This window comes from Natator depressus, chromosome 6 (assembly GCF_965152275.1).
Source record: "Natator depressus isolate rNatDep1 chromosome 6, rNatDep2.hap1, whole genome shotgun sequence".
NCBI lineage: Eukaryota > Metazoa > Chordata > Testudines > Cheloniidae > Natator > Natator depressus.
This window is the reverse complement of record NC_134239.1, coordinates 4,610,592-4,682,006: the sequence shown is the minus strand read 5'-3', so window position 1 is coordinate 4,682,006 and position 71,415 is coordinate 4,610,592. Positions and strand designations below refer to the sequence as shown.

The 71,415-nt window shown below is 47.3% G+C and overlaps 2 protein-coding genes and 1 pseudogene across 2 annotated transcripts; 2 read left to right on the top strand and 1 right to left on the bottom strand.

The window, feature by feature from the left end:
- The first annotated feature begins 5,485 nt into the window (after nt 1-5,485).
- LOC141989053 (olfactory receptor 5AR1-like) lies at nt 5,486-6,427 on the top strand. The gene has a single exon (XM_074955294.1). It carries the CDS (start codon nt 5,489-5,491, stop codon nt 6,425-6,427), a length of 939 nt encoding a protein of 312 aa, XP_074811395.1. The 5' UTR covers nt 5,486-5,488.
- A 9,991-nt stretch (nt 6,428-16,418) lies between these two features.
- On the bottom strand, nt 16,419-17,465 carry LOC141989858 (olfactory receptor 5AP2-like; annotated as a pseudogene).
- Nucleotides 17,466-42,812: 25,347 nt separating this feature from the next.
- On the top strand, nt 42,813-59,433 carry LOC141989052 (olfactory receptor-like protein COR4). Its single transcript, XM_074955293.1, has 4 exons — nt 42,813-43,735; nt 52,030-52,052; nt 58,533-58,670; nt 59,201-59,433. Exons 1-4 carry the CDS (start codon nt 42,813-42,815, stop codon nt 59,431-59,433), a joined length of 1,317 nt encoding a protein of 438 aa, XP_074811394.1.
- The last annotated feature ends 11,982 nt before the right edge of the window (nt 59,434-71,415 follow it).

Below are 71,415 nucleotides of genomic sequence, written 5' to 3'. Positions count from 1 at the left end.
GTGGGTGATGAAGGCTGTGCTTACTGACCAATCTGAGGTGAATGGTGACCTTTCAATAGTGAATGGTGTTAGGTTCATCTGGGATAGGTTGTGAAGGGTCCTGAAAGTGACGACAAGCAAAGCGAAAGGGGAGCCAATAAAGGGATGTCATGGTCAAACCAATGGGCTAGAAAAATTATCTTTGCAGTAGCAATCTGAATAGATATGAGCAAGGTAAGACTGCATTTGTGATTACATGAATCACATGGATAGACTCAAGCCTGAGCAATTTTAAGGGGTGGAATTGGCAGTATGAGTGAGAAAATTCCTATATGAGTTCTGAAATGGTTCAAAGAGACAGCACTTCTGGGAAAAGCCATTTTTTTTAGGGTGAGATATTCAGAAGTGCCTAAGGGAGTGACCAGTACAAGTTCCAGGGAAAGTATTATCTGCATTTTACATAGTGAGGAAGTGAGGCAAAGACGGTGAGTGCTCAAATTAAAAAAAAAAAGTGCTTTAACTTTGAGTGCCCATATTTAAACACCTGGGCTGACATCAAAAGTGCCTGAGTGACATTTTCAGCAATTTTCAATGGGGCTGTAGCTCTCAAGAGTCTAAAACCAGCGTCCTGTGTGGATACAAAATTTGTAACAGCATCCGATCCGCAAAAATGATCCATGGATATAAAGCGAATATCCACAGATTTTCAGGGCTCCAGATACAAAGTTTGTGTCTGCATCCGGTCCATGATCCACATAAATGGTCCACAGATATAAAACGGATATCTGTGGATTTGCAGGGCTCTAATTAAAGGGACCAGTTTTGAATCTATTTTCCAATATATATCACATTTTGCACCTTCTGAGGTGAGTGACCCCATGAGCATCTGATCAGGATTCGGGGGATGGGAGGGGAGGAATGGGCCAGCTCTCTTTGAAACAAAGAAAAGGGGAAGAAAGAAAACACCCAGAAGTTTGAGCAGTAATTGGAAACAACACGTCTTTGTGTAGTTATCCCTAGGGGACGTGAAGTTTTTAATGATCCCATCTGTGTCTGCCCTGAACTGAAGAACTCTGGGGCTCTCCAAGGAGTCCATCCCCAAATTTCACTGAAACAAGTCTATAAACCAGACCTCCAAACACAATCTGCTTTGCAGTCAAGAGTAACAGACGTCTCCCTCCTGCAGGTAGGTTTAATTGCTCTGGTTTTGAGGGAAGTGGAATAAATATTCTCTTTTGGTTCTGGCAATTTTGAATTAATTCTGATTCAGAGCCAAATCTCATGGAGATCAGATTTATTGACTCCAGAAATCCTGACTTTTCTAAGAAGGCTGCATCCTCAGGTGGTGTCCGTTGCCTAACTTCACTAAAGCCAATTTTCCATGTACACATGCTGACGATCTGGCTCATTAGAGCAGAGCAGTAGCTCTGCTGTAGAAAGGGTTGAGACTCACTTATCATTGGCTCTAAAATCCACAGCTTTACTCAGACTGTCTTGAAAATGGCTGATCCTCGTGGAGGTCTAGGGTAGGGTTAATGGACTAAATCTGGAGTCATGCGTGCAAGGGAGAGCCCCTTGAAAAGTCCCCGGATATCAGAATTGTACAGTTCACATCATGTTGTTTTGTGAATGCCCTGGGCACACTGGGGCTCTGATTCTCCCCAGACTGTTCTCACCTTCTCGGGGTTGATCCCAGCTAGTGTCTGGCACCCACTGACCCTCTGAGGAAAGGAACATTTCAAAAGTTATTCAAGGTAAACTTTCATGTGCAGGGGGAGCGCTGAAAGCCAGAGGGTTTGCAGGCAGCCTGGCCTCAGAACAACAAGGTGGTTCAAGATGGCTGGATCCCAGTGCCCACCTTGCTCTGTGATTTTTGAATCCTGGCTTTGGCAGATTTCCACACATGTGTATTGTGTATGTATGACAAGGAGGAAGGTGGAGAGGAGAGCTGAATTGCATGTGTGTGTGCGTGTGGTGGGAGGGAAAGCTTGGAGCAGCCAGGTCTTTTGTGAGATGGTCACAGCAATGGATGTGGTGGAGGGTTGGGCGTTGGAGAAGTGGTAGAATAATGTGTGTGTGTGGGGGGGGGGGGGAATATCCACTGTCCAAACACTAGGGCTTCGAAAACCCAGTTCGATGCCTCAAGCCCTGAAGAAGAACTGACTTTTGAACAATGTAGGGTTGTTATTTTCCTGTGATCCCTTGATGTATAAGAGATCATCCTTGTCATAAATATAAAGGAAAGAGTAAACCCCTTTAAAACCCCTCCTGGCCAGAGGAAAAATCCTCTCACTTGTAAAGGGTTAAGAAGCTAGGATAACCTCGCTGGCACCTGACCAAAATGACCAATGAGGAGACAAGATACTTTCAAAAGCTGGGGGGAGGAAAAAACAAAGGGGCTGTGTCTGTCTGGGTGATGCTTTTGCTGGGGACAGAACGGGAATGGAGTCTTAGAACTTAGTAAGTCATCTAGCTAGATATGCGTTAGATTATGATTTCTTTAAATGGCTGAGGAAATAAGCTGTGCTGAATAGAATGAATATTCCTGTCTGTGTGTCTTTTTTGTAACTTAAGGTTTTGCCTAGAGGGATTCTCTATGTTTTGAATCTTATTACCCTGTAAGGTATTTACCATTCTGATTTTACAGAGGTGATTCTTTTTACTGTTTCTTCTATTAAAATGTTTCTTTTCAAGAACTGAATGCTTTTTTCATTGTTCTAAGATCCAAGGGTTTGGGTCTGTGGTCACCTATGCAAACTGGTGAGGATTTTAACCAAACCTTCCCCAGGAAGTGGGGTGCAAAGGTTGGGAAGATTTTTGGGGGAAAGACTTTCCAAACAACGTTTTCCCAATAAACCCAGATAAACGTTTGGTGGTGGCAGTGGAAGTCCAAGGGCAAAGGGTAATATAGTTTGTACCTTGGGGAAGTTTTAACCTAAGCTGGTAAAAGTAAGCTTGGGGGGGTTTCATGCAGGTCCCCAATCTGTACCCTAGAGTTCAGAGTGGGGAAGGAACCTTGACAGTCCTCAAAGGGACCTTTTCTCTCTGGGAGCTCAGAGACGCTGACAGAGCAGAACCATAAGTGGCATAACTGGTGGGATGGAAAGTCGAGCCACCTGTGCCCTTCCCCACACATAACCCCCCCCACCACCACCATTGCCCCACAATTATTCCCCAGGACTGTTTCACTAGGTGGAGGGAGGCGGCGCTTCTTCCCTCTACTTTTCCTGGGTCAAGGGAAGGAACCCCAAACTCCCCCCTTCTCCACACTGCAGTGGGGAAGGGGTAGGCTCACCCTTCCCTTGGTGCTTCTGCTTCCAGGGGAAGGGGGAGGTCAGAACAGAACTGGGAAGTGTGGGGAAGAAAGGAGGGCATCGGAGCTCAACAGTGGGAAGTCTAGCAGGAGCTTCTACTCTCCCTCCCCCCAGAAAAGCCTCCTCACAGCCAAGCTCTCTAATTGTGTCCCTCTTCAAACAATTGCCTCCACTGACTCCGTGTTAATCCTTGCGCTGGTCCTGCATCCTCGACCTGCAGGAGGCCACGTGATTGGAGGACTGGTCTGCTCTGTACAGACAGAGAAACAGGAGACAAGGAGATGATGTAAAGATAGTGAAGGGACTGACATTCAGCTCCTGCCTTCTGTGGCCATGGGAATCCTTGCCAAAGGGGCAGTGGCTGAGGAGAGCTGGGCAGTGGAACATGAGGATGCCAAAATTATTGGACCAGAGAGTGCGAGTGGTTCGGGCACACACCTCATGGGCAGAAGACCCTGGGTCCAGTCCCCCTGCGCCAATTATTCTTTCTTTATCCACAGTGGAACAGCTTCAACAGGAGAGACACGATATCCCAGAGGCCAGAGGTTAGAGCGCTCTCCTGAGAGGTGGGAGATACCTGTTTAAATCCTTTCTTCCCTCTCTGCCAGGGAAGGGGAATGGAACCTGGGTCTCCCACATCCCGGGTGAGTTCTCTAACCACTGGGCCAAAAGTTATCATGGGGGCAGGAGCACCACAGCTGCCTCCTTCCGCCATTTTGTGTAGAACGAGGCTGGTGTCCAATTCATTCCCTCAAGAAACTGCTACAAAGCCAGGAGAGGAGTACCTGTGTGGGGGTTGCTAGTAGAGAGAGTCACATAAATTCAGGTGGAAGGGAGGTGCCGATCTGTGAGGAAGGGGCAGTGCTTCGCAAATCGGTGGGTCCCACTGGCAAGCTTAGGAGACTTCCCACCTGGCATGCTGTGGGCTGTTGTGGAATGCATTTTAAGGTGCCTATCTGTCCCCATTCATTGTACAGGGAGATTGTGGAAGCTCCTTCACTGGAGGTCTTCAAAAGGAGGCTAGAGAGCCAACTGCCTTGGATGGTTTGGGCACAACAAATCCTGCCTCTTGGCAGGGGGTGAGACTGGATGACCCTTGCGGTCCCTGCGACCGCTACGGTTCTATGATTCTACAGGGAGGTACCTAACTCGGCTTTCTGGATTGCACTGCTGTGCTTGTTTTTGTTTAGGCACCTAAACGTGAGGTGCCAGGATACTCGGAGCTGCAATGCCTGAGTCCCTTCATGGATTCCAGCCTATGAGACTTAAACACTGAGGGCCAGACGATCATCCCCATGGACATGCCAAATAGCATCAGAACCCACCATTGCTCCCGTCGAAGTGAATAGCACCACCTCCCAGCTGGGGTAAGTTTGCTGCTCACATGAGGAAAGGTATTGGATCTGGTGCTCTGAGTGAAGGAACTTTTTTTTTTTCTTCAGAAAGGCAGGGCTGTAAAACTGGGCTTGCGATAAACATGGCCGTGCAGCTTTAAGAGCTGAGTCACTGCGGTAATGTGAGGAGTGGAACTGGAGAAAGAGGGTCAGTTTTCTGGAGGGACCTAGTTTATTGTGACATCAGGAGCTCAGGAGTGCGAACAGGGGTCAGGCTACTTGTGCACAAATGCTAGAGGCTTTGCATAGAACGCTGGGTAGCCCCAGGCTGCTGAATAAAGTTCTCTTTCCTGCAACTCCCTGCCTGCCCATATCCCTTATTGCTAATGAAACAACTAGCCTGGCTCCATAAAGACAGTGCATAAGCACCCATGCCTCATATACGTTCGCACCCCAAGTAGTACTTTGCCCTGCAAAAAGTCTCATTGCCCAGTGGTCTCACTAATTGATGTGGGTGATTGTATCAGAATCTGACTGTGGAAACGACATTGTGCAGGTGGGTGGGTTGTTAGCCACAAAGATTGATCTCAAGAGCATGAGCCACCACTCCCTGAGCTAGAAAACCTAGCTTGAAGCCAGTGCTGGACTCTGAACACTACATGTAGGTCAGACAGTAGAGGGAAACAGAGATCTTCATGGTGGGTGTGAGGCTTATGGAATCCTGAGATGGATCCACTGCCGAGAGTGTATGCTTTGTTGAAAGTAACAAAGTTTGAGGTGTTTGCATTCAGCCCTCATTTGTCTCCTTTTTTAGTGTAGGCCTCACTTTCTCACCTGCAGTGGAGAGTGCATCTGGGATAAATGACGGAGAGGAATCACACTGCAGTGAGTGAGTTTGTCTTGTTGGGATTCACACAAGACCCAAAGCTGCAGGTCATCCTCCTTGTGATGTTTCTGTTGATCTACCTGCTGATCCTAGTGGGGAACCTCACCTTGGTCACCTTAATCAGGACTGACTACCAGCTTCACAACCCCATGTACTTTTTCATCAGCAACCTGGCCCTCTTAGATGTTGGTTACACCACCATTATCACTTCCAGCATACTGATTACTTTAGTATCAGCGAGAAAAGTCATTTTGTTCCCTTTGTGTGCTCTGCAATTCTTCTTCTTATGCATCGCATTGTCCTGTGAATGTTACCTCTTGGGTGTCATGGCATACGATCGCTTCATGGCCATCTGCAACCCATTGCGCTACACTGTCATCATGTCCAAGCGGTTTTGCATGCTGCTGGTGCTGGGGTCATACCTAGTGGGCTGCATGAATGCAATTGTTCAAACTATGTTTATATTCCGTTTGTCCTTCTGTGACTCGAATGTCATCAACCATTTCTTCTGTGATGTACCCCCCATCCTGAAACTGTCCTGCTCTGACACCCACATCACAAACATTGTTCATTTCACCTGTACCGCTGTGGTGGTAACACCTACTATCTTGATCATCCTTATCTCCTACATATACATTGTGGTCGCCATCCTAAGGATCAACTCTGCCAAGGGCCAACTCAAAGCTTTCTCCACCTGCGCCTCCCACCTGACGGCCATCACCATCTTCTACGGAACAGGCTCTTTCATGTATTTACAGCCCAGTTCAAAGTACCCCATAGATCAGGACAAAATCATTTCTTTGTTTTATACCCTTGTGATCCCCATGTTGAACCCCCTGATCTACAGCCTGAGGAACAAGGAAGTGAAAGAGGCCTTTATGAGGATGTTACACAGTAAGATTTATTCTCCGTGAATTTAAATGTTGGGAATGGGTTTTTTAATGGTAAACAGGAGTGAAAGTGGGGAGTGAGTTCTTTACATCATTATCTTGGTTTTTGTGAATTACCAACCTTGTTTGTCTTGCACCAAAAAAACCTAAGGGGCAGGTTTTCCAAGGAGATCTGCACCAAACAGCTATGATTTGGCAAGTCGTCAAGGAGCCAGCTTCTCAGAGCTGCTCAACTCCCAGTTAGGAACCATTTTGTGCTAAGGCCACGTTGCCATCCTCAAGGGAAGGGCAGGCTGGTCCCGTGGTTCAGGCATTGGCTGAGGACATAGAAAACCTGGGTTCAATTTCTGCGTCCACAATGGACTTCCCTTTTGAGCTTGGGCAAGTCACTTAGCCTCTCTGTGCCTCTGTTCTCCATCCTTACAACGGGGATGGTGGCACTGCCCGGTCTCCCAGAGTGCTGATAGGAGAGAAACGTTAAAGAAAAAGACAGTAAAATGCTCAGAGAGCTACTGATGTAAGCAATAGGCATTATTTTTATTATTATTTATTGATTTATTAAGTGTTTTAAAAGCATGAGCTGGGTCCTCTAATAATGAGAGTGGCTGAAAAATCATTTATATTTCATAATAATAATGAGGTGTGTGTGCTCATTATTTGCCTTCTAGTTTTTGAATATTTGAGTTATTCGAACTAGTGAATATTTGGGTGAACTCTGGTCATGTTTGGAAGATTTCATTACAGGGTCTTTCTTAAAGTTAAGGGCATGTGCCAGTGAGCCACTTAGGGGCATTTCATCACTGCCTTATACAGTACTAGTCCACTTATTTTGTACAACCTTCTACTTACTCACCAACAGCCCTTTCGGTTTCATGGATGTCCACATCTAATTTACATCTGATAGTTGCCTGGTTGTCGATGCTAAAAGTTTTGTGTGGGTTTGTTCTTCTCAGGTTTCTAAGGATCACCTGAAAAAATTACATACAAACAAAGCATTGGAAGTAAGTTATGCCTACTGAGAATTTGGTCCCATACATACATCAGTGACAGAAATGGCAAACACAGGCATGGTGTTGAGACTATCACATTAACTTTAAAAATGTTATCTGTAAGTCGGTGAGCAAAAACTCAGGAAACATGACAACATCATAGACTGTCATATTAAGAGGTGCCCAGAAAATATTCATAGCCCTTTGTATTCAATAAGTGTTATATGTATTTGTGTGTTCTGGTTTCGCTGGGTGGGTGTGATTTGTTGGATCACAGAAACCTCCCTGGCAGCTGCCAACTGATGTGCCAAGACTACTTCTGCCCCTGCTTCCTTGCCCTTTCCAGCTTAGGACTCCAGAGTCCTACCTGGTTTGAGCCAGATCCGCTAGCCTGCTGCAAACCCAGACCCGGTCTGAACCACGTCCCCTAACAGCTGTAGGCTTATCTGGAAGCAGCTTAGGAAGTGTTCCTGTCTTTACCACTCAGATGCTCAACTCCCAATGGGGTCCAAACCCTAAATAAATCTGTTTTACCCTGTATGAAGCTTATACAGGGTAAACTCATAGATTGTTCGCCCTCTCTAGCACTGATAGAGAGATATGCACAGCTGTTTGCACCCCTCCCCCAGATACTAATACGTACTCCAGGTTAATTAATGAGTAAAAAGTGATTTTAAGTACAGAAAGTAGGATTTAAGTGGTTCCAAGTAGTAACAGACAGAACAAAGTGAATTCCCAAGTAAAATAAAATAAAACACGCTGATCTATCTCTAATACAGTAATAAAACTGAATACAGATAAAAGCCTCACCCTCAGCAAAGTTTCCATGAGCTTCCTTTTACAGACTAAACTCCCCCTACTCTGGGTCCAGAAATCACTCTCGCCCCCCTGTAGACACTGTCCTCTGTTCCAGTTTCTTTCAGGTATCCTTGGGGGTGGAGAGGCTATCCCTTGAGCCAGCTGAAGACAAAATGGAGGGGTCTCCCAGGGATTTTTATAGACTTTGTCCTCTGGGTGGACACCCCTCCCTCTCCCTGTGTAAAATCCAGTTACAAGATGGAGTTTTGGAGTCACATGGGCAAGTCACATGTCTCTGCAAGACTGAGTTCCTTACCAGTCAAGCCACATTCCTGGGAAAGCTCAGATGTGGATTGGCGTCTCCAAATTCATTGTTGACTTAAGTGGTTCTTGACTGGGCACTTACTGAGAATAGTCTTCTCTCAGAAATCTGATGAAATACTTTTACCAAGGCTACCCAGAAATCAAGCAAGTACACAGCCAATATTCATAACCTCGAACACAAAAATGATACATGCGTACAAATAGGAGGAATAGATTCAGTAGATCACAACCTCTACAGAGACATGTTACATGGCATATGTCGCACAAAACATATTCCAGTTATGTCATATATACATTTATAAGCATCTCCCCATCTAGCACTATGGGGTGCACCATCACAGTGAGTTTCCCATGGAATCTGGAATCACTCGGGGTGAGTTATACAAAACCTAGCCTATAAAGCTTTGTCCTTTGGGATAAGTAGCAGTGATTGGTTTTACCTGTTTCAGGAGGCCTGAAAAACAAAGAAAGCCTTTTGGGTACAAAGGCTGAATTTAAATTAAAAGGGGCCCTTGTTTTGATCCAGCAAACTGGCACGAGCCATTAATCAAGGGCACAAAACCTACCTGGAGGGATTTTAAGACTGGAACCTGCCAGATCTCCATGTGGATGGTGGTTGGCCCTTGGTAAGCCAAATGTGCATTTTTTAGACCCTTTTATTGTTATGTTTTCTCTGTAATGCACCATTGCCAGTTGTTGTTGTTGCCAGCTAAAGTGAGAAAAGATAACATTGCGTTTCAGGCATGGAAAATACCTTAACTCTTCATTTCTTTCTGCATACCTGAATGGCACAAGACACCAGTGGGCAAACTTAACTCTGCATTAACAAAGGTTTGGGAATTTAATTTAGGCCAAATTTGCAGCTAAATATTGAGTGTGGAATTTTGGAACTGCCTAAATAAAAAGCACCCACTCCCTATTGTTTTTAGTTGGATATTTAACTCCTAAAACCATAATGCTCTTCAATGCGACTTTCTTTTGGAAGCTGTTTGATCTTGGTTTTAGAGGGGTAGCCGTGTTAGTCTGTGTCAGCAAAAACAATGAGGAGTCCTAATATCACCTTAGAGACTAACAAATTTATTTGGGCATAAGCTGACAAAGTAGATTCCAGCCCACGAAAGCGTATGCCCAAATAAATGTGTTAGTCTTTAAGGTGCCACAGGACTCTCTGTTGTTTTGGCTGAAACAGACTACCGGCTACCCCTCTGAAAGAAGGTGAAAGAGGTTTTTAGGAGGGTGATAGGAAAAAAAAGGTTTTTCCTTGGTGTATGTAAATGTTAGACATGGCGCTTAATCAATAAATGGGAGCAAGATGGAGGAGTGAGTTTACTGTGTCATTATCGTTATATGAATAACCAGATGTGTTTGTCTTTCATTAAAAACAAACGAATGGCCAGATTTTTCCAAAAAGCTCTGTATTCAACAGCTAACATTTCAGCACCCAAACAAGTGAGTAGATTTGCCAAAGGTCTCTTTTCCCACTTGGGGACTTAAATTATTCATTTGGGACCTGCACTATTTATCCCAGTGTTGGGTGCTGACCGCTGCTATAACTCGGGCTTCCTAACTGAGGTGTCCAATGGGGAGAGCAGCACCTCTGAAAATCTGCCTCCAGTTGTAGGTGCTGCTGGACATGTTGTACTGTCTGTCCCAAAATGTACACTCAAAGTTTTCTCCTCTTTTGAGGTATATTGCCAGTTTGGAAAGATTTCCCATTTTTTCAGAATAGAGCCCTTACAAATATAGGTCCTGGTTCTGGAAAGCCCTTAAACATGTGCTCCCACCCCTCTCTGTCCAGTGAATCCATTAAGCATATGCTTGACATTGATCACGTGATTAAATCCCATTGAATTCCCATCGATTTAAGCACACTCTTAAATGATTTCCAGAATAGAAATAGTTGACTAAGATGGGAGCAGAATCTTAAAAACAAACAAACAAAAAACCCCACAACCAAACATTTGAAGGATTTAATCCTAAAACTTAAAGAAAGACTCACAACAACAGCAGCCTTGGATCAGGCCTGATCAGTAATTACTCTAGCGGAATCCATGTCAAATGGCAAAAGACCATTTCCAAGAGACGTGTTGACTGGATTAAGGCCAGGCCCCATTGTGTGTCCAGCCAGGTCAGAGGCACAAATGGGAAAACCCCTCTCGCAAAGTTCTTACATTGCTAAATGCGGCAGTGACAGTTATCAGAGAAGAAATGGGGGATTTTGTCAAGGTTTGTGCAGCTGGCTCTTATAACACAAAAATATATTAGGAAAACCTGTCTAACAAAGAGAATCATGAACCAGCAATGCAAATCCAAATTGCCTTTTGCTAACTAATAGAAAATAGAGGCATTCACCTCACACAGGCAAAATATATTAATGAAATCATGGGATGTGTTTGTTGTTGCAGCTATAAGTGCAATTAAAAAGGAGAAGTGGTGTAACCACAATAAGAAAGTAGTGAATAGGTAAAGTACATTGTACTTAGAATGCGTTATATTCATGCTGAAACTGTACTGTTAGATGATGTAACCTTTGCATGACCCTTGCTCTGTATACAGCAGGAGAATTCAACATGGCTAGAAAAACACATTCAACTGACAGCCTTTAGGTATTCTCCTATGCTTGGCTTCTGCAACCTTGTGTCTTGCATATCTACCTACCTACCTATGTAAAAGTTTTATAGTGTTTGCCAATATCATATACAATATTATATATAATAGTAGGTATGTTTATACAAGTATGAATTGTATTCATTTTAAGATCTTCCCAAACCATTTTTACTTACGTTATGCTATTTAGCCAAGGGGAGATGTGAACTGTAGTAATCTCAGGGAACAAGGACAAGACAAATAATTTTGCTAACGCCTCACTAACATGGGCTTTATAACAAGGTTTTACTGGTAGAGGATGCTTCTAAGGTTTTGCCAACTTCTCAAATATAGTGGTCAGAACATAGATATTAAGGTATTATACATGTTGTCCTGTTTACTTTCGAGTCTGTGCCAGCCTAGCAAAAACATTCAAAAACATGTCAAAGATAAGAGATTAAAAAAAGCCCTCAACTCTAGTGTATATATAGAGGCAGAGTGAAGCTCAGATTTTAAGGCAGTGTGACCTCTGCACTGTTCCCATCCAGATGGGTTGGTAATATATGTAGTCCTCCTTTCTCTGTTATGCTGTATTTATCTGTTACTAATAATCTTTTCTTCATAAAAGTTGATTAAGCCTAGCCATTTGGTATTATTGAATTCAGTCGAACCTGTAACACATGGTAATGATTTAGGGCTGGATCCAGTGTGCCTTAAAAGCCAATTGCACAACTTCCACTGATTTCACTGATGCAAATCAAGCCCTTAAAGTGGGTGGGGACAGGGAATTCTCTGAGCTTCTCCATTTTCCAAATGATTTTTATTTACCCATCTTGCACAAATATCTGAAGAGCTAAATTCAGCTTGGGCCAGTAAATGCAGCAAAATGAAATTTCCTCTCTCGGTAACATGACATTACATGTCCCATTTTTGGATGGTATCTGTGCCATTAATAGTTCCTCTGTTTATACCTTGGAAACTATTCAAAGTGATGCTTTAAAATGTCATGTGATGGGAAGATGGATCTACTTAAATGCTGATCTGTCCCTTAGGAAGGTCCATTTTGGCAGTGATAGCTATGGTTTCCATGTATTTGTCTGGCCCCTTTTAATCCACTGAAGGATCTCCGAGGATGTCACAGGAGTCATATGCACAATATTTTCCCCACTGCGTTATCACAGTTGCCACTGTGGTGAGGCTGTTCTGGGCTAATGCAATGTAGCCAACGTGAAACGCGTCAAGAGTTAATCGTCTAGCTGCCCCTTTCAATCCTCTTTGGCCAAATCCATGGAGGACTGGTGCAAAGCCTCCTCCACCTGCATCTTCCGCCTGGTGGCCATCACAGTGTTCTTTGGAACTGGCTCTTCCGTGTATTCACAATATTTTGTGCACTCCCTCACATGTTTGGGCTCTTGCCTTCACCTGTCCTGGGATGGAATCCCCGGACTCTCCCGCTCTTAGGTTATCGCCGCCTGTGTATCTACAGTGACTTCTCATCTGGTCCATCTGGGCATGGAGCCCTCAAGTCTTTCCTTTGGGAGCTGTGATGAATAATTAACACAGTGACCAGCTTTCTTAAAAAAAAAAACAACAAACATCTGTGTTTCATCTTAACAACAAAAATACAACGCAGCATGGGAGCAAAAGGATTTTCAGACAGTAAACCAGTCTGTGTGCACGAGTGTCTCACCTAGGGCTTCAGAACCCCGGGTAGATGAGGAAGGCCCTTCTGCAGGCCCTTGGCTATGTCAGCCTGAGCCTCACAAACAGCACCTGACAACTGCTCCCACCCTCTCTAGAGATTTGATTTTTAACTGTTTCATATCCTTTCACTCTATTTCCACCTGTATAAGGGCTGATCTACACTGAATATTAACATCAGTGTAGCTACGTCTCTCTGGAGTGTGGACAATCCACACACACCCTCCGAGAGATGTATCCACGCCAACATAGCCCCTGGCATACACAGTGCTAGGTCCACGGAAAAATCCTTCTGTCAACCTAGCTACCGCCTCTCAGGAAGGGGGATTAACGACACAGATGGGCGTACCTCCTAGCCCTGTCGTGAGCGTCTCCACTGAAGTGCTACGGGTGCAGCACTGCCCCTGTGCTGCAGTAGTATTTTAAGTAAAGACGCACCATAATTTAGGGCTGGAGGCAAGGATCTGGGCACCATTTCTTAGTCCTGTTGCAATGTGAAGTTTGGGAGGGTTCGTCCGTAATCATTTATAGCTACTGTATATGACATGGATAGTGAGATTAAATCGGACTAGTTACACTGCGTTCTTGGATGATGTAATACATACATTGATTAAGCTGGCCTGTTCGGAAACTATCATGAAGGCAACAAAATATCTCTAGTAGAAGTAACCTGCCCGTAAACACAGCAGGAGTCATTAGCTGCTTCCTATTAATTTCTTTGGCTGATCTCTGATTCTTGTCCTTTGTGAAGGGGGAAATAGCATTTCCTGGGGTAAATAACCTGCCTTATTCACTTTCTCCATATCGTTAATGATTTTATTGACCTCGATCAGATCCCCCCGTAGTTGTCTCTTTTCCGAACTGAACTGTCCCAGTCCTTTTAATCTTTCCTCATATGGAAGCTGTTCCATAACCTTGATCATTTTTGTTACCCTTCCCTGTATCTTTTCCACTGCTAATATCTATTTTTGAGATGGGCCGACCAAAACTGCATGCAGTATTTAAGATGTGAGTGTACCATGGATGTATATAGTGGCCTTATGATATTTACTGTCTTATTATCTCTCCCTTACCTTATGGTTCTTATCATTCTGTTAGCTTTTTGACTGCTACTGCAGCTAGACTGGATGTTTTCAGAGAACTGTCCACAATGACTCCAAGATCTTTCTCTTGAGTGGTAACCGCTAATCTAGACCCCATCATTTTGTGGCTCCTCAGTCTGGGATGCTTCCTCAGATCCATCACCTGAAAAGAATGGCTCAGGTGTGGGGATCTCCCTCATATACTCTACAGTGAAGACCAATGCAAAGAATTCAATTAGCTTCTCTGCAATGGCCTTGTCTTCCTTGAGGGCTCCTTTAGCACCTCAAACATCTAGTGCTCCCCCACCCCCATTCTTTGTCAGGCTTCCTGCTTCTGATGTACCTAAAACAAATGCTGTTAGTTTTTGAGTCTTTTGCTAGTTGCTCTTCAAATTATTTTTTCACCTGCCTAATTAGACTTTCACACTTGACTTGCCAGGTTTTATGCTCTAGGTGTATAATATATTATATTTAATATTTTAATATAATATAAACATTTTTAGAAAAGGAAATGATAAGGTTGAACCAAAACATTTTTCCTTATTGAAATGCTACATTTTTACCTTCTTGAAACAAAAAGTTTCAAGACTATTAAAATGACATGTTTAGACATTATCAGAATGAAACTTCTTCATGGTCCCAAACTGAAATTGCTCTGAATTGTGGTTTTTGTGGGAAATGTCAAAATATTGGCTCTCTGTTACAATTCGGAATGAAATGTGGGAATTTTCTGAGGAAGAGGGATCGCAGTTTCTGACCAGTTCTATTTCTAACACAGCTCTACCAATGTTTATGGAGTGCTCGGCTGACTGGATGTTGAACGGGGGAATGCCATTGCCTGCAATGGCTATATTCCTTCCCTACTGCTCAGCCAACGTGGGGGGGAAGGTGCCGTTATTGACTCTGATTCTCTCCTGCCTCGCTTCTTGTGCTATCGTTTATACCTGATCACAGTGACTACTGAAGAGAGGATCAACTATTATATTTCACTCAAATACCTAATTCTGTGTGAAAATCACACTGACTCAGACTGATTTCAGCTTGTCTGCACCTCATGAAGAAGAGCTTCAAATATATAAAGCCCTTCAGAGAGAAACTGTTAAAAAAAAGCCAACTAATTAAAGTGGGTTAAATATGGAAAAAACAACAATTAGGAAGCGGACAATCTGTGCATCCTGGAAGTCAGGGAAGTCTCAGATTCTGGGGATGCAGGACATTCTCCAGTCCACCAGCACACCAAGCAGGCAGCCTAGGCAACTGGCTGCCCAGGAAGATGGGGATCCAGGGGACCAGGTAGGCTGGGGAGCCTGAGAGCTTGGAGGAGCAGGGCAGTTTGCCCACCCACCCATCAGCCATCAGGCATGCACATGGTCTGGTAGGAGACCAGGCAAGAAGACCAGGCTTCCTGTGGTACATTTTAATTCAGTCTGTAAATGTGTGGCCTCCTCCCAAATGTCTCTTTGTGGCTTTGAGGCAACCCTGCAAGTGGCCCCCCATCTCAGTTTCCCTTTTGGGTAACTCCAAGCTTTTCATTTCATGCTCTTACTCAAATAGTAGTCATCCTGGGGGCCAGTTACCCAGGCTACCTGTCTGGTGTGCTGTGGGGGCAGGGGGAGGGGTGACTGCCTGCATACCCAGGATCTGGGATCTCTCTGACTTCCAGGGAAGTACTCCATACCATCCCAATGCATACAGTCCTTGTTCTCCCCATACCCCAGTGTCCTCCACCACAGCTCAGCTCCTTAGCTGTCCTCTTCCAACCCTGTGCCAGAACAGCCCCCCCCAACCTCCCTCCCCCCACCGTCCAGCCCTTCCTTCTCCGGTGCAATCCCCCACTTCACAGTGGGTACTCCCACATCCTTGCCAGGGAGCATCCCTTGCTTCCCTGGCCCTTCTCACTGTCCATTAGGATCCAGCTGTTCTGCAAGGAGACATCAGCATGTAAGCCTCTCTGCTGATCCCCCTCCCTTCAGCCCTCTCCGGCCATTGGATCCACTTCTCTGGGTTGGAGCCAAAAGGCATCTCCCTCTTATGTTGCTCCTGCCTTCTTTCTCACCATGCAAGGCCCAGTGACAGGGGTAACAACAGTAAGATCTCACTTTTGCCACATCGCTAGAGCCAGTTGGGAATTTTCCATTGGGATGATGTTCTGGTAGAACAAACCTTTCTCACAAAGTTTTAGGGAGGAAAATTTTATTTGCCATTGGAGAAGACAAAAGGACAGCTTCCTGGCTATCCTCTTGGGAAGCTCGTGCCAATCTCGTGTTCTACCGACAGATAGAAAGTGAAATTGGGAAGAGCCTTCTTGGCGGGTGGCCAGCCAGCCAAAAAAATCCATTTTGGTTTTCCCAAAATGAAATGTTTCAGAATTTCTGTCCCACAAAGTATTTTGAGATGTTAACTTTTTGTCCTGAGTTAGGATGGTTCTTTTTTTGAAATCTCAACATTTTCCATAGGAGAGAAATTCCATTTTCAGGCCAGCTCCTCTCACTTCTATTTATTATTAAATCATGAAACTCATCCTCTCAGTTAGATTCAGTGAGGAATAATTTTCTGGCATATTGTCTTCCTCAGGGTGTCCTTCACCTCCTTGTTCCTCAGGCTGTAGATCAGGGGGTTCAACATGGGGATCACAAGGGTATAGAACACGGACACCACTTTGTCGTACTCTGATGAGTTGCTGGATGTGGGTCGTAAGTACATAAAGAACAGAGCCCCATACAGTATGGACACGGCCGTCAGGTGGGAGGCGCAGGTGGAGAAGGCTTTGCGTCTGCCCTCGTTGGAGCGAATCCGCAAGATGGCCACCATGATAGAAACATAGGAAAAGAGGATGACCAGGATCGTGCTTAATGCAGCTACAGAAGCAAAGAGGAAATGCACTGTCTCACCCATGCGAGTGTCAGAGCAGGAGAGTTTCTGGAGTGGGGGGAGGTCACAGAAAAAGTGATCAATGATATTGGGACCACAGAAGGACAGGCTGAAAAAAGAGCCTGTATGCACAGTGGCATTAATGGAGGCATAAAAGTATGATGCAGCTACCAGCTGTACACAGACTTTCCTGGACATAATGAGCGTGTACATCAGCGGCTTGCATATAGCTATGAATCGATCATACGCCATCACAGCCAGAAGTAAACCCTCAGAGTTCACGGAGAAGGAGTGAAAGAAAAATTGTGTGGCACACCCAGCAAAGGAAATGACTTTACTCTCTGCTAAGAAGTTCACCAGTGCCTTAGGGACAATAATGGAGGAGTAAGTGATGTCTACAAGGGACAAGTTGCTGAGGAAAAAATACATGGGGGTGTGTAGCCGCGTCTCGATCCTGATTAAAGAGATCATGCTGAGATTCCCCGCAAGGCTCATGGTGTAGATAAGCAAAAACATCCCAAAGAGGACAGCTTGCAGTGATTGGCTGCCTTTGAATCCTAGAAGGTTGAACACGGACACTCCAGTGTAATTGCCATGCACCATATATTCCAGATGCGATCGACGCTGTTGGGGTAGAAGAAAGAAACACAGCCAAGATAAAGCTTATGATTCAAAATTAACCATATGGGGCTGGGAGGTGGACACCACCATTGTGAAATACAGTAGAAAGCCAAGATACAAAAAACAAGTTATGCTGTTCTGGCTGTGTAACATTTGCAAACTTAAAATAATTTCATGTGCGTCTGTATAATTGCCAAGATTTTAACCCTTTTAAAGAAAAGAGATGATAAAATAAAACAAAATTGAAAATTCTGAAGTGATCTTTCTAAGTTTGCATCCCAAGCAGGCATTGTCATTTGCTAATATCTCTTCATGGTATTATATGGCTAGGCATGATTTGAAAGGATGTAGAGAAACTAGAAAGGGTCCAGAGAGGAGTGACAAAGGTGATCAAAGTGATGGAATGCAAGCCATGTGAGCAAAGGCTGAAGGAACTGGGTATGTTTAGTTTGAAGATGGCTATCATGTCCCTCCTTAATCTCCTCTTTTCCAAATACTTGAAAGGCTGCCATAAAAAAGTTTGAGAAAAGTTGCTCTGTCTTGCCACAGAGGGCAGGACAAGAGGCAATGGGTTCAAACTACAGCACAGATGATTTAGATTAAACCTCAGGAAAAGCTTCCTAACGGTCAGAACAGTAGGGCAATGGAACAGATCTGCCAAGGGAGGTTGTGGAACCTCCTTCACTGGAGGTTTTCGAAAGGAGGCTGGATCGCCATCAGTCTTGGGTTGGTCAGAAACAACAATTCCTGCATCTTGGCTGGGGGCTAGACTAGAACACGGCCCATGTGGTCCCTTCTAACCCTATGGTTCTATGATTCTCTGAACTCTGCAACAACCGAATATAGAGCAGAAAGGTGGATGAGGTGTTTGAAAACCAGCCTTATACTGCAGCTTTAGTATCCTTCCATAATTAAATCATCAGTTAGGAACCAGTATATATTTATGACAAGGCAGCCAAAACCTCACATTTGGAATAAAGTCCCAGAGTAAATTCAACAAAGACAGTTATTTTGGAGAAAACTAAGTTAATATTCACAAAGGGGGGTGTTCACATAACTAAAGGAGGTATGAATGAACAGCAGAGTTCAGCAAAGGGAGGCTGTAGTTAAAGCATGGTTGAAAGAAGCTCTCACACCCATTCTGGCCCCTGGCACTAGCATGGAACTGGTATAACTCAGCGGGGAATCAGAAGCAACACGAGTGGGTTTGGTAAAGATCACCATTCAAGAGAAAAACAATCTACTGAACAGTGATACAAATAAGCACCCCCCCCCCCGGCCTATGCTCACTATGGCAATATCTGATCACCCTCCCTCCTCGCCTGGTGTCAGAGGCCAGGCTCCAGTGTGGGCCTGAATGTCTACACAGCTATTTTTTGCCCTGTAGTGCAAGCCACACAAGGCAGAATCAATTGACCTGGCCTCGAAGACTCTCTACCATGGGTTACTTTTCCGTTCTGCAGTGTAGACATACTTTGAAGCTCTGTTAATCTCTCTCATGTACCCAGCATGCATGGAGACGGCGGGAGGACCGTCCTTTCTTTCTCAGAAGATATTTTGAAAGCAGAGAAATTAAGCAGATTCATAGTGAATACGTACCCGGTAGCCGCCGAGAACTCCACAGTGAGATGCCCCAGTAGCAGGGAGTGTTGGTCAGACAGCGTCCAAAGAGACGTTTCCTTGGAGTCCAAGTGGGTCCAAATGTGTTTGTTCTTCCACTTCAAGCTAATGAGAAAATCTGAAATATACATGAGCTTTTTATTTTCATTCCATTATCTCTGTGTATCCGCCCTGAACCCACGAGACCTTCCATCAGCTCAGAGACTGGTGTGTTGGGGGAAGCCAGTGCTGCCCATTCTGTACAGGACCTTCTTTCTGTAGAGAGAGACCATCTCTCTCTAGGGCTGCCAATCTAGAAAATTTCACCAGCAGAAAACCTGCTCTAAGACGTTTAAAATGAAAACATTTGTTGTTCAAAAGCATGAACTGCATTTACAGGAAAAAAAAGCCCTTGCAACTTGATTCCTGGCAAACAAGGGGTATTTTTATCTTACCTTTTCCTTTTTTTCCTTTGGGGAGCATATACAATAACTTAGCTCATTAAAGCACATTGGGCCAGATCTGTAGTTGGTATAACTCATCACAGCTCTATTGCGACAACAGCTGAGGGTCTCTAGCCCCATATATGACACCCCCCAAAAAATCACTTCCCGCATTCAGGGTATTTTAGGCTTTTTATCCCATGTTATTGCAAATTGTACAATGAGGGATCATCAAGACAACATTTTGGTGGTAAAAGTGTCTCCATTTTGAGAACAGAAAAAACAACAACGCTGTTTCTCAGTAAAAAGAATTGATCTGGGTGTCTTTACCAGGTAGTTGAAGAAAAGAAAACATTTCTTTTACTCACGTTAGTCTTTGTCCTGTAATATTAAAGTGGCCTGTTGCAAGGGAGACCTCTCTCTTTCCTGGATTCAAACGGTGTAATTAGCGGCAGGGCGTATTTATTTGGTCTGCTGGCATTTGGAGACAGAATCCCTCAGAGCCGTTAATCTCAGGTCTGGCACTAAAGGCATCATTAAAATGCCCTTTAGGTCACATGGGAGCAGTAGATAGTGGGATGCCAATCTGTTGGCTTCTAACTTTGTTCAAGTTCTTTGAAGTGTTGATGCTGCTCTCCATCCCTTTCCCCTGTTTTATGCATTCTATAAATCTGAACCTCCCCCAGCAAGAATTACTTCCAGTCGGGAGTAAATGTGGGAGTGTTTATTGAAAATGCATTTTCCATTACATTTATTTAATTATTTTGTAATTGCAGAGAAAATAAGAATGGAGTCATTCATAACACTGTTTTTTTGAGAGCCCAGAGATAGAAAACTTTATAAGCAGTTACCACATAGAATGCAATGGATCAGGATTAAGATGCTTCTTTCCCCCCAAGAGATGTCTAAAAGCCTGGGATTGGAGTGGGAAAAATGGCTGGAGATCAGGACTGAGGGGCACTGGCAGACTCAGGGATTCAGAAAGGGCTCCAGTAGCCTAGAGTGATGCCAAGAGTAATGGGATGAAGGGCATGGCCTGGGACATATCTCACCCTATATCAGCAATAATGTGTGTGTGTCTCTAGTAATGATGATGAAATGGAATTAAAGAATACCAGGATGAGCATGTCATGATAGAGACCAACAACTTGTGATTCTACTATGGAAAATCATTCCTCACTGATCTGCTATAATTCTTTCTTTTATTTTGTCGACAAAAGAGTGAATCTGTGGGGAACCATCTGACATAATATACTTGGACTTTCTTTGACAAAGTCCCTCACATGAGGCTATTAAGGAAGTTAGGTAGTCATGGAATAAGAGGCAAAATGCTGTCATGAATGAGAAACTGGTTACGCAACAGGAAACAAGTGCACAGGTCGTCAGAGATATCGAGACACCTAACGTCCTTTGATTTCAGTGGAAGTTAGGAGCCTACCTACCTTTGAGCATCTGGGCCAAAGAGTAGAATAAAAGGTCAGTTTCAACACAGCAACAGGGAAAAATATGGGTCGACACAATGTTCTGCATTAGGACTGGTGGTGTTTCAAATATTTATTATGATCTGGTACAAGGAGCGAGCAGTAAGGTGGCAAAATTTGCAGACAACATGGAATTGTTTTGGTGAGTCCAGGCTGGGGAATGAGAGTGAAAACTTCAGAGGGACCGAGCTGGAAGTTGTGTGAATGGGCAGCTCAGTGGCAGGTGACATTAACTGTTGACAAAGGATTTGAACAGCTCACGCACGGTTCTGTGTTCTAAGTTCAGTAACTGCCAGTGAAACATTCTCTGGGGTTCCCATGAAGAGCTGAATGACAACTTCTCCCCAGTGAAATGGAAACTTGGCAAATTCAGAACTGAACAATGGAAATACTCATGCTTGTCACAAAACAGGGGAGTTTTTAAACAGGAAATTTGCTGCTGTTGTTTTTGTTGTTGTTTTTTACAGAAAATATTAAACCCCAGAAATGTTCAGCCTGAAACTTTTGGCTGAAAACCAAAAATGTCTCTTTGGAAAAGTTTCCCTGCTGCCCTAGGGGAGTTATTGTTTGGGTGTCTTGTGTGGCAGTTGTCCTCAAACAGCTGGGGTGTCTAGCAGGATTATATCTCCCATTCTTCTGATACCGGGGTGCCCATCCTATGGCCTGCAGTCCATATATGGACCACCAGAGGATTTTGTAAAGTCTGCAGGCCACTTGAACACAATCTACTGATGGCCAATTCAGGGGCGCTGGAACAATTTTTATAGTGGGGCTGCTTAAAGCCATTGAACCAAACTTTAAACCCTGTACATGATGGAAACCACTTCAAGCCAGGGGGTGCAGAAGCCCCCCTAGGTCCAGCACCCATGGGCCAATTCATTAGTGTTTTGGTGTGATGTTTACATCATTTTAGTTTATACATGTGTGCAAATAGATAATCCTGTGCATAGAAACTACCCAAAGACAGAGGAAACAAGCTGATCTTAAAATATAAATCAATATCGGCGACTTTAAAGCTTATTAAAATGTGTAGAAATTGCTTGCCCCCACTGTTTGGTTTACGTGGCCCTCCTGTGTAATAAGGTTGGGCACCACTGTAATCTGATCCATTAAGATAATTTCTTATGGCCCAAATCCTTGGGAGTTAGGTGCCTAAATACCGTTGAGGATCGGGGACTGTGCTCCTATATCCAGCATGAGCCAGGAAAGCAAAACCAAAACGTCAGACTGCATAAGGGACAAGATAGATTTTCAGTTTTTAAGGCCAGAAGGGACCATTTTTATAATGATATATTACAATTAATATTGAGCAGCACTTTTTGGTTAAAGGTCCTCTCTCCTATATGCTTAAACATCTGATTGCTTCTTTGGATTCTATTTTCTGTGCTAGGTCTCTGTTGAACCAAGAGAAATTCCAAGCAGCCCGTTGTTACAGCAACTGTGGGTGTGTCTGTACTGCACCTCAGAGAGTGCACGCAAGCTAGCATGCTACAAATAGTAATGTGGACATTGCAGGACCTGTGGCAGCTGAAACTAGCTGGCCGTCTCCAAGCCTGCGCGACCCCTGAGTCCAAACTCATGCGGCTACCCAGAGTCACTGTCTGTGCCGCAATAGCTAAATGGCAAGTTGTAGCACACTAGATCTGCAGGAGCTAAAGTGAGTCTGCCTACCCGAGCTCCCAGCAGCAGTATAGAAATAGCCTGTGTGGCTCAAGGCTAGGTCCACTTAATGTAAGGGCTGGTTTACCCTTAAAACACTACAGCGTAAACGCGACCTGCACTGATGGGAGGGAGTCTCCTGTTGGCGTAGGCAATCCCCCTCCCCGACAGGGAGGAGCTAGGTTGATGGAAGAATTCTTCCTTTGACTTAGCACTGCCTACATAGGCACTTAGGTTGGCTTAACTACATCGCTCAGGGATGTGGATTTATGACAACCTAATTTTCTGGTGTAGGCCACGCCTAAGGTACACCCACACACCTCTCTTCCTAGGGAGAAGTCATTGCATTAAGCATTAGGGAAGAGGAATGGTAGAAAGTTTTGGCTGTGGTGCGTGTGCTGCTCTGGGTTCTCCAAAAAGAGAAGTATGTCACCTGAATAGATGACACTCTATGGATCCACAATGTCCCCAGATACATCACCGATGAAGTGTTGCAAGGGCAGGGGACTGTTAGTGAGCCCAAATAGCATACCAGAGAGTTAAAATGTCCATAATGTGTTTTGAAATCTGTCTTCCATTTGTCCACTGCCCAAATGAGTGTTAGATTGCAAATCCTCGCAGATGTAGTTTGATAAAAACCTTTGCAAATTTCCTGTGAGCCAACAATTGTGGGATTCACAGCAGGGGGTTATGGTTCCAAACGATCACTTTCTTCAGGGGCAATTGTCTAAACAGAAGCATAGTAGAGTCCTACATTTCTTCTTCCCCAAAAGGCCCTGGACACCCGTGGGAAACACTGAGTAGCTAATAAACCCTTTGGACCGGTTTTCATGACTGTATGCTGGGAGAGCCAAAAATTCTGGTTCCAACAATGTGTAAATACAGCCAAAGGTAACTTTCAACCAAGGCTGTAGGTCAAGAGGGCAGTCATAGTCCTGGTGCAGAGGCAACGAGTCCACATTTCTTTCAAAGGTATCCATGTAATCCGGGTATTTATCAGGAATGCCGGGTGTCTGAGTCAAGAATGGTGGAGTAGGTCCAGGGGTGGAGGCTGGTTCAAGGAACCCCGACATTTTCAGTCATTTCCATTCAACAACTCCAGTAGGGGTGTCCCCGGGCCAGGCTCATGTACTGAAGTCATAGTTCACACCTGGTGTGGTGTGTCCCTCTTGCATATGGGCCACTTACTTGCAGAGACCTTGCTTTTCTGCAAAAAGTTGCACTCCCTGATGTCACATGCTGCATCTGATAATTAGGCCCAGTGGTTGGAGCGCAGGTCGCAGTGAGGTGCAGGATTGTGCCTAGGCTAAGAGTGGTGCTAGAATCAAGGACCAGGGACACACCAGGGTCTAAACCGAGATCAGAGTCCAACAACAAAACAGAAGCAGAACCAGAGCCAGGGTCCAAGTCCAGGCCAGAAGTCGAAGCCGGGTGGTCAGAGACCAAAGATCAGCCAAGTCAAGAGACCAGAGTCCAGATACAGGCCGAAGGTCAAAGCCGGGTAGTCAAAATCTGAGGGCTTGAGGAAGATCAGGAGGAGGAGGCAATGCGGGTGCGGGTGGGTGGAGGGCCTGTAGCGAGGCTAGAGAAGGGCAAGGAGAATACTGAGCCAGGGTTGGTAACCAACATCTGGAGCCAAGGGTCATGCCAAAGTCATAGCCAGAGACCGGAGCCAAGAGTCAAGCAAGATTCAATAACGAGGAACCGGAGGGCAGGGCAGGACAGGGTGGTGCATGCAGGTGGGAACCAGGATGACTTACAGGTTCTCCTAGACACTGCCCACCTGGATCCCAATAGACCCCTCATCAGGGGTCTTCCTTCCTGGGAATAAAAGAAGGAGAGCAAGCTGACAAAGGTGTCTCTGACCCTGTGGTCCAAGCCAAGGGGAGCTCCCATCCAGGCTATGAGCCAGGACCCCATCACCATCCCTGTTCATTTCGTACTCAGAGACCCCCCAAGCAGGAGGGGAGAATAAAGGGTAGAAAGTGAAGGTGCCCCTTGGGGAAAGGGACAGAAAACAAAGGTGCCCCTGAAGGAAAGGGACTAGCCTGGGACCCAGTCCAGTTCCCAGATCTACCCCCAGGAGTGTGTGACCAGGAGCACAGCCCTTCCTCTGTGTCTCAGACCCCACCTACCAGATGGGGAGAATCCTTCCTTGCCCCAGGGTGCTAAAGGTGGGGGGGTTCATTTGTGGATGGGAAGGGTTCAGATACCATGTGTGTGGCTTGGGCCCCAGGTGGGGGATGGTCAGACATTCACTGTGACGGGGTGACATGGGCCACGGGGAGGTCTGAGCTGTGATGACAGGGGAGGGGCTCAACATCTGGCCACCCCTCCCAAACTGCAAAAGTTACTGAGGATAACCCCTGGCTCTGAGGATGCTCTCATTTCTGGGCCAGCCCCATGGCCCTGACAGCTTGATCCTTCCGAAACTGGCCTCTGGGCAAGGGGCAGGGACCATATCTGGCCTGGCCCCAGCTCCAGGGGTTGGGGTGGGACATGGTGGTGAGAGCGAGGTGCTCCGTCTGGGTTTCTCTCAGTGCTGTGGGGTTTATGTCCACTCCCCCCAGCCCTTCTCCTCCAGGCCCAATGAGAAATAGCAGTACCTGCGGCAGGGAGTGGGAGCTTCTGGACATGGGAAGGGGGAGCCCTTCAAGGATGTCCCACTCAGCACAGCTCCTGCAGCTCTTTGGGAACCTGGCAGAAGCACCAGATATAGAAGAGGTGGGCCATTATCGTCGCTATAAGGTCCTCCTGCTGCAAGGGAACAAGAATCAGTCAGAGACTCTGACACGCATGGCAACGAAGGACATTAATGGCAATGGGAACCACCAAAATTTCCATCCCAAACCTCCCCACATCTGAGGGATGGATTCCCCCATCCAACCCCCACGATGAAATCTTGTCTCCTCCCTAGTGACCTCCAACCCCACTCCCACTATTGTTGAATGAACTCCTGCCCCCGTCCTCTCAGTCCCCCTGGGAGAGCTGTTCTACCTCCCAACCCAGCCGGGGATTAAACTCCTCTCCCCAGAATCCCCTCAGCCACCCACTCCCCCTCCAGCTGAGGGGCTGGAAGGTTCTGGGCAGTAGTTCTGTGGGGTGAGAGGATGTGGACACCTTTCCCAAGGGACCCCCCTGTTGTTAAGGTGATGCCATGGACAGTAGCTCTGGAGAATGGGGAACTTCAGCAGCCTCTGCTGACTGACTCCTCCAGTTCTGCCAGAGGAGGTGGTGGCTGGGATAACATGATACTAGGGCCCTAGGAACCAGCCTGAGGCCCGGAGGGGTATGAAACTCTCACAGGGGGAGTTGGCAGCCCCTAGCATGAGCAATAGCAGCATGTCATGTTGATGCGATGCCTGTTAGGAAATAGCCGAGCTGGGTCTGCTCTGCTCTGAGCTGCTCAGGGGACAAGCTGGCACCTATCAATGGCACCTGCCTGGGTTCATCCTCTCCTTGCTCCCAGGTCAGTGAATGGGGATGGGATGGGATGGGATGGGAGTGACTGTCAATGTCCTGGAGGTGAAAGGCCCTGGGGGTCCCTCCCCAAATGAACCTTCTTTGGTTACCTCACTCCGTATCAGCTGGCCGACTTCCCCCAGTATGGAATATGTCAGCACAAGCCCAGCCTGGCTGACACGGAGCTGGGGGTCATGGATGGCCAGAAGCACCACCTGGAGGAAAGATCTTCTCTGGCCTTCCATGAAGATACCTCCAAAGACCTAAAACCAACAGCACCAGAGCCCTTGTCAATTACCCAGAACCAGGCTCCAAATCCCTCTAGCATCTCACAAGGTGGACGAGAGTCCTGGGGCAGCTAACTTTTGGGGCCCATGGACCAAGGAACCCCCTTCAGTAAGAGGTTGCAGGCACTGTGGAATAGCTCTTTCTGGAGCAGGATTCACCACAGGTGCCATGACATGCTGGGAACGTGTCTGCGCGCTCTGGAACCCAGCTCACAAAGACAACAAAGGCCCCGCTACTGCTCCCAGCAGCGCTATCTCCTGCAGCTCAGCTGCTAGAGGTTAGGGGCCTTTTCGATCTGCTTCCGTTCCTGCTCCCCACCCCACCGACAATCCCACGAGCGTCACATATGGTGCAGTGACTCAGCCCAGGAAAGGAGCTCAGTGTCCCTCACCCAACACCCAGGTCAGGGGCAGGTCAGGTTCTGCTCTCTGACTGGCCATGGTGCTGGAAAAATCCTACACTCTGTCTGTGCTTCCACAGGTGCAGGGAAACCAGCGAGGATCTGGTCCAGCAATCGCTGGTGTGAGCTTCCCAACTCACTGAGCCAAGGGCTCCCCTCTCAGAGACCAGGGCGTCAGCCAGGGAGACAGTGAGCAGAGCCAGATCCCTGGAGATACAATCCTTCATTAACTCAACCCCCCAGAGGATCCCTTTTATGCCACGTAACCATGGATCCATGCAACACACACAAGCCTGGACCGTTAGCAAGGCTCCATCCAACCCAGGGTCCTCAGCCTCTTGCAGCTGAACACTCTCTGCTGGAAATAAGTATCCGAGAATATCAGGGTTGGAAGGGACCTCAGGAGTTCATCTAGTCCAACCCCCTGCTCAAAGCAGGACCAATCCCCAACTAAATCATCCAACAGATTTTTGCCCCAGATCCCTAAATGGTCCCCTCAAGGATTGAACTCATAACCCTAGGTTTAGCAGGCCAATGCTCAAACCGCTAGAGCTATCCCTCACCCTACAGAACACACGCACTGTTCCACACCTGAGCTGCTGCAATGCACCAGCGGAGAGTCCTTACCTCCCCCACCCTGGCCATGTTCCTGTAGGCCAGGCGCTCGGTGTCTTGGAGCCCGTCCCGACACCAGAGATCACTCGCCGCTCTGATGTTCAGCCCTGGGGGAGAAAGACACACCCATTGGGGAGGTTTGGCATCTGGCTTTAGTGCCTGTTTCCTTCTGTTCCCTTTGCTGGGTGAACACTGGCTGGGGTCCTCGTGGCATCCACGGCCCAATGGACTCGCAGGGTCCCCACCAGGTAGTTTAGTACCTCAAGCGGGATTTGTCTCATTCATCACAGTAATCATGTGACCCTTAGGGTCACTGTGCTCTGGGAGTGGGTGCCTGTTAATGGTGGTGTATAACTCACTGAGAACCCCCCACACCCACTGACATCAGGATCTGACCCTAGCTACCCAACTGGTGACATCCTACAAGCTTTGTGTCCATCCCCTGTAGTCCTGCCCCTGCCCTCATGATGGGCTCTTTCCCTCCACGTGTCTAAATAGCTCCGTTCCTGTCCCCGCACCAGCTGGCAGCCCCCTGGGTGGGCTGATTTCCCTGGACAGGGGGACAGAGCCAGGCTCTGAGGTAAAGCAGCCAATTTCCCTGGCATGTTCATCCCCTTCCTCTCTCCCTGAATTAGGGAGATGAGTGTGAGTCATCATCTAAGCTGGGGTCAGTCTCAGAGGAGGGGGCTTCTTTCTGTAAGGTCCCTTGGCCAGCAAGTTGAGGGCCCAAAACAGGGGCCTTCTTTCCATTGGGGTCCCTCTGCCCTGCTGCAGTTAGTCTAACAGACAAGACCTCACCTCTATGAGTGAAACCCATTGCCCAGCTGGGTTTCTTACCCCTCCTCTGCAGCAGGAGCCTCTGCAGCCAATTTATCCCATCCCTGGCTTGCCTGATGATGTTGTTGGCTGGGTCAGAGATGTAGAGACCCAGCTGCAACACAAAGTTGCCCGCCTTGGGGAAATCGGAGGAGGTCTGGTGGAGGAGGAGAAGAGGGGAATCCATCAACATTCTGCCTTCAGCTCCCCAGTTCCCCTGGGCCAGAGCTCTGCTCCCATCCATCTGTAGGAGGCGCTGGGAGAGAAGAACTAGAGCCTCCTTTCTCTCTGTCCCCAAGGGAGCTTGGAGCAAAGGGACCAGGGCCTGGGCCCTCTATGAGCACTCGCTGCCAGGCTTCTCCAGAGTAACAAGGGCACTGAGGCCAGGCACGACCCTGCCAGCCAGTGGCCTATGGAACATCGCAGTCCCTTACGGAGCCAGGGGGGACCACTTAACCAGGGGATGAGGAATTTGACTCAAGCCCTGGCTCTGCAGGATGCTGGGGTCAAAGGTCACTTACATCAAATCCGGAGAGGGAGGTGGTGAATCGGAGCAGGGCAGCACTGCTCCGTATGGCCCAAGCTCTCTTTTTTGTGTTCCTGGAGTTGATCCAGAAATGGACATGCTGTGGGAGAAGAAGGTAGGGGAGGGTAAGCGGGCAGGCTTACATGCTCTACAAATGAGCCTCTCCCACGCCACACGGGGCTGAGACCTTGTGTTCAGGGTGGAATATCTGACTCCTCATGTGGGGGTTCATGACACTGCCCACGTCTTGCTGGGCACAAGCTGTCAGTGTCTCTCCAGCCTGGGACAAAGCTCGGCCTTGGGGCTGGTCTATTTGCTCTGAACCCCTGATCCATGAACAGCCCATCAGGATCAAGGCACATGCCCTGGGCCCCCAGACCCCAGCTCCAGAGGCCTTGGTAGGATGGATGGAGGACAATCCCTCCGGGACCTGCCATGTCCCTAGGATAGAAGAGCTGATTCCCTGAGGCTCCTCCTGTATCTCAGGGTCTCCCTAGGAAGGAGCCAGTGACTTTTCTCAGAGGCCTGTGTCCCAGATCGCACACGGATTTCAGTCTCTCAGTCCCCAGCCAGGCCTGGTGCTCACTGTTAGTGCTCAGTGGAACCATACAGAGCTCTGGGTTACAGTCCCAGCTATTTCCCTCTGCCCCCACTTCCTGTCCACCACTACCCCGGATGGCGGAAGGGCCCCAACATTGCACTGCACTGACGGCTCTGGGAAAGTGTGGCCGGCTGGGACCGAGATGGGAGGACAAAACGGAAACATGGTTCTTCCAGTCTCTCCTTTGCAGCCCTCCCACGAGGTTCATGGGAAATTCCCCCCCAGACCCTCCCATTTTGCTCACCTCCAAGAGGTGGTGCAGCTTGTCTGTGGTGGGGGTCTCGGTGATCAGGCCCCCGAGCATGGCGTCCAAAGCTCTCTAAATAGGTGTTGTGCAGAGCCTGCAAGAAGAGGGAGCACCCGTCAGTCATTGGACATGGGGCTACATCGGTCAGGGGACCAGGAGGATTCTCTGGGGAGCCCTGGCCAGACCCAAAAGGCACATCCTGGCCTCTGCCATTCACATCACTCCAGGGACACTTAGCAAGAGTTCATGGCCGGATGCCTGCTGGCTCTTCAATCCTTGCCCTTAGCAGTTCTCTGTTCAGGTCCTGGTACCCAGCAGAGTTTGGAACAACCAAACTGCAATGGGTGGGAGGTAGGATCCCCGGAAGAGTCCAGGCAGCAGAGCAGGGAGTGAGAAGAAGAGGGAAGGCTGGGATCAGCCACAGAGGGGTAAGTCAATTCCCTCTGGAGGGAAGGGGTCCTCCCTGACAGTTTGTGTTGTTCCCCCCAAGCCCCACCCTGCCCGGGCCTGTTCCCAGCTCTGCTCACCTCTCCCCTATTCTCAGCAGCTCCATCAAACCAAGGGAGCAGGGACCAGAGGCCACTCCTGCTCCGGGGACAGAGAAGTAGGATTATGACCTACCCGGAAGTGGGTGGTGTCCTGCCCAGTGCCCATGGTGAAGATGGTGTAGAGTAGAGCCCGCAGGAGGCGTGACTCCAGCTCCAGGGCAAGTGGCGGCTTCAGTTTGCTGGCGGGAGAGAGGAGCCAGTGTTATGCTTGGCAGCACCCGAATGGCACTGGCACTGCCATGCACATGACCCTGCTCCCCGGCAGTGATCCCCTCCCTATGGCCACTGTAACATTATGGGAGTGAAATCACCCCCCAGCCAGGAAAGAGGGGATGTTCCCACCTTCTCTGCTGGGGGATGCAAACAGCCATGGTTGGGGGTAATCTAGGCCAGAGAGGATCAGCACCAGGGTTAGGGCAGCTGGATGGGAGGGTCCTGGTACCTGTGGCTGCAAACCACAGCCATGGAGCTGGAGGGGATGGAGCTCGGCAAAGGCTCCCTGGGCAGATTTTCAATCAGCTTCTGAGAGACCCCAAGGAGATAAAATCCCATGTGAGATTCAGGGCCTGCAGACTCTCAGGCGCTTCCCAGGGAGAATGCCAAAGTGCTCTGCAGAAACAGCCAGTGTCACCCCAACCAGCTAGGCCCCCCATTCCTCCCATCCAACAAACTTATTCCTACCTTCCCCCTCTCCCACCCAATTCCTCCCTCCCCTCAGCCTCAGCTGTCCCTCTGGCCTTACAATTTCCCGAATGCCAGCTCCGCATCAGTGTCAGAATTTCCCCTTCCCTGCTCCCCTGCGCTCATCCCCAGGAACCCCTCCTCCTCACCTTACCCCTCCAGCCCCACTAACTCTTGTTCCCATGTCTGGCTTCCTCACCCCAGGGGCCAGGCACAGGGTCCCACTCACCGCAATGCTCTCCACAAGGGCCGCTTTGGAGAATTGTGGCTCCAGAGTGTCCCGCCCCTGCTTCTGTGCCGAGAAGCACAGATGTGGGACAGCATGGAGGAAGCGGAGCTCTTTGTCCCTGTCCTCCACCCACTAAGAGTGGGATTGGTGGAGAAAGAGAGAGATGATCAGGTAGGGACCTCCCCACCCCACCTACACCAGCTCCAGGGCTCAGGAACCCCATGGAGATGGAAAGGGAAAGCCGCCCTGCTTCCCCAAACCAGTGTCACCCTGCACAGACGGGGTTGTAACTGGGACAGTGTCTGCGGGGAGCGGACACTTTGGCCTACGTGAGACAAATGCCCCTACTTTGGGGTGCCAGGTAACAGGGGAGAAGTACCCCCTATTGGGGGTGGATTCTCTGGGACAAGACCCCCCAGTGTGGGTGGGGATGGAACAAGGGGCAGGACAGACTTGGGGGCAGCGCAGCTGGAAGATTTTTGTACCTCAGCTCTGCCCTGGAGGTGCTGCTGGATGACCCTGATGGTGTCTTGTTCAGGGGACAATTCCTCCTCCTCCTCCTCCTCCTCCTCATCGCCACCTCCTCCAGCTGGACACTGAGGGTCTCTGCACCAGGGAGAGAAGGAGAAAGGGTCATTTGTGCTGATGCTGTGGGAATGCAAGGTAGAGAAATGGCTCAATGTCCCCCCTCCTCTTCAAGGAACCCCACAGCATCGAGGGCCCCTCCCTGCCCCTCCCAGAGATGGCTGAGCCCCGTCAGCCTCAGGGCCCTGTGGCCATCAACCCCTCCCCCCCAAAATCATCAGGGGAGGCTGGAGCTCCCCCAACTCTGCCCAGCATCCCCTGCCACGGAGTGTGGCTGGGCCACTCCCACTGGTGTCAGTGGGGCTCCCGTGGCTCAGTCCTGGCACCTTGGTGAGCCAATGGGCACAGGGTGGTACTACTCCCCAATGCCCCTATCTTCCCCCATGTCCCCTGGGTCTCCCCTCACCTGCAAAGAGGGAGCCTTGAGCCTCAGGGCTGTCAGACCCCACGGAGGGGCTGCTGGTCCCTCGGGAGTAGGTGGAGCTGCTGGTCCCCATGCCAGAGTCGCCCAGCTCCTGCTCTGGGCTAGCTGGGGGCTCCTCAGTGGCCAGGCTGGTGGATGGCTCTGGCTGGGCACTGGGGCGCAGCTCCTGGCTCCTCTGCTTCCTGTGAAGGAAGCTGCAGAGCCGCCATGCCCAGCTCCCGCCTGCTCCTGGGTCCCTCCCACAGAGCATCACCCTGGGCCACTTCCATTTGGGACCAGAAGGTGCCTCAGGGAGCTGGTGTCTTCCTCCTCCTCCACAAGGCCAGGGAGCTCCTCCTCCTCGCCTGGCCACTGGCTTCTTCCCTGCCCGCGGGGACAGAGGGGCCGCTCTCCTCCTGGGCAAGCCGGCCGCTGCTCCCTACCAGCTCCAGAGCCACCTGCCCGGCCTTCCTCCTCAGCATCTGCTTCAGCCGCTGCATCCTGGGACTGAGTGAGGAGCAGCCATGAGTCTGGGCTCAAGGCAGCCGCTCATTGACGTGCCTGCCTGCACCCTGCCAACCTCTGATTGCTGAGGCAATTTCTCCTCACCGCACACCCCACCCCAGGGCACGGGGGCTGCCATCCACACTCACTGGCAGCAGCTCACAGCACAGGCTGCTCCCAACGTTCCCCCTCACCCCTGTGGCCCTGTGACACCGGGAGAGTCTCGTCCTTTCAGAACAGTGGGGCTCTCCGTTAGTTTGGACAAGCAGCTCCCTGCACCCCAGCAGTCCCCGCTCCTTCCCAGGCCAGGGAAAGAGCAGCACCCAGATAGTCTCCAGCGAAAGTTCACAAGGTGCCAGTCCTAGGAGACAGGAGTCGCCCTCAGTTCCCACTGATTTCACTGATTGAAGTTGTGGGTGTTCAGCACCTGGCAGGTTCTGCTCTCCCCAAAGACTCTCAACGTGGGGAACAATCTCCTGCAAGGGAAGGGCTGGGAGCCCTCTTGCTGGGCCATTCCCACCACACTGGGGATGGCTCTGGAGAACTCCACTCCCTTGCTCTAGATGGGAAAGCGCGGGGTGGCAGATACTCACTGATGCTTAGTCTCTTGCCCTCCTCCTCGATCTCCCACACCCAGGTGGGCTGGAAAGGGTGCTGCCCAATGCCCTGCCAGCAGAGCAGGGGGTAGAAGCCTGCAGATCGAAAGTGGCTGTGAAAACAAGATGATGTTTTATTGCCAGGGGATGAATACACCCAGGCTAGCAAGTGGGGGTTCACAACACTGACCAATGGCCAGCCGCACACCTCCCATCTCCTCATACCTCACGCACATTCCTGAAGCGTGACGACCCAAGGGCTGTAGGGGAGTGTCCCCAGCCCCACTGATGGAAACAGAGGCCTGGGCAGGAGAAGCCACTGCCTCAGGGTCGCACTGGGAGTCAGGGATAGAGCCGGGGATGGAGCCCAGGAGTCCTTTGTCCAGGCTCCCGCACTAACCACGAGAGGAACACTCCCTTCCAGCGCTGGGACGTGTCAGTGGGACTTGATTCCCAGTCTCCCTGGCTCTGAGTGTGACCTATGGAGGAGGTGGAATCTTCATCCTTAGAGATTTGTAAGGCCCAGCTTGACAAAAAGAATTAAGGGAGAAATTTATGACAATCTCTTAATGTTATTTTTTCCTCTTCTTTTTAAATTATTTAATTGGAACATGTTCACTGCCAAGTTTTTGAGAGAGTCACACCACTGACGTGATAGCTAAGGCCCTGACAGCAAAGTTAGCTGAAACGCTAACCCAGCTTTGGACAGCAGTAGCTTCCTTGGAAGGTGCAGTTTATTTCAGTTTATTCAAAGAGTTCAGTTCAATGACTAGTTTGTTGAAATTCAAAAAAGGGAGTTCACAAAACAGGCAAACTTGTTTTCCTCCCTCAATCTATGGATAAAAATTATGTGTGAGGGGATGGATCTACTGGTTCATAAATCTAGAAACATGTGGAGACCAGAACGTATCATTTCAGTTCACTAACCACACTTCAAATTTCCTTTGTTTAAGAAATCCGTTTTAAATGCAAAACATTTTGATTCAACTTTTTTCTTATGCTTCCTTTTTTAGCTCCAGCATGACCTTGGTGCGAGACCAAAGAAAGGTCACTTCTTTTCACTCTCTCTCTGTATCATGGGGATGGAGAAAATTCTCTAAGTCCTAGCAGGCAAGAAATTTGATTACATCAAACATGTTAGAGCCCTTGTGCTCGAAAGGACAATGAGTGATGGTTGTTTGGGGCAAGAATCCCGATGGATTTGATACTTGTCCCCCATTCAAAGCCAATAACACATCTCTGTACCTGCAATCATGAGTTAGACATTCTCAGCACCCCTCTGTCTCCCGCAGCCCTCAAGTGTTCCTTGGATTATGGAGGCTTGGTTGCTAAGAGGACTTGAATTTTTTTACTGGCTTCCTGGGTGTCCCGAGCCAATGAGGGTCTCAGTCTGGCCTCCGAGGCCCACACCCCGAAATACTAAAGATCAGGATGGATTGATTTCACTCCAAGTTTTTTGTATTTGTATTTTGAATTATTTTCCTAATGAAAGATTGATTCTCATAAAATTCGTAGAGCTGGCAGACGACAGAACAAGGAGCAATGATCTCACGTTGCAGTGTGGAAGACTTGGATATTAGGAAAACCTTTTTCACTGGGAGGGTGGGGATGCCTTTGAATCTGCTAGGATAGAGTCCCCCATCTTTTACTTAGAGCCTATATTTTTTCTTACCTTCTTCACAGATGATGATTTCTTTCCACAAAATCAACACAGTAATGAAAACAATCCCAGAGAATCTCCTCCACACCAACCGTCTCTTGGTCCTCACCGAGAGACCGCGAGATGGAGGCTTGCTGCAGGCAGGCTACAGGGGTCTCCGAGGTTCCCTCTGCCCCGCATCCCTGTCCTGCCGGGCTGTTGTCAAGGGAGCTCTGTGGGGTCACACCCACCTCATCATCTTTGCCCAATAGGCTGAGTTCCTGCCAAAGGCCTTTGTGAAGTCACTGCCACACTCACCTTTCCCTTGCAGGCCTGATGTCTGCCCCTGGCCAGCCCGGCTGGATGTTTGAGCTGCACCCTGGATCTCCCCACTTGCTCATTATTGATTCTGGGGATCAAGCAGGCCACCCAGTAAAACAGCAGAGTCTATTCCTCACCCCACACTGGGTTTTCCATACAGACATAGATTGTGAAACTATTTGATCTCCTAATCCGCCCTCTATTTCACCGGCTATGAAATTTCACACACTTACCACCATATTAAGCCCAATTGCTTGTAGTTCACGAAAAGGTGCCATGGCACCTTCCAGAATGATAACCAGTTGTGATGTGAGGATACCAGGAAACAGAGAATCCACCTCTTCTTTGGGTAATTTGTTCCAGTGGTTAGTCTCCCTCACTGTCAAAAATGTGTGCCTTACGTCTCATTTGAATTTCTCTGGCTTCAACTGACAGCCGTTGGTTCCTGTTGTGCCTTTCTTGGCAAGATCGAAGTAGCCCTGCCCCGTGAAATCCGATCTCCCCGTCCTGCTTTGTTCCCCCCAGCCAGGAGAACCCAGTAGGGTCCTCCCAGCTGTTTGTCTGCTGGGCTGGGGATATCAGATGCACCAGAGGCATGCAGAAGAGAGTGCACTGCATCAGCCCTGCGTTGGGCTCAGGGGTTTGGCCTTGGCAACTTCTGCTCCAGCCACATCTCTGGGTGCCTGGGCTCAGGGCTTCTGACCCCCGTGGCTGCAGCGAAGCCTGGGGTGCTGAGCTCAGGACTTTCATGCCCCTTCCCACTCCTGCCGGCACACTGGGTGCCTGGGCTCGGGGCTTCTGCCTGGCATCTGCAGCTGGGGCTCAGGGCTTCCCTTGCAGTTCCTTCTGTGGCTCAGGGGTCCATTTTTAAGGATGCCCCCAAATTGGCCCTTGTCTTAATTTGCTTAAGGGGACTAGTAGGTAGGAGCCCCCAGCTGAGGTGCCAGAAGCTGGGACCCACTTGCACATCTTCGAACCTCCTCTAACTTCAGAAAGATTCTTGTCTGCTGCCCTCAGAGCCCAGGTCTGAAGGCAGCACGGAATTGAGCGTGGCAATGCTGTGACCCCCCTACAACAACCTCTGAACTCCCCCACGATCCCATTTTGGTTGGGACCCCCACCAAACAAAATGTCATTGAGATGGACGTGTTCCCAAGGAATGTGTCAACATTTCCCAGCTGAAAACAAATGTTCTCCTGGAAAACTTTCCATTTTTTTCAGAGTGGTGGTCATGTTAGTCTGTATCAGCAAAAACAATGAGGAGTCCTTGTGGCACCTTAGAGACTGACAAGTTTATTTGGGCATAAGCTTTCGTGGACTAGAAACCACTTCATCACATGCATGGAGTGGAAAATACAGTAGCAGGTATAAATACACAGCACAGGAAAGGATGGGCGTTGCCTTACCAAGTGGGAGGTCAGTCTAACGAGACAATTGAATTAAGAGTAGGATACCAAGGAAGGAAAAATCACTTTTGTCGTGGTAATGAAGGTGGCCCATTTCAAACAGTTGATAAGAAGGTGTGAGTAAGAGTAGGGGGAAATTAGTATGGGAGAAGTTAGGACTTTTGGCTGCAGAATTTTATTTCATTTTTTAATGAGATTGTGTCTTTTAGGTTTTGTGGCACACAAGCAGAGAAGTTTGCAAGACATTGCAAACTTCCAGCAAGAACAATAACACACAAGAGCCCCAAAATCAGAGGGAGAGAATGTAAGCTACTGCCTATAACAGAGAGGCACAATTCACTGAGTACCTGCTGACTGACTGCTGCTAAGCCCCCACTGAGCTGTCTAGGATGCAAGTAGGTCCAGGAACTGTGCCCAAAATTTAAAGTCGCAGTATTCAATTTTAACACAACCACAAAAACACCAGAGCCTCCAAATTTTCTGTTTTACGAGGTCTCTCCTTGTTTTGGAACACTGAGTTCGAAACATGCCATGGGGAATTTGAATCAAATTCCAGCTACTAATTAGTATGTGTTTGGAACAATCACTAGTGTGCATTCGGTGTTATGTTGTAGGTTTCTTTAGGAAATTTGGGGAAACGGGAGCACTGGGAAAGCCTATTTCCCCCACACACACACACACTGCACATTTGCTGCCCACTGGTGCTGCCTGGGCAGTAGCATTGTGACATCAGAGATAACCCACCACTCAGCACTCCCGGCCTCCAGCTCCTTGTCACGCTTGGGGAGAATGACTAGCCCCCTGGCTGCCATGGCAACAGCTACCTTTGACAACTGCTTGCCCCCTTCTTACCAGAACATCGTCACAGAAAGGACGTTTGTAATGAAACAGGACCAGATTTGGATAAGCAGGACAGCCGCCTGCTGGGCTCATTTGGGTTTGTACTGTGGTACGGTACAGTGTTTCTTTTCAAAGGGCCAGTGTTTGTTACTTTCCTTAGTAAGAGCTAGGTGAAAGTGATATGCAAAAATCCAGCTCTTTTTCTTGGATATTGTTTATCTGCTTCTTACAAATTGAGGATTGGAGCTTAGAACTTTCACTGAAACTCAAGTTGCATAAAATGAGTTTTGTTTTAATACAGTTTAATTTAATTACTGTCAATACTGTGTTCAGCACAGCACTGAGTGGTGAAAAGGGACCTTCACAAAGATAAGAATGGCAATAAAATATATACTGAAAACAACAGATGATTAAGAGGTTCATTGTTTAAACAGCACTTATATAATAATTTTTCTTCTATTAAAAAAATAAGGAAATTAACAAACGAAAAACCCTTCATTTAATGTTTCTTAGTTTAGCTTTCAATAATAAATTAAGCCGTCAACTAATTCGGATATACAAAGTCAAGGTTTTAAAAAGGATTAAAAGGTTACAACTTTTAGCATTCTCAGGTTAGCAAATGTCCAAATAAATGTTGCCCTGGCACCCTTAATTCAGACGTCTTGTGCCTTTGCGTGATGATGCAGATTTTAATTACATGATCCCATGTTATTTTTTCCCGTCAGTACCCCTGCCTTATTCAGTGCACAAGATTTTCTGCTCTGGGGCTGTGTATTGCAGGAGTCTGTTGTCTGTAGGATCCCTGCCTCATTTATTGCAGAGTTAATGTTGAGTGGGCAACGCTCATTCTGGTGTTTCCTAACTTGAAAGTGCTTGACTTTGAAACCTTTTAAGCCTTTGTGTATTTTCTATTTTTTAAGGCTTACAACACTGATGAGACCAACGTTTATGACAAAAGGTATTTTTTTGTTTGTGACATATCAATTATTTGTCTGTTTAGTGTCAATAGTGTGTAATTTACAAGACAGAAAAACTAAAGATACTCCCTAATATAAAGACCTTATGATCTAAGGAAGACGGACACATACAAAGAAACCAACGTGTGTAAGGACTGGGAATTTATTTTTCTCTCTTTCTTTTGAAGTCATTTATACTTAATTATTATTATTTATTAGTAAAGAAAGGGTGGTGCATTGGGGAACTTGCGTGGTGAGGATGTTCCATGCAGAGGAAGCAATTTGAAAACACACAGGGAATGGAATGGGAGAAAGAAACACCCACGGTATTGGTGCTAGCTGTACTGGTAAAGCAGAAAGCGAGGAAGGTGATGTAGAAAAGCACAAGATTGTTGATTATGGCCTGTCTCTGTAAATAGCCCTGTACTGGGGTGGTTTGGCATTTTAAGGACTGGAGGCCTGAGCTCAGCCAACCCTAGCTGCTAAGAAGGCCCACCTGAACACAGATCAGCTGATTCTCTTACTGATCATCTGGGAGCAGAAGAGGAAGTGGCTGAGAGAGTTGCAGGAGCTGCAGAGAAAGGAAGGAGCAGCAAGGAAGTCTAGAGACAGAGTCTGGCAATAACCTTGGAGGAAAGAACTTGACAGCAGAGACTAAGGCCAGCAGCAAAATTGCCTTATGCTGTTCTTCTCCTTTTGGTTCGTTGTCTCTTGGAAAATAAATAAAACCCAGCTGGAAGGGCCAGTGAGACTGATCTGTTGTGAGTGCAGCTGTGGAGTCTGGAGGAGGGAGAGATGGACTGCAGGGTGCTACAGATAGACTCAGGCCACCAGGGGATGCTTGGGAGGAGGTCATGAGCAGGAGAGGAGTGGGGTTTGGGAGGAGACTGCTCTACAACAGGGCCAAACGGGAACCCTGAATTTGTGCACCCACCAGCTTTCCTGGTGTTTCAAGTTCTAAACTCCAACCTGGTCGGAAGGCGGCTGTTCAGAACCATCCATAAGTCACATTTAATTGGGCTGCAAAGTTAGACATGCACAAGGTCATGCCCCCAGAGTTCAAATACATTCGAAAACCGGCATCATACATTGCATGTAGCGCCCTGGGCCGGCAAACAGCATGGAACATGGCAGGTACCATTGCTGGAGCAGGCTTGCTGCATACCGGGAAACAAGTCATGCTCTCCGCCACACTGTTACAGCCCCTTGGCAATCAATGATGAGAATGATGTTAAACCAATCAGGACCAGTACAGTATAAACACATAATAATGCAAGGCTGGCCATACCTTGACGTTCCCCTGGATTGCTCCAACCTGCCTTGTATGACAGGCGCTGGGTCAGGGAGCCAGGGGATGGGTTCTACATAAGCCACAGAGCCCATATCTCCTCAGTGGCAGAAACCTTTGCAAAACTTTTAAAGATAATGCATCTACCTGTGATTATCCCCTGTCCCCAAGAGAAATATGGTATATTTTAATGAGTCTGCCCACTCTTGTCTTGATGATCAGAGCTAAAAAGTGCTACAGGGATTCTCCCTCAAAAGGATGCTATGCCAAACATTAAAACACACTTGCATCCTATACTTTGAAATCAAGAAAGACAACATGTCTCAGAAGGTAGGAGTGAACATTATTACCATTACAATAGAACTGAAATCTCCTTTTGTTTTTACATCAGGAAATAACTCTTTTCAGGTCTCCTTGCCCAAGACAGAAATTTGCAGAAGTCAATTTGTTGGTTATTTGAATCTGAAATGCAGCCATATTTTTCTTTCAGGATAAAATTATAGTCTTGAAGGGGCACTGCTCTCTGGTGAGGACATCAGAAGATGTGGGAGCAGAAAGGAGATTGTTCTGAGTCTTTCACATGACTTCTCTCTCGTAGTCCATACCTTGGGTGACTTTCTGAGTGGATTATTGATATGTTCTCTGTCATGAGAAACTCAGCCCAAGCACAGATATTGCCCAATGCAGCTATCCACTAAATTGCAGGGGATATTACACCTAAGAAGAAATCCTGGGTCATTGAAACTAATGGGAATTTTGCCATAGACGTCAGTGAGGCCAAGATTAAATAAGTGGGGAGTGATGGTCGAGTATTCTCACTGGGGGGCTCTTCTAAACCTGGAGGTCATTTCCCTGGATACACAGGTCAAAACTCTGAGTTTTCAAGGCACAGCGTAAGGCTCAGCTCTTTCTCTGACTGCTGTGTGGAGGTTTGGTTGTGGTGAGCTGAGTCCAATGAAAATAAATCATTTCTGTGAATTGAATGGCCTTTCAGTGATATGGCCAGCTGAGTTGCTCTACTGAGCATTATGTAGAATGTGTTTACATTCCTCTTTTCGCTGATGTTTTTAACTCCATCTTTCTTTGAATTATATAAAGGGGAATTCGACAGCCTCTTTGGAGAGAACTTTTTGCTTGCAGATAGATAGATAGATCTGAGCACTGTGAACAGGCAGGAGAGCTCTTTTAGCATCAGTCCTGCTCTTCCTTTAAAAGTGGGGGTAGGAAATAGTTACATTATAGGAAATTTCTATTAAGCTCTCTGATCTCTGGTTCAGAGTCTCTCTTGAGAAGGAATTTGGTCTGCAGGGGCATTTGGCTTCACCGGTCTTTTTATGAAACACTGAATAAACACACAGTAATTGCCAGATTGGATCAGACCTGAACTCCCTCTAGTGTCTTGTCTCTGATAGTGGCTAGTACCAGATGTTTCAAAAGAAGGTTTAATGACCTTCAATAGTCAGATGTGGAATAATCAGCCCTTCCCTGCATCTCGCCCTGAACTCTAATAGTTAGAGATTCATTTAAGCCCTGAAGCATGATGTTAGTATCCCTTAAGCATCCAGATCCATATACTATGCTATATAAAGCTGTCAGATCCCTCCAGTTTCTTTGTAATTCTGCTTAACAGCACTCCTAGGATCTACAGACATTTCCCAACTTCTCAGCTCACCCATAATACAAGCTCAAACCAGCAAGGTACTGAGCACGCTACCCCCAATCCAAAGAAACATATAAGAACATGCTTAACTTGAAGCAACTTTAAGAATGTAAGAAGCCCCATTGAAATCAATATGTTTAAAATTCTGGGTGCTCCACTACAGGAAAGATGGAGATAGATTGGAGACAGCTCAGAGGACAGCAACAAAAATGATGAAAGGTTTAGAAGTGGTAGGGGATGGGCGAGATGACCTCTTCAGGCCCTAAGTTTCTATGATTGTATGAAAAGATAATGCAACTGCCTAAATGTTCTGCTGGACTGAGACAAGATCCATGCAGGATTAAGCCCTAAATGGCCTATTGTTCTTTGCTTGGACACATTTGATGAGAGAAGTCATGTCCTTCTTCCTTGTTGCCTTCTGTAGAACTGCACATTAACCAATCTGCCTTTGAAGTTGAATAATCATTTTATTTGTAATATTTGTCTGAATGCCGACACACTGACATGCTATTTGGCCAAAACCAAAGAGTGGGTAAAGAAATACATGACACGTGTGTGTATGTACGGCATGTGTATGAATATGTACACACACACACACACACACACACACACACACTTTTTCTTTGTCTTTGGCCACAATAAACATACCACACAAACATACCTGCTGATCACACTCGATGTTCTCTACCTCTTACCTTGCCAGGGGTGTTTTGAATGAGACCCACGACATTCTCATAATTTCACAAACTGGAATGTGCGACATGAGCTAAATACAATTAACGATTATATGATTTGGCAATCACTATTGTGACACGGGCTGAGGAAAGAGGTGCAGTGAGGATATTGCCATAGGATGAAACAGCTTTACAGGCAGTTTGATCCCAACTCACTAATCATAATAGAATATTATTATTCTTATCTCTATAAAGACAGGTTAAAAGGTAAATCTATTCAGACAATATTTTTTTCTTATTATAAATATATGTTTCTAAAAATATGTTCACTGTTGTTAATTTTCTCACTAATATTCACCCCTGGCTACACCCTTTTAGTCTGATCATTAGAAGTGTATGAGTGGTAATTTTTCAGCATCCAAAGAACAAGAAGCTGCAGGACTTAGTCAGCATGGCTGTAGTGTCCAGAAGGGATACATTCAGAAGTTCCATTTTTGAACTATTTCCTCAATAAATGCATGTGCATCCTGTGTACTGCCTGGTCGCCAAAGATTTAAAAACAGGAAGGCAAATTTCAGTGCTGGAAACTGTCACCCAATAACCAGAGAGTGTGATGCAAACTCTGTCTTCCTCCTACCCATGTTATTGTTCCCAGGTGTAATGGAGATCCACAGATCCTAAGTCTACACTGATCAGTGAAATTAAAAATTAGACGAATCAGGGTCAAAATGTGTAAATCAGACTAAATGGCAGGGTAATGCACTTTCCTAGAGATAAAGGAATTTTTTTTTCCCTCAGAAGAAGTGAAGGAGTTCTGGGTTTTCCCATCAGTTGTTACAGGTTCCATTCCACAACTCAAAGGGTCTCTGTGCATATGACCACAGTTCTTTATATTAGCATACACCATTTTCATAAGAACTAATGCCTTCCTTTATGGTTGATCCCGCAGCGAGCGCCCAAGGCTGAATGGATGGCTGGAGGAAACTGTTCGGCAGTGACCGAGTTCATTCTCACAGGACTGACAGACCGTCCGGAGCTGCAGGTCCCCCTCTTCGCGGTGTTCCTAGTGATCTACGGAATCACCCTGGTGTGGAATCTGGGAATGATGGTTTTAATCAGGATCAACCCCCGACTTCACACCCCCATGTACTTCTTCCTCAAGAATTTGTCCCTCATGGATGCCTGTTACTCCACAGTCATCGCTCCCAAGATGCTGATGAGCTTCTTAGCTGAGAGGAAAGCTATTTCCTACACAGCTTGCATCATCCAATGTTTTAGCTTCATACTGTTTGTCATCTCTGAGTGCCTTCTGCTGGCAGTAATGGCGTACGACCGTTATGTAGCCATCTGTAACCCGCTGCTGTACACAGTCATCATGTCACCAAAGCACTGCCTACGGCTGGCGGCTGGATCATATCTATGGGCCATCCTGACCTCTGTGATACACACGAGCGGTTTGTTAAGATTATCCTACTGCCACTCCAATATCCTGAATCATTTTTTCTGTGATATCAACCCACTTCTAAAGCTCTCCACTTCTGGCACCTATGTCAACGAGCTACTTGTTTTCCTCTTTGGCAGTCTGATAGAGGTGATCAGCATTGGGACCATCCTCATCTCATACATCTTAATTATTGCAACTGTGCTGCAGATCCGCTCCACCGAAGGCAGGTGCAAAGCCTTCTCTACCTGCACCTCCCACCTGACGGCCGTCTCCATCTTCCACGGGACAATTCTCTTCATGTACTTCCGACCCAGCGCCAGCTACGTGCTGGACATGGACAAAATGGCCTCCGTTTTCTACACGGTGGTGATCCCCATGCTGAACCCCCTCGTCTACAGCTTGAGGAACAAGGATGTGACGGATGCCCTGAGGAGAGCAATAGAGACAAAATTGAGGGCCCATTTTCCCCCAAAGGGTGTCTTAATAGGACAACCAAATCCTTCAACAGCTGCTCTGCACACATAGGGCTTGTCTCCACTATGGGGTGGATCAATGCTGCTGCGATCGATCCACTGGGGGACAATTTAGCAGGTCTAGTGAAGACTCACTGGATCGACCCCGATTGCTCTCCTATTGACTCTGGTACTCCACCAGCATGAGATGAGTAAGGGGAGTCAACAGGAGAGTTTCTTCTGTAGACTTAGCGAAGTGTGGACCCCGCAGTAAGTAGATCTAAGCTATGTCTATTTGAGTGACACTACTAACAAAACTCAAATTATGTAGCTTAGATTGACCTGTTCTCTTAGTGTAAACTAGGCCATGTGCTCTGATTCAGAAAGTCCATAAGCACATGTTTAAGTATGTCTCCCTTTGGCTTCAGTGGGACATAACCATATGTTTAAAGTTAAACGTGTATTAAAGTGCTGCCTCAGACAGAGATGCTTTTCTGAGTAGACACCTTTTGTGCATAAAAAGGCCATGTCGGTTATTAACTGATGGTTTGGCTCCCCTGTACCCATATTAAAATACTTTGAAATTGATTTTTCAGTATGAGATGTAAGAGTTTGATTCAAATATTGTTTAGAATTACTGAATAAAAGGGAAAAGTTCACACTACAACCATGGAGTCATGAGCAATAACCAGGTTTATAACTGGTTTGATACTCCAAAAACATTGACAGATATTTGTTCAAATAAATTTTGTGATTTTGCTTCAGTCAGATCCACAGCCCAACTCATCTGTTTTTGGGAGGCATTTGAGTGTGAGTAATTATACTGAAAACTGTGTCTGTTGAAAGGGCGAATGTCATGAATGCTCACTCAGATATAATATTTTTTCAGTACTCACACCAAAAATCTCTCTCCCCCGCCCCCCCCCCCCCCCCCGCACAACTCTTTGTGAGTTTAGGAGTCACAATTAAAGACCAGGTAGTTTAGGTGACCAAACATATACAGACACATTTTCAAGGATAGTCATTGTTGGTGAATGCCATGGTTATTGGGATCTCAATGTGAAAGACCTTGGGCCTTATTTTCCTAAGTGCTGAGTACTTGCAGCTCCCCTTGACTTCAGCTAGAGTGATGGATCTTTTATTTCTGGAAATGAGGGATCGAGGGGACTGAAGTTGGGCACAAAATCACTGGCCATTTCTGAAATGTTTGGGCATGGCGAATTACAACAGTGAATACCTGAAACACCAGTCACCTCAGGGTACGTCCACACTGCAAAGTAAGCTCAGGGTTTGAACTCCTGCTCAAGTCAACTCAAGCCCCCCTCCATCTCCACATAAATTGCACTAACCAAGGGCTCAAAGCCTGGGTCCGAGGACCCCACAGTGATAGAAGGTCTGAGCCTGAGTCAAGCTAAGAACCAGGGTTTACGCTTGGTGTAGATGCAGCCCCTCTGGACTCCTGCTCTGGGAGTCAGCCAAAAATATCCCAAAGGCTGAGTTTCTTTGTCCTCTGGACAATAAAGTGTTCCCACACTGCACCACGAACAAAGAGCTAGAGTGGTCACATTTTGGAAGCATGCAAGGCACTCTGGGATATGGGTGGTTGAAATGGGGGTCACATAATGCCGTGTAGATGCTGGAGCCCCAGTTTGGGACCCAGGATACAACAATCCCTAACCTGGGGTTACAAATGAGTGTAGATTCTCAAACCCGAGGTTAACAAACTCAGGATCTGCAAATGTGAGTTCTACTCGCCCAGGGCTTACACTGCAGTGTAGACTTGTCCTCAGAGAGCTAGTGAGTCACTGTGGTGTGGGTGTGTGTTCAGCACAAGGGGGCTCTGGTCTCAGTTTGCACCTCCAGGCACGACTGTAAAAGTGAGAACATTGAACTACGGGCAAGTTTCAACCACCTGCCAGGCTCCTGCTAAGATCCTTTGATTTCATACGTATGACGCAGCAGAGCTCCCCTCAGGAAATGGAGAGATTGAACTAATCTGTGGAATCCCAGCCTAACCCCTAGGCCCGCTGCCTTTCAGACCCAGTCAAACATTTCCCCTCTTTTTCCTGTAATTTGCTCTCTTTTGCCTCTGTCTGCTGCCACCCCCTTTCTGCCCTCACCCATAAACTGTTTGGTTTTAACTGAGCCGAAAACACAGCTCAGACCCAGGGCAGGGACAGAGCAATTTTAAAGGCTGGGGAGCCTCCTGCTTGGCCTACAGAAGCAGCGGAATCCGAGAGCTGTGCAGGCAGAGGAAGGGGGCAAAGAACAGAGCCACACCCGCTACCAGCACCAGCCATCTTAACAGAAAGCATCACCCAGCCCATCACACAGAACCATAAGACTAGTCATACGGCGTCAGACCAATGGTCCATCTAGCCAAGTGACCTGTCTTCCACAATGGCCAATGCCAGATGTTTCAGAGAGAATGAACAGAACAGGGCAATTATCCAGTGATCCATCCCCTGTCATCCACTCCCAGCTTCTGTCAGTCAGAAATTTAGGGACATCCATAGCATGGGATTGCGTCCCTGACCATCCTGGCTAATAGCTATTGATGGACCGATCCTCCAAGAACTTATCTAATTCTTTTAAAAACCCAGTTATACTTTTGGCCTTCACAACATCCCCTGGCAATGACTGTCCTCTGCACAGCTCTACTGCTGACAGTTGAAAATCTTCTTATACACCTCAAATATTGACTTGTGTTTTAGGAACTGAATTCCAGACCCTAGGTTGTTGTATACTTTCATTGAAGTCACTTGAATTCAAAGTAGCTACACAAATGACACAAATGAGGATCTGGCCCTGCAAATAAGGAGTTCTCCTGATATATCTTATTTTTATTACTTAGTTTATCCAAGGGAAGGATCAAGAAGTGCCTTAATCATGCTATATATGTGCCTGTGTGGGACAAAGATTTCCAATAGGGTAAGAATCTTCAATTCTGCAGACAGAGGCATAAGATTAAGTGGCTGGAAGCTAAATAAACTCAGTCAAGATATGAGGTGCACCTTTTCTTCCTGAGGGTAATTAGTTATTGGAACAAATTATTTATTACTGTGGCGGATGTTCCATCACGTAATGTCTTAAAATCAAGGCGATATATCTTTCTAAATGATATACTATAGCTCTAAGAGAATTCATGGGCTCGATGGATAAATTAAGGGGTGAGGGAGTTGTGTTATGAAGGAAGTTCAACTAGATGAAGATATTGTTCCTTTCAGCATGTTCAAGTCACTTTAAACAAATCTAGGAATCTATGAGTCTCTTTATGTCTTCCCAACACATCTTGATCTCTGACCTGTAATGATACAGAACAATAACCCTGTTATCTCTGTTCAGAATATGACATTTCTTTCAGCAGCTATTCGCACATCCCATAGCAGTGTGGAAGTGGAGACACTGAGTGAAAGCCTGGGCTTAACAACACATGTATAAATGTGGAATAACTTTATAGATTTCACTGGCTTAACGATGGCATAAGAGCCTGAGCCAAAGGTGCTGAACTCAATGATAGCTTTCCATTGACTTCAGATTAAGGCATAGAATTTGATGGACTACTTAACTCTTCCTTGTTGGGAAGAGTCATCTCTGCCTATATCTGCTCCCATCCTGAGCCAGGACCTGGGGGTCTTGCCAAGATGCACCGATAAAATGCAAGGCTCTCTCAGTCTCACTAGCTGCAAGAAAAGAGTTCCCAAATAACAGCAGCAAAAGGATTAAGGAGCATAAAGTTTAATTCTACAGACACAAAGCTATACTTCTCTGCTAACAATGCCCATTGCAACTGACGTTCAAGGTATGTCTTCAGATGCTGGTATTTACATATTCCCAATATATTTGATTATCGTCATTAAGTTTATACCCAAGAGCATATCTAGTGTTGCAGCAGGTGAACGAATACTTTGATCAATACTGAGAGCAAAAGGCCAAACAGGAAGGAAGGGCCGGCAGTCTGGGTGCTAGCCTGGAATTTAGAAGACGAGTTAAATTCCTATCTCTGCCACAGATTTGCTGTGTGACCTTGGACAAGTCACTTAGCCCCTCATTTAAAACTCTGTAAAATGGGGTTAATAGCACTTCCTTATTTCACAGAGGTGTTCTGAGAACACATACATTAAAAGGTTGTGAGATACTCAATTGTTGCAGTAGCTGAAGCCATATATGTCCTTTAGATACATCCCAAATACCTTACTTATGTGGATGAATGCTGATCCACAGGAGCTGTCCCATTCACTACTGCAGGAATAAGATGTCACCCCTCAATAAGAGTCCAGTGATGTGGCTCAAACAGATGTAGAAAATGGTTACCATTTTCAATAAGAACATTCCTATAACTGAGCCATCAGAACGCCTTTCGTATGTTGTGTGTTTGTCCTTTCTAGTAGATACTACACCTGACATTCATAGCGCAGGGCATTTTTGCATGAAAAGGAGATAGAAGGGAGGGGAGTTGAATTAATAAGAAATTTGTTTCATATGAATTCCGAAAGGCCTGCCCCTTCCTTTCCTCCTCTGTGGCAAATATCCTAAACTCTGGATTGAGACATGAAGGATTCCATAGGCCAAATGGTTTGAAAATGATCCACTAGCTGATTCAGAAATGACCATTAAAAGGAAGAGAGACAAGCTATGGAATAAAGCTGTGGATAGACATGAAAGCATTTGAAGAAAATCAGGGCCCAGTTGTGACAGGGTGTGGCCAGACTGCACTATTTTGTGGCTATACTGTGCTGGTGTAATGGCCCTGAGTAGGTTTAACATCATGACATAAGAACATAAGAACGGACATACTGGGTCAGACCAAAAGTCCATCTAGCCCAGTGTCCTGTCTTCCAACAGTAGCCAGTGCCAGGTGCCCAGAGGGAATGAACAGAGCAGGTAATCATCAAGTGATCCATGCCCTGTCGCCCATTCCCAGCTTCTGGCAAACAGAGGCAAGGGACACCATCCCTGCCCAGCCTGGCTAATAGCCATTGATGGACCAATCCTCCATGAATGTATCTAGTTCTTTTTTGAACCCTGTAATAGTCTTGCCTTTCACACCATCTTCTGGCAAGGAGTTCCACAGGTTGACTGTGCATTGTGTGAAGAAATACTTCCTTTTATTTGTGTTAAACCTGCTGCCTATACTTTTCATTATTTGACCCCTAGTTCTTGTGTTATGAGAAGTAGTAAACAACACTGCTTTATCTATTTTCTCTACACCAGTCATGATTTTATAGACCTCAATCATTTCTCCCCTTAGCTGTCTCTTTTTCAAGCTGAAAAGCCCCAGTCTTATTAATCACTCCTTATATGGAAGCCATTCCACAGCCCTAATCATTTTTATTGCCCTTTTCTGAATCTTTTCCAATTCCAATATATCTTTTTTGAGATGGGACGACCACATCTGCACACAGTATTCAAGATGTGGGTGTACCATGGATTACTATAGATGCAAGATGATATTTTCTGTCCTATTATCTATCCCTTTCTTAATTATTCCCAGCAGTCTGTCCTCTTCTTTGACTGCCCCTGCACATTGAGTGGATGTTTTCAGAGAACTGTCCACAATGCCTCTGAAATCACTTCCTTGAGTGGTAACAGCTAATTTAGACCCCCATCATTCTCATCACTGATTCCCAAGGGGCTGTAACAGTGCTGCGGAGAGCATGAATTGGTCTCCGGCATGCAGCATCCCTGCTCCCACAATGGTACCTGCCATGTTCATAGAATCATAGAATATCAGGGTTGGAAGGGACCTCAGGAGGTCATCTAGTCCAACCCCCTGCTCAAAGCAGGACCGATCACCAATTAAATCATCCCAGCCAGGGCTTTGTCAAGGCTGACCTTAAAAACTTCTGAGGAAGGAGATTCCACCACCTCCCTAGGTAACGCATTCCAGTGTTTCACCACCCTCCGAGTGAAAAAGTTTTTCCTAATATCCAACCTAAATCTCCCCCACTGCAACTTGACACCATTACTCCTTGTCCTGTCATCCGCTACAACTGAGAATAGCCTAGATCCATCCTCTTTGGAACCACCTTTCAGGTAGTTGAAAGCAGCTATCAAATCTCCCCTCATTCTACTCTTCTATAGACTAAACAATCCCAGTTCCCTCAGCCTCTCCTCCTAAGTCATGTGTTCCAGTCCCCTAATCATTTTTGTTGCCCTCCGCTAGACTCTCTCCAATTTTTCCATATCCTTCTTGTAGTGTGGGGCCCAAAACTGGACACAGTACTCCAGATGAGGCCTCACCAGTGTCGAATAGAGGGGAACGATCACGTCCCTCGATCTGCTGACAATGCCCCTATGTATACATCCCAAAATGCCATTGTCCTTCTTGGCAACAAGGGCACACTGTTGACTCATATCCAGCTTCTCGTCCACTGTAACCCCTAGGTCCTTTTCTGCAGAACTGCTGCCGAGCCATTCGCTCCCTAGTCTGTAGCGGTGCATGGGGTTCTTCCGTCCTAAGTGCAGGACTCTGCACTTGTCCTTGTTGAACCTCATCAGATTTCTTTTGGCCCAATCCTCTAATTTGTCTAGGTCCCTCTGAATCATATCCCTACCCTCCAGCATATCTACCTGTCCTCCCAGTTTAGTGTCATCTTCAAACTTGCTGAGGGTGAAATCCACACCATCCTCCAGATCATTTATGAAGTTACTGAACAAAAACGGCTCCAGGACCGACCCTTGGGGCACTCCACTTGATACCGGCTGCCAACTAGACATGGAGCCATTGATCACTACCCGTTGAGCCCGACAATCTAGCCAATTTTCTACCCACCTTATAGTGCATTCATCCAGCCCATACTTCTTTAACTTGCTGACAAGAATACTGTGGGAGACAGTGTCAAAAGCTTTGCTAAAGTCAAGGAACACCACGTCCACTGCTTTCCCTTCATCCACAGAACCAGTTATCTCATCATAGAAGGCGATTAGATTACTCAGGCATGACTTGCCCTTGGTGAATCCACGCTGACTGTTCCTGATCACTTTCCTCTCCTCTAAGTGCTTCAGAATTGATTCCTTGAGGACCTGCTCCACGATTTTTCCGGGACTGAGGTGAGGCTGACTGGCCTGTAGTTCCCAGGATCCTCCTTCTTCCCTTTTTTAAAGATGGCCACAACATTAGCCTTTTTCCAGTCGTCCGGGACTTCCCCGGATTGCCATGAGTTTTCAAAGATAATGGACAATGGCTCTGCAACTCCCCCTCTGCAACATCCGCCAACTCCTTTAGCACTCTCGGATGCAACGCATCCAGCCCCATTGGACTTGTGCATGTCCAGCTTTTCTAAATAGTCCCGAACCACTTCTTTCTCCACAGAGGGATGGTCACCTCCTCCCCATGCTGTGCTGCTCAGTGCAGTAGTCTGGGAGCTGACCTTGTTCGTGAAGACAGAGGCAAAAAAAGCATTGAGTACATTAGCTTTTTCCACATCCTCTGTCACTAGGTTGCCTCCCTCATTCAGTAAGGGGCCCACACTTTCCTTGACTTTCTTCTTGTTGCCAACATACCTGAAGAAACCCTTCTTGTTACTCTTAACATCTTTTGCTATCTGCAAGTCCAGGTGTGATTTGGCCTTCCTGATTTCACTCCTGCATGCCCGAGCAATATTTTTATACTCATCCCTGGTCATTTGTCCAATATGCCACTTCTTGTAAGCTTCTTTTTTGTGTTTAAGATGAGCAAGGATTTCACTGTTAAGCCAAGCTGTTTGCTGGCCCAGGGTGCCATTTGCAATGTACGATGCTGGTTTTCCAATTTATTTGAACTCTGGGAACATGACCTTGTGTCTGTGAAACTTTGCAGCCCAATTAAATGTGACTTATGGATGGTTCTGAGCAGTCACCTTCCAACCAGTTGGAGTTTAGAACTTGAAATACCAGGAAAGCTGGTGGGTGCACTAATTCAGGGTTCCCGTTTAGCCCTGTTGTAGACCAGTCTCCTCCCAAACCCAACTCCTCCCCTGCTCATGACCTCCTCCCAAGCACCCCCCGGTGGCCTGAGTGGTTCTGCAGCACCCTGCCATCCATCTCTCTCTCCTCCAGGCTCCACAGCTGCACTCACAACAGATCAGTCTCGCCGTCCCTTCCAGCCAGGTTTTATTTATTTTCCAAGTAGGGTGACCAGATGTCCGGATTTTATAGGGACAGTCCTGATTTTTGGGTCTTTTTCTTATAAGAGCTCCTGTTAAAGTTCCTTCCCCACTCTAAACTTTAGGGTACAGATGTGGGAACCTGCATGAAAGACCCCCTAAGCTTATTCTTATCAGCTGAGGTTAAAAGCTTCCCCAAGGTACAAGCTTTGCATTGTCCTTGAACAGTATGATGCCACCACCAAGCGTTTTAAACAAAGAACAGGGAAAGAGACCACTTGGAGCTGTCTTCCCCAAAAATTCCCCCTACACCCTCTTTCCTGGGGAAGGCTTGTTAAAAATCCTCACCAATTTGTACAGGTGAACACAGACTCAAACTCTTGGATTTTAAGAAGAATGAAAAATTAATCAGGTTCTTTAAAGAAGAATTTTAATTAAAGAAAAGGTAAAAGAATCACCTCTGTAAAATCAGGATGGTAAACACCTTACAGAGTAATCAGATTCAAAACAAAGAGAATCCTTCTAGGCAAAACCTTAAGTTACCAAAAGAGACAAAAACAGGAATATACATTCCCTCCAGCACAGCTTATTTTACCAGCCATTAAATAAAAGGAAATCTAATGCATTTTCTAGCTAGATTACTTTCTAACTTAACAGGAGTTGGAAGGCTGCATTCCTGATCTGTTCCCAGCAAAAGCAACACACAGCTAGCCAGACCCTTTGTTCCCACCCCCTCCAGATTTGAAAGTATCTTGTCCCCTCATTGGTCATTTTGGGTCAGGTGCCAGCAAGGTTACCTTAGCTTCTTAACCCTTTACAGGTGAAAGGGTTTTGCCTCTGGCCAGGAGGAATTTATAGCGCTGTATACAGAAAGGTGGTTACCCTTCCCTTTCTATTTATGACATGCCCCCAAATCACAGATAGGGTGAAACACTGGCTGTGATTTCTTCCTGGAGCTCTAGGAGAAAACAGAGTTAATAGGACACATGCACCTCTAAATATACTACTAACAGTATAAAGACTAACAATATTTTCCACATCTCAAGGATGATTTTAACCAGTTGATTCTGGGAAACTTTCACAGGAGAGTGCATCAGCCACTTTGTTAGAAGCTCCTGAAATGTGTTGTATGTCGAAATCAAAGTCTTGGAGAGCTAAACTCCACCGAAGAAGTTTTTGTTATTTCCCATGGCGGTATGAAGCCACTGTAGCGCAGCATGGTCGGGTTTGCAGGTGGAAACGCCATCCCCAGACGTATGGGCGTAGCTTTTCCAGAGTGTAGACAATGGTGTAACATTCCTTTACACTGATTGACCAGTGGTTTTCCCTCTTAGACAGCTTCTTGCTGAGAAACATGACAGGATGGAACTTCTGATCCAGTCCTTCCTGCATTAAAACTGCTCCCACAGCACGCTCGGATGCATCAGTGGTTACTAGGAACTGTTGGTCAAAGTCTGGGGCCCTTAGCACAGGGTCAGACACGAGTGTTTAAGCTGATTAAAGGCCTTCTGACACTCTTCAGTCCACTGAACTGCATTTTGCTGTTTCTTTTTGGTTAGGTCTGTCAGTGGGGCAGTGATTTGGCTATATTGTGGTACAAATCGCCTGTAATATCCGGGCAAGCCTAAGAAGGATTGGACCTGTTTCTTTGACTTTGGGCCAGGCCACTTTTGGATAGCATCCACTTTGGCCTGACGGGGGTTGATAGCTCCTTGACCCACCTGGTCTCCAAGGTAAGTCTCTCTGTTTAGGTCTATTTGACACTTTTTAACCTTAACAGTTACTTAGGGGTCCTGAGGGGAAAAAAATAACGTGGGATCATATAATTAAAATCTGCATCATCATGCAAAGGCACAAGATGATTGAATTAAGGGTGCCAGGGCAACACTTATTTGGACATTTGCTAACCTGAGAATGCTAAACTTTGTAACCTTTTAATCCTTCTTAAAACCTTGACTTTCTATTTCATAATTATTTGATGGTATAATTTATAGATGAAAGCTAACCTAAAAAATGTTAAATGAAGGGTTTGGGGTATGTTAATTTTACTTAGTTTTTTAATAGAAAGAAAATTTATTATATATGTGTTGTTTAAACAATGAAGCTCTTACTCATCTGTTGTTTTCAATATATATTTTATTGCCATCCTTATCATTGTGAAGGTCCCTTTTCACCTCTCAGTGCTGTGTTGATCAGAGTACAGAAAGTAAATGAATTAAACTGTATTAAAATTTTATGCAACTTCAGTTTCAGTGAAAGTTCTCAATTTGTAAGAAGCAGATAAACAATATCCAAGAAAAAGAGCAGGAATTTTGCATCTTATTTTCACCTAGCCCTTACTAAGGAAAGTAGCAAACACTGGCCCTTTGAGAAGAAACACTGTACAGTACCACAGTACAAACCCAAATGAGCCCAGCAGGAGACTGTCCTGCTTATCCAAATCTAGTCCTGTTTCATTACAAACTTCCTTTCTGTGATGATGTTCTGGTAAGAAGGGGGCAAGCAGTTGTCACAGGTAGCTGTTGCCATGGCAGCCAGGGGGCTAGTCCTTCTCCCCAAGTGTGACAAGGAGCTGGAGGCAGGGAGTGCTGAGTGGTGGGTTATCTCTGATGTCACAATGCTACTGCCCAGGCAGCACCAGTGGGCAGCAGATGTGCAGTGTGTGTGTGTGTGGGGGGGGGGGGAATAGGCTATCCCAGTACTCCTGTTTCCCCAAATATTCTAAAGAAACCAACAACATAACACTGAATGCACATGAGTGATTGTTCCACACGCATGCTAATTAGTAGCTGAAATTTGATTCAAATTCCCCATGGCATGTGTAGAAACCAGTGTTCCAAAACAAAGAGAGACCTTGTAAAACAGAAAATGTGGATGCTCTGGTGTATTTATTGTTGTGTTAAAATTGAATACTGCGACTTTAGATTTTGGGCACGGTTCCTGGACCTACTTGCATGCTAGACAGCTCAGTGGGGGCTTAGCAGCAGCCAGTCAGCAGGTACCCAGTGAATTGTGCCTCTCTGTTATAGGTAGCTTACATTCTCTCCCTCTGATTTTGGGGTTCTTATGTGTTATTGTTCTGGTCTTAAGAAACAAATTAGTGAGACATTGCAAACTTCCAGCAAGAATATTTTATGTTTTCTCTAACTTCTCTGCTTGTGTGCCACATAACATAAAAGACACAATCTCATAAAAAATGAAATAAAATTCTGCAGCCAAAAGTCCTAACTTCGCTCATACTAATTTCCCTCTACTCTTACTCACACCTCCTTGTCAACTGTTTGAAATGTGCCACCCTCATTACCATGACAAAAGTGATTTTTCCTCCCTTGGTATCCTACACTTAATTAAATTGTCTTGTTAGACTGACCTCCCACTTGGTAAGGCCACGCCCATCCTTTCATGTGCTGTGTATTTATCCCTGCTACTGTATTTTCCACTCCACGCATCTGATGAAGTGGGTTCTGGCCCATGGAAACTTATGCCCAAATCAATGTGTTCATCTCTAAGGTGCCCCAAGGACTCCTCGTTGTTTAGCTAATACAGACTAACACGGCCGCCCCTCTTAAAAACATTGAACATTTTCCAGCAGAACACTTTTTTCAGCTGGGAAATGTTGATTCCTTGAAATGGACACATCCCTTGGAAACACGTCCCTCTCAATGACATTTCATTTGGTGGGGGTCCTGACCAAAATGGGATCATGGGGGAGTTCAGAGGTTGTTGTTTGGGGGGGGGAGGTCACAGCATTGCCTTGCTCACTTCTGTGCTGCCTTCAGATCTGGGCTCTGAGGGCAGTAGCCAACAATCTTTCTGAGGTTAGAGGAGGTTCCCAGATGTGGAGGTGGGTTCCTGTTGCTGGGAGCACCTCAACTGGGGGCTCCTACCTACTAGTCCCCTGGCAAATTAACGCAAGGGCCAATTTGGGGCATCCAGAAAAAAATGGACCCCTGAACCCCAGAAGGAATTGCAAGGGAAGCCCTGAGCCCCAGCTGCAGCTGCTGGGCAGAAGCCCCGAGCCCAGGCACCGAGCCATGGGGGTCAGACGCCCTGAGCCCGGGAACCCAGAGATGTGGCTGGAGCAGAAGTTGCCAAGGCCAAACCCCTGAGCCCAACGCCGGGCTGATGCAGTGCATTCACTTCTGCATGCCTCTGGTGCATCTGATATCCCTAGCCCAGCAGACAAACAGCTAGAAGGCCCCTACTGGGTTCTCCTGGCTGAGGAAATCAGATTTCACGGGGCAGGGCTAATTCGATATAGCCAAGAAAGGCATAACAAGAACTAATGGCTGTCAGCTGAAGCCAGAGAAATTCAAACATGACATAAGGCAAACATTTTTGACAGTGAGGGAGACTAACCACTGGAACAAATTACCCAGGGAAGAGGTGGATTCTCTGTTTCCTGGTGTCCTCACTCACAACTGGTTATCATTCTGGAAGGTGCCTTTTCATGAATTACAAGCAATTGGGCTTAATATGGTGGTAAGCGTGTGAAATTTCATAGCCGCTGAAATAGAGGCCGGATTAGGAGATCAAATAGTTTCACAATCTATGTCTGTATGGAAAACCCAGTGTGGGGTGAGGAATAGACTCTGCTGTTTTACTGGGTGGCCTGCTTGCTCCCCAGAATCAATAATGAGCGAGTGGGGAGATCCAGGGTGCAGCTCAAACATCCAGCCAGGCTGGCCAGGGGCAGACATCAGGCCTGCAAGGGAAAGGTGAGTGTGGCAGTGACTTCACAAAGGCCTTTGGCAGGAACTCAGCCTATTGGGCAAAGATGATGAGGCGGGTGTGACCCCACAGAGCTCCCTTGACAACAGCCTGGCAGGACAGGGATGTGGGGCAGGGGGAACCTCAGAGACCCCTGTAGCCTTGCTGCAGCAAGCCTCCATCTCGCGGTCTCTCGGTGAGGACCAAGAGACGGTTGGTGTGGAGGAGATTCTCTGGGATTTTTTTCATTACTGTATTGATTGTGTGGAAAGAAATCATCATCTGTGTAGAAGGTAAGAAAAAATGTAGGCTCTAAGCAGAAGATGGGGGACTCTATCCTAGCAGATTCAAAGGCATCCGCACCCTCCCAGTGAAAAAGCTTTTCCTAATATCTAAGCTTTCCACACTGCCACTTGAGATCATTGCTCCTTGTTCTGTCGTCTGCCAGCTCTACGAATTTCATGAGAATCAATCTTTCATTAGGAAAATAATTCAAAAATACAAATACAAAAACTTGGAGTGAAATCAATCCACCCTGATCTTTCATATCTGGGGGTGTGGGCCTCAGAGGCCAGACTGAGACCCTCATTGGCTAGGGATACCCAGGAAGCCAGCAAAATTTCCAGTCCTTTTAGCAACCAAGCCTCCATAATCCAAGGAACACCTGAGGGCTGCAGGAGACAGAGGGGTGCTGAGAATGTCTAACTCATGATTGAAAATACAGAGATGTGTTATTGGCTTTGGAATGGGGGACAAGTGTCAAATCAGTCTGGGTTGTTGCCCCAAACATCACTCATTGTCCTTTAGCGCACAAGGGCTCTAATATGCCTGACATGCTCAAATCTATTGCCTTCTTGGACTTAGAGAATTTTCGCCATCCCCATGATACAGGGGGAGAGAGAAAAGAAGTGACCTTTCTTTGGTCACACACCAAGGTCATGCTAGAGCTAGAAAGAGAAGCATAAGAAAAAAACGTTGTATGAAAATGTTTTGCATTTAAAACAGATTTCTTAAACAAAGGAAATTTGAAGGGTGGTTAGTGAACTGAAATGATACGTTCTGGTCTCCACATGTTTCTAGATTTAGGAACTCATAGATCCATCCCCTGACACCTAGTTTTTATCCATAGATTAAGGGAGGAAAAGAAGTTTGCCTGTTTTGTGAACTCCCAATGGCTTTCTTGAATTTCAACGAACTAGTCATTGAACTGAACTCTTTGAATAAACTGAAAGGAAGACAATATTTTCTGCACCTTCCAAGGAAGCTATTGCTGTCCAAAGCTGGGTTAGTGTTTCAGCTAACTTTGCTTCCAGGGCCTTAGCTATTACATCAGTGGTGTGACTGTCTTTAAAACTTGGCAGTGAACATGTTCCACTTCATGTTATTTTTTCCTCTTCTATTTAAATTATTTAAGAGATTCTCATAAATTTCTCCCTTAATTTAAAATAGATGTGTTTTTTTTTTTGTTAAGCTGGGCTTTACAAATCTCTAAGGATGAAGATTCCACCCCCTCCATAGGTCACACTCAGAGCCAGGGAGATTGGGAATAGAAGAAAACCACCAATGAAAGCCAGGAGTCCAGACTCCCAACCTCCTGCCTCAGTCACGACAACAGGTCACACTCAGAGCCAGGGAGACTGGGAATCGAGTCCCGCTGGCACTTCCCAGCTCTGGAAGGGAGTGTTCCTCTAGTGGTTAGTGCAGGAGCCTGGACAAAGGCTCCAACCCCAGCTCTATCCCTGACTCCCTTCGCGACCCTGAGGCAGTGGCTTCTCCTGACAAGGCCTCTGTTTCCCTCACTGGGGCTGGGGACACTCCCCTACAGCCCTTGGGTCATCACGTTTCAGGAATGTGCGTGAGGTACGAGGAGACCTGGAGATGGGAGGTGTGCTGCTGGCCGTAGGTCAGTGTTGTGAACCCCCGGTTGCTAGGCTGAGTTTATCCATCCCCTGGCAATAAAACATCATCTTGTTTTCACAGCCACTTTTGATCTCCAGGCTTCTACTCCCTGCTCTGCTGGCAGGGCATTGGGCAGCACCCTTTCCAGCCCACCTGGGTGCAGCAGATTGAGGAGGAGGGCAAGAGACTAAGCATCAGTGAGTATCTGCCACCCAGAGCTTTCCCATCTAGAGCAAGTGAGTGGAGTTCTCCAGAGCCATCCCCAGTGTGGTGGGAATGGCCCAGCAAGAGGGCTCCCAGCCCTTCCCTTGCAGGAGATTGTTTCCCACGTCGAGAGTCTTCGGGGAGGGCAGAACCTGCCAGGCGCTGAACACCCACAACCGCAATCAGTGAAATCAGTGGGAACTGAGGGCGACTCCTCCCTCCCAGCATTGGCACCTTGTAAACTGTCGCTGGGGACAATCCGGGTGCTGCTCTTTCCCTGGCCTGGGAGGGAGCGGGGCCTCCTGGGGTGGAGGAATCTGCTTGTCCAAACTAACGGAGAGCCCCACTGCTCTGAAAGGACGAGACTCTCCTGGTGTTACAGGGCTCTTTTGGTGAGGGGGAACATTGGGAGCAGCCTGTGCTGTGAACTGCTGCCAGTGGGTGTGGACGGCAGCCCCTGTACCCTGGGGTGGGGTGTGTGGTGAGGAGAAAGTGCCTCAGTGGAGGGGAAGTGGACGGAGGAACAGGCACTCATGTTAATGAGCGACTGCCTTGAACCCAGACTCATGGCTGCTCCCCACTCAGTCCCAGGATGTAGCGGCGGAAGCGGATGCTGAGGAGGAAGGCCGGGCTGGTGTCCCTGGAGCCAGTTGGAAGCAGCAGCCTGCTTGTCCAGGAGGAGAGCGGCCCCTCTGTCCCAGCGGGCGGGGAAGAGGCCAGTGGCCAGGCGAGGAGGAGGAGCTCCCCGGCCTTCTGGAGGAAGATGAAGAGACCAGCTCCCTTAGCATGCCCTGAGGCACCTTCTGGTCCCAAATGGAGGTGGCCCAGGGTGATGCTCTGCAGGAGGGACCCAGGAGAGGGCGGGAGATGGGCAAGGTGGCTCTGCGGCTTCCTTTACAGGAAGCAGAGGAGCCAGGAGCTGCACCCCAGTGCCCAGCCGGACCCATCCACGAGACTGGCCACTAAGAAGCCCCCAGGCAGCCCAGAGCAGGAGCTGGGTGATTCTGGCATGGGGGCCAGCAGTTCCATCTATGCCTGAGGGGCCAGAAGTCCCTCTGTGGGGTCTGACAGCCCTGAGGCTGAAGGGTCCCTCTTTGCAGGTGAGGGGAGATGCAGGGGATGTGGGGAAGGAAAGGGGCGGTGGGGGACTAGTAACAGCCTGTCAAGGTTTATTCCCCACTCTGAACTTTAGGGTACAGATGTGGGGACCTGCATGAAAGACCCCCTAAGCTTATTTTTACCAACTTAAGTTAAAAACTTCCCCAAGGTACAGATTTTGCCTTGTCCTTGAACAGTATGCTGCCACCACCAAGCGTTTTAAACAACGGACAGGGAAAGAGACCACTTGGAGATGTTTTCCACAAAAATATTCCCGCAAGGCCTACACCCCCTTTCCTGGGGAAGGCTTGATAATAATTTTTACCATTTGGTACAGGTGAACACAGAGCCAAACCCTTGGATTTTAAGAACCATGAAAAATTAATTAGGTTTTTAAAAGAAGAATTTTAGTTAAAGAAAAGGTAAAAGAATTACCTTTGAAAATTAGGATGGTAAATACCTTATAGGGTAATTAGATTTAAAACAGAGAATTTCTTTAAGCAAAACCTTAAGTTACAAAAAGACACAAAAACAGGAATATACATTTCCTTCAAAGTTAGTTACAGCCCGTTTGTTGAGCCATTTATTAAACAGATTTGTTGTTTGGTTTACATAAGCCACATTACTTAGTTCAGGCCCTTTTTTAAGGGCTTGAAATTTTACTTTTTAAGTTTTAGGTGTAACTTGAAATTGGCGATTTGGCTGTATTGCGGTACAAATTGCCTGCAATATCCGGCCAAACCTACGAAGAATTGGACCTGTTTTTTTTTACTTTGGGACAGGCCACTTTTGGATAGCATTCACTTTGGCCTGTAGGGGGTTGATAGTTTCTTGACCCACCTGATGTTCAAGGTAAGTCACTCTGTTTAGGCCTATTTGACACTTTTTAGCCTTAACAGTTAGTTTTGCCTCCCTTATGCGCTCAAAGACTTTTTGTAGCTGTTCCAGGTGTTTTCCCAGAAATCCAAAAATATGGCCACATTGTCATGGTAGGTGACTGCATATCTTTCCAGTTCCGCTAGGAGACCATCTACAAGTCTTTGGAAGGTGGTGGGTGCATTTCGCAGCCCGAAAGGGAGCATATTAAATTTATACAGCCCGATATGTGTGATGAAGGCTGACCTTTTCTTGGCAGATTCATCTAGCGGTACCTGCCAGTACTCCTTGGTTAAGTCCAAGATAGGAATGAACTGGGCCCATCCCAGTTTCTTCAATTCTTTATTTGTGCGTGGCATTGGATAGTTGTTTGGGCTAGTGTCATGAATATAAAGGGAAGGGTAAACACCTTTAAAATCCCTCCTGGCCAGAGGAAAAACCTTTTCACCTGTAAAGGTTTAAGAAGCTCGGATAACCTCGCTGGCACCTGACCAAAATGACCAATGAGGAGACAAGATACTTTCAAAAGCTGGGGGCAGGGAGAAACAAAGCCTCTCTCTCTCGGTCTGTGTGATGCTTTTGCCGGAATAAGAATAGGAATGGAGTCTTAGAACTTAGTAAGTAATCTAGCTAGATATGCGTTAGATTCTGATTTCTTTAAATGGCTGAGAAAAATAAGCTGTGCTGAATGGAAAGGATATTCCTGTTTTTGTGTCTTTTTGTAACTTAAGGTTTTGCCTAGAGGGATTCTCTATGATTTGAATCTAATTACCCTGTAAGGTATTTACCATCCTGATTTTACAGGGGTGATTCTTTTTACTTTTCTTCTATTAAAATTCTTCTTTGAAGAATCTGAATGCTTTTTTCATTGTTCTTAAGATCCAAGGGTTTGGGTCCGTGGTCACCTATGCAAATTGGTGGGGATTTTTATCAAACCTTCCCCAGAAGTGTGGGGTAATGTTTGGCAGGATTTTGGGTGGAAAGACATTTCCAAACAGACTCTTTCCAAATTATAACCCTGTTAGACGTTTGGTGGTGGCAGCGATAAGATCAAGGGCAAAAGGTAAAATAGTTTGTACCTTGGGGAAGTTTTAACCTAAGCTGGTAAAAGTAAGCTTAGGAGGTTTTCATGCAGGTCCCCACATCTGTACCCTAGAGTTCAGAGTGGGGAAGGAACCTTGACAGATAGTTACAGCATTTAGCTTACGGGAGTCCAAGCAAAAAAGTATCTCCCCATCTGGTTTGGGAATTAGAACCAGTGGAGATGCCCGTGCACTGCCAGAGGAATGGATTACACCCATCTGTAGCATATCCTGGATCTCCCATTCTATAGCAGTTTTAGCTTGAGGAGACACCCGGTAAGTCTGGGCTCTAATTGGGTGAGCATTACCTGTGTCAATAGAGTGGGATGTCCATTCAGTCAGTCCTGGGGTGGCTGAGAACGTCGGCGTGTAGCTAGTGCACAGCTCCTTGATCTGCTGTCACTGCATACGCCCAAGGGTCATGGAGAGGTTCACCTCTTCCACACCACCAGCACCTTTCCCTTCGTAGTAGACACCTTCAGGCCACTCAGCGTTATCTTCTCCCTGGGCTGTAAACTGACAAACCTTTAATTCTCTGGAATAAAAGGGCTTTAGAGAATTAATATGATACACCATAGGCTTTCGGTTGAAGGTGGGGAATGCTATGAGATAATTAACAGCTCCCAGGCGCTCCTGGACCGTTAATGGCCCTTCCCACGACACTTCCATTCTATGGGCCTGGAGCGCCTTTATGACCATGACCTGGTCCCCTACTCTGAAGGAACACTCTCTGGCATGTTTATCATACCAGGCTTTTTGCTCTTTTTGAGCATCCTGTAGGTTTTCTTCAGTAAGGGCTAGAGAGGTTGGGAGGGTGTTTTGTAGGTTGGTTACAAAGTTCAGAATGTTAGTTCCTGGAAAAGGTGTAAACCCCTCCCATTGCTGCTTCACCAACTGTAATGGCCCCTTAACCTTGCGGCCATATACAAGTTCAAATGGTGAAACTCCTAAACTGGGATGGAGTACAGCTCTATAGGCAAAGAGCAACTGCTGCAACACTAGGTCTCAATTATTCGAGTGCTTATTTACGAATTTACGTATTATGGCCCCCAAAGTTTCATTAAACTTCTCCACCAGGCCATTTGTTTGATGGTGGTAAGGGGTGGCAACCAAGTGGTTCACCCCATGAGCTTCCCAAAGGTTTTCCATAGTTCCTGCATCTGTAAGGATGTCGGAGGGCCAACTCACCCTGGCAAAAATGTCTGTTAGTGCCTGGGACACACTTTTAGCCCTGGTGTTGGTTAGAGCTACTGCTTCCGGCCATCGGGTGGCAAAATCCATGAAAGTCAGTATGTACTGCTTTCCTCTGGGTGTCTTTTTTGGAAAAGGACCCAGAATATCCACAGCTGCTCGCTGAAATGGAACTTCAGTGATGGGGAGTGGCTGGAGAGGGGCTTTGACCTGGTCTTGGGGTTTTCCCACTCTTTGGCACACCTCACAAGACCGGACATAGGTAGAAACATTATTATCCATTCCCTCCTTGTGGAATGACCCCCCCAAACGGTCTTTGGTCCTGTTCACCCCAGCATGGCCACTAGGATGATCATGGGCTAAGCTTAGTAGCTTTACCCGGGACTTAGTTGGAACTACCAACTGTCTCTGAGGATGCCAGTTTTCCTGGTGTCTACTAGAAAGAGTTTCCTTGTATAAAAGTTCTTTTTTTTACAACAAACCTGGATCTATTAGAAGAGCTGAGAGGTGGTGGGTTGCTTCATGCCGCCGTCCAAGCTCTCTGGAGGCTTTGATCTGCTTTCTGTTTGGTCTGGAACTGTTCCCTTGATGCTGGAGACATCAGTTTCTTATTGGATTGTGGACCTGAGCTTGGTCCCTCTGGAAGCAATGGAGGTGATGGAGCTGTTTTTGTTGACTGTGAACTGTTCTTTGCTGGTGCACTATGTTGGGGTTCAGGCTCCAGCTGAGCCTCTTGTATAGGGTTATCTGCTACTGCCAGTGCAGGTTCAGTGGGGTCCTCTGGTATGGGGGTTGCAAGTACTGGATTCAGTGCTGGCAATGGTTCTGGTGCTGGTTGTTCTGCCGGTTCCGGTTCTGGGACTGGCTCTGTCTGGGTCTCTCTGACTGGATCCACTACTGCTGTTGCAGACATTGGTATGGGGTCCGGGTCCATCACCTTTGAGCAGGTCCTGGTAGAAGTCTCTGGAACAGAGCTAGGCATGAGAGCTTGCTTAGTCTGGCTGCGGGTGACCATTCCCACCCTCTTGGCTAGCTTCACATGATTGGCCAAGTCTTCCCCCAACAGCATGGGGATGGGATAATTATCAGAGACTGCAAAAGTCCATGTTCCTGACCAGCCCTTGTACTGGACCAGCAACTTGGCTGTAGACAAGTCAAAAGAGTTTGACTTTAAGGGTTAAATCATCACTTGGACCTCTGGGTCAATTAAATTGGGGTCCACTAAGGAAACATGGATAGCTGACACTTGTGCTTCAGTGTCCCTCCACGTGGTGACCTTCTTCCCACCCACATTCACAGTTTCCCTCTGCTCCAAGGGTATCTGGGAGGCATCTGGGCCTGAGGACCTCTGGTGTGATTTTGGTGCAATGAACTGTAATTTGTTGGGGTTCTTGGGGCAGTTGGCTTTTACATGCCCCGGCTTGTTACATTTAAAACATCACCAAGCTGACTGGTCACTGGGTGGAGGTGGATTTCTGTAGAACAGTGTGGCAGGATGATATGGTGTCTGGAGTGTTCCTTGGGGTGTAGTTGGGGCCTTGGGCTGCCACCGGTAGTAGGGTGTGGTCAGAGGGTGTCCCTTCTGGTATCCGCTCCAACTGCGACCAGGGTTGTTCCTCTCTCCTCCCTCCACCTGTTTTGTGCTGGTTTGCCCCGCCTGTCTGGCAGTCTGGGACTGCTTGTATTGATCAGCATAAGAAGCAAGACTTCCTGTTGAGTCCATTTTTTTCTCCCATAAACACTGTGTTCTATCATCCTTGGACATATTCAAGAATTGCTCCTGTCTTATCAAATCCCGTATTCCTCCAAAGCTAGTTACATCCCATCCGTTGAGCCATTGGGGGGGAGGTATAGCTCAGTGGTTTGAGTATTGGCCTGCTAAACCCAAGGTTGTGAGTTCAATCCCTGAGGGGGCCATTTAGGGATCTGGGTCAAATATTGGGGATTCATCCTGCTTTGAGTAGGGGGTTGGACTAGATAATCTCCCAAGGTCCCTCCCAACTCGTCTATGCTATGATTTATCAAACAGATCTGTTATTTGGCTTACATAAGCCACATTACTTAGTCCAGGTCCTCTTTTAAGGGCTTTAAATTTTACTCTGTAAGTTTCAGGTGTAACTTGAAATTGTTTTAAAACCAAATCCTTGAATTTATGATAGTTCGAAGCCTCCTCATTCAGCATCTTATTGAATATGTCCAGAGTTCTTCCAGTCAATTTTTCTGCCAATGTGGTCATCTTGTAAGCTTCAGGAATTTGATGGAGTGTACACAGTCTCTCAAAGGTGAGAAAATATTCAGCAATATCACTGGATTCATTATACTGTGGACATAGTCGCTCCCATTTGTGGATTGTTAGGGTTATTTAGTACATTCTGCTGAGCCTTTGCCTTCTCCATCTCCAGTGCAGGCTTCCTCTCTTTTTCCCTCTCCTCCTCAGCATGCTTCCTTTCTTTTTCCTCTCCTCCATTTCTTTTTCCTTTGCCTCCATTTCTTTTCTTTTTTTGGCCTCCTTCACTCTCCTATGGGCAGCCTCCATTTCTTTCTTTTTCTTTTTCTTTTGCCTCCATTTCTTTTCCTTACAGAAAGAAGCCCCTTCCTCTGAGACTGACCCCAGTTTAGATGATGACTCACACTCATCTCCCTTATTCAGGGAGAGAGAAAGGGGAGGAAAATGCCAGGGAAATTGGCTGCTTTACCTCAGAGCCTGGCTCTGTCCCCCAGTCCAGGGAAATCAGCCCACCCATGGGCTGCCAGCTGGTGCAGGAACAGGAATGGAGCTATTGAGACACATGGAGGGAAAGAGCCATTGTGAGGGCAGGGGACGGACACAATGCTTGTCGGATGTCACCAGTTGGGTAGCTAGGGCCAGATCCTGAGTGAGTGTGGGGGGTTCTCAGTATTAGGTGCCACCATTAACAGGCACCCACTCACAAAGCACAGTGACGTAAGGGTCACATGTTTACTGTGATGAATCCCCCTTGAGGTACTAAACCACCTGGTGGGGACCCTGCGAGTCCACTGGGCCATGGATGCCACAAAGACCCCGGCCAGTGTTCACCCAGCAAAGGGTAAAGAAGGAAACAGGCACTAAAGCTGGATGCCAAACCTCCCCAATGGGTGTGTCTTTCTCCCCCAGGGCTGAACATCAGAGAGGCGAGCGATCTGTGGTGTCGGGACCGGATCCAAGACACTGAGCACCTGCCTACAGGAACATGGCCAGGGTGGGGGAGGTAAGGTCTCTCTGCCGGTGCATTTCAGTAGCTCAGGTGTGGAGCTGTCTCCCCCTGCAGTGAGTGTGTTATGGAGGGGGAGGGATAGCTCAGTGGTTTGAGCATTGCCTGCTAAACCTAGGGTTATAAATTCAATCCTTGAGGGGGCCATTTAGGGACCTGGGGCAAAAATTCATTGGATGATTTAGTTGGGGATTGGTCCTGCTTTGAGCAGGGGGTTGGATTAGATGAACTCCTGAGGTCCCTTCCAACCCTGATACTCTTGGATACTTATTTCCAGCAGAGAGTGTTCAGCTGCAAGAGGCTGAGGACCCTGGGTTGGGTTGGAGCGTTGCTAATGGTCCAGACTTGTGTGTGTTGCATGGATCCATGGTTACGTGGCATAAAAGGGATCCCTTCAGGGGGTTGAGTTAACAGAGGATTGTATCTCCAGGAATCTGGCTCTGCTCACTGTCTCCCTGGCTGACACCCTGGTGTCTGAGAGGGGAGCCCCTGGGTCAGTGAGTTGGGAAGCTCACACCAGCAATTGCTGGAACAGGTCCTTCTTGGATTCCCTGCACCTCTGGAAGCACAGGCAGGGTTTGGAGTTTGCCAAGCACCATGGTGAGTCAGGGAGCAGAACCTGACCTGCCCCTGCCCTGGGCGTCGGGTGAGGGACACTGAGCTCCTTTCTTTGGCTGAATCACGGCACCTGTCAAGGTTCCTTCCCCACTCTGAACTCTAGGGTACAGATGTGGGGACCTGCATGAAAACCTCCTAAGCTTACTTTTTCCAGCTTAGGTTAAAACTTTCCCAAGGTACAAATTAATTTTACCCTTTGCCCCTGGACTTCCACTGCCACCACCAAACTTTATCTGGGTTCCTGAAAAAAAGTAGTTTGGACACACCTTTCCCCCCAAAATTCTCCCAACCCTTGCACCCCACTTCCGGGGTAAGGTTTGGTAAAAATCTTCACCAATTTGCATAGGTGACCACAGATCCAAACCCTTGGATCTTAGAACAATGAAATAGCATTCAGTTTTCTTGCAAGAAGATTTTTAATAGAAGTAAAAAGGAATCACCTCTGTAAAATCAGGATGGTAGATACCTTAAAGAGTAATTAGATTCAAAACATAGAAAATCCCACTAGGCAAAACCTTAAGTTACAAAAAAGACACACAGACAGGAATATTCATTCTATTAAGCACAGCTATTTTCTCAGCCATTGAAAGAAATCATAATCTAACACATACCTAGCTAGATTACTTACTAAGTTCTAAGACTCCATTCCTGTTCTGGTTTCAGAGTAACAGCCGTGTTAGTCAGTATTCTCAAAAAGAAAAGGAGTACTTGTGGCACCTTAGAGACGAATAAATTGGTTAGTCTCTAAGGTGCCACAAGCATTCCTGTTCTGTCCCCGGCAAAAGCATCACCCAGACAGACACAGACCGTTTGTTTTTCTCCCTCCACCCAGCTTTTGAAAGTATCTTGTCTCCTCATTGGTCATTTTGGTCAGGTGCCAGCGAGGTTATCCTAGTTTCCTAACCCTTTACAGGTGAGAGGATTTTTCCTCTGGCCAGGAGGGATTTTAAAGGGGTTTACCCTTCCCTTTATATTTATGACAGCACCGTATGTGACGCTCGTGGGATTGTTGGTGAGGAGCAGGAGTGGAAGCAGATCAAAAAGGCCCCTAACATCTAGCGGGTGAGCTCCAGGAGATAGCGCGGCTGGGAGCAGTAGGGGGCCTTTGTTGTCTTTGTGAGCTGCGATCCAGAGCATGCAGACACGTTCCCAGCCTGTCATGGCACCTGTGGTGAATCCTGCTCCCGAAAGAGCTATTCCTTAGTGCCTGCAATCTCTTACTGAAGGGGGGGTTCCATGGTCCATGGGACCCCAAAGGTTGGCTGCCCCAGGTCTCTTATTCCTTGTGAGATGAGAGAGGGATTTGGAGCCTGGTTCTGGGCAATTGACAAGGGCTCTGGTGCTGTTGGTTTTAGGTCTTTGGAGAGATCTTCATGGAAGGCCAGAAAAGATCTTTCCTCCAGGCAGCGCTTCTGGCCATCCATGACCCCCAGCTCCGTGTCAGCCAGACTAAGCTGGTGCTGACATATTCCATCCTGGGGGAAGTCGGCCAGCTGATAGGGAACGAGGTAACTAAAGAAGGATCAATTGGGGAGGGACCCCCAGGGCCTTTCACCTCCAGGCCATTGACAGTCACTCCCATCCCATCCCCATGCGCTGACCTGGGAGCAAGGGGAGGATGAACCCGGGCAGGTGCTATTGGTAGGAGCCAGCTTTTCCCCTGAGCAGCTCAAAGCAGAGCAGACCCAGCTCGGCTATTTCCAAACATGTGTCACATCAACATGACATGCTTTTATTGCTCATACTAGGGGCTGCCAACTCCCCCTGTGAGCCTTTCACATCCCTCCAGGCCTTAGGCTGGTTCCTAGGGCCCTAGTATCATGTTATCCCAGCCACCAACCTGCTCTGGGAGAACTGGAGGAGTCAGTCAGCAGAGGCTGCTGAAGTGCCCCATTCCCCTCAGCTACTGTCCATGGCGTCATCTTAACAACAGGGGTGGGGCCCTTGGGAAAGGTGTCCTCTCACCCCACAGCACTACTGCCCAGAGCCTTCCAGCCCCTCAGCTGGATGGGGAGAGGGAGGCTGAGGGGATTCTGGGGAGTGGAGTTTAATCCCTGGCTGGTTTGGAAGGTAGAACAGCTCTCCCAGTGGGGCTGAGAGGAAGGGGACAGGAATTCATTCCACAACAGTGGGAGAGGGGTTGGAGGTCACTAGGAGGAGACAAGATTTCGTCTTGGGGGTTGAGTGAGGGAATCCGTCCCTCAGACGTGGGGAAGGTTGGGGTGGAAATTTTGCTGGTTCCCTTTGCCGTTAATGCCCTTTGTTGCCATGTATGTCAGAGTCTGACTGATTCTTGTTCCCTTGCAGCAGGAGGAGGTTACAGCGATGATAATGGCCCACCTCTTCTACATCCGGTGCTTGTGCCAGGTTCCAAAGTGCTGCAGGGGCTATACTGAGTGGGACAGCCTTGAAGAGACCCCCCTTCCCATGTCCAGAAGCTCCCACTCCCTGCCACAGGTACTGCTATTTCTCACTGGGCATGGGGGAGAACAGCTGGGGGGAGTGGGCATAAACCCAACAGCACTGAGAGAAACCCAGGCCGAGCACCTCGCTCTCACCACCATGTCCCACCCTGACCCCTGGAGCTGGGGTCAGGCCAGATACAGTCCCTCCCCCATGCCCAGAGGCCAGTTTCAGAAGCATCAAGCTGTCAGGGCCGTGGGGCTGGCCCAGAAATGAGAGCATTCTCAGGGCCAGGGGTTATCCTCAGTAACCATTGCAGTCTGGGAGGGGTGGCCCGACGTGGAGCCCCTCCCCTGTCATCAATGGTCAGACCTCCCCATGGCCCATGTCACCCCATCGCAGTGAATGTCTGACCATCCCCAACCTGGGGCCCATGCCACCCACCTAGTATCTGAACCCTTCCCATCCACAAATGAAACTCCCCCCTAGCACCTTGGGGCAAGGAAAGATCCTCCCCATCTGGCAGGTGGGGTCTGAGACTCAGGAGAAGGGCTGAGATCCTGGTCACACACTCCTGGGGGTAGATCTAGTAACTGGACTGGGTCCCAGGCTAGTCCCTTTCCCTCAGAGGCAACTTCACTTTCTGCCCTTTATTCTCCCCTCCTGCTAGGGGGGGTCTCTGAGTGTGAAATGAACAGGGAGGGTGATGGGGTCCTAGAACAATGCCTGGGTGGGAGCTCCCCTTGGCTTGGACCCCAGGGTCAGAGACATCTTTGTCATCTTGCTCTCCTTCTTTTATTCCTAGAAAGGGAGACCCCCCCGATGAGGGGTCTCTAGGGATCCAGCTGGGCAGGGCCTAGGAGAACCTGTAAGTCATCTTGGTTCCTGCCTGCATGCACCACCCTGTCCTGCCCTGCCCTCCGGTTCTTCACTGTTGACTCTGGCTTGACCCTTGGTTCCGGTCTCTGATTATGACTTCGGCGTGACCCTTCTTAGCTCCAGATGTTGGCTACCCATTCTGGTTCCATATTCTCCTTGCCCTTCTCTAGCCCCTCTCCGGCCCTCCACCGACCCACTCCAGCATTGCCTTCTCCTCCTGATCTTCCTCAAGCACTCAGACATTGGTTACCCAACTTTGACCCTTGGCCTGTATCTGGACTCTGGCTTGACATTGACTTGGCTGATCTTTGCTCTCTTACTATCCGGCTATGACCTTTGGCATGGATTTAGACTCTGGCTCTGGTTCTGCTTCTGCTTTTTTGATGGACTCTGATCTTGGTTTGGACCATGGTGTGTTCCTGGACCTTGATTCTAGCACCACTCTCAGCCTATCCTGCACCTCGCTGCAACCTGCGCTCCAACCCCTGGGCCTAATTATCAGGTGCAGAATGTAACATTAGGTGGTGCAACTTTTTGGAGAAAAGCAGGCTCTCCGCAAGTCAGTGGCCTGTATGCAACAGGGTGACACCACACCAGGTGTGAACAATGACCTGACTACATGAGCCTGGCCCAATGGTGTCCCTGCTGGAGTTGTGCAACAGAAATGACTGAAAATGTCACGAGTTCATTGAACCAACTTCCGCCCCTGGACCTACTCCACCTTCTTGACTCAAACACCCGGCATTCCTGATCAATATCCGGATTACATGGATACCTTTGAAAGAAATGGGGACTCGTTGCCTCTGCACCGGGACTATGACTGCTCTGTTGACCTGCAACCTTGGTTGAAAGTTGCCTTCACCAATATTTACACATTGGTGGAACCAGAATTAGTGGCTCTCCCTGTTTACAGGCCAGAAAACTGGTCTTAAGAGTTTATGAGCAAATAAGCGTTTCCCATGGGTGCCCAGGGCCTTTTGGGAAAGGAGAAATGTGGGACTCTACTACACCTCTCTGGACAATCAGCCCCTGAAAAGAATGATCGTTTGGAACCATAACCCCCTGCTGGGAATCCCACAATTGTTGGCTCACAGGAAATCTGCAAAGTTGTTCATCAAACTTCATCTGCGAGGATTTACAATCTAACACTCATTTAGGCAGGGCACAAATAGAAGACAGATTTCAAAGCACACTATGGACATTTTAACTGTCTGATATGCCATTTGAGCTAACTAACTGTCCCCTGCCATTGCAATACTTCATCAGTGATGTATTTGGGGACATTGTGGATCCACACAGTGTCATCTATTCAGGTGACAGACTTCTTTTTTTGGAGAATAGAGAGCAGCATGCACTCCACACCCGAACCTGGAGAGGTTTTGGCAGCATGGTCTCCA

Excerpts from the sequence above, each read along its gene's own strand:
- LOC141989053 (XM_074955294.1), top strand. The coding sequence starts at position 5,489 with ATGACGGAGAGGAATCACACTGCAGTGAGTGAGTTTGTCTTGTTGGGA.
- LOC141989052 (XM_074955293.1), top strand. The coding sequence starts at position 42,813 with ATGGCTGGAGGAAACTGTTCGGCAGTGACCGAGTTCATTCTCACAGGA. Across the intron at positions 43,736-52,029 it reads AGGAGAGCAATAGAGACAAA|AAGCTTTGCATTGTCCTTGA; the intron begins ATTGAGGGCCCA and ends TCCCCAAGGTAC. Across the intron at positions 52,053-58,532 it reads CTTTGCATTGTCCTTGAACA|GCTTCTACTCCCTGCTCTGC; the intron begins GTATGATGCCAC and ends TTTGATCTCCAG.